General features: G+C 41.0%; 5 protein-coding genes across 5 annotated transcripts; 3 read left to right on the top strand and 2 right to left on the bottom strand.

Annotated features, from left to right (window-relative positions):
- Positions 1 to 258: 258 nt before the first annotated feature.
- Positions 259 to 7238, top strand: DNAAF2 (dynein axonemal assembly factor 2). Its single transcript, XM_030319035.1, has 3 exons — positions 259 to 2088; positions 5023 to 5166; positions 6396 to 7238. Exons 1-3 carry the CDS (start codon positions 259 to 261, stop codon positions 6897 to 6899), a joined length of 2478 nt encoding a protein of 825 aa, XP_030174895.1. The 3' UTR covers positions 6900 to 7238.
- A 212-nt stretch (positions 7239 to 7450) lies between these two features.
- MGAT2 (alpha-1,6-mannosyl-glycoprotein 2-beta-N-acetylglucosaminyltransferase) lies at positions 7451 to 11351 on the bottom strand. Its single transcript, XM_030319037.1, has 2 exons — positions 11260 to 11351; positions 7451 to 10969 (listed from the first exon to the last, which is right to left on the bottom strand). The coding sequence occupies exon 2, from the start codon at positions 10913 to 10915 to the stop codon at positions 9575 to 9577; it is 1341 nt and encodes a 446-aa protein (XP_030174897.1). The 5' UTR covers positions 10916 to 10969; positions 11260 to 11351; the 3' UTR covers positions 7451 to 9574.
- Positions 11352 to 11545: 194 nt separating this feature from the next.
- RPL36AL (ribosomal protein L36a like) lies at positions 11546 to 12797 on the top strand. The gene is made up of 2 exons (XM_030319038.1): positions 11546 to 11626; positions 12366 to 12797. The coding sequence occupies exon 2, from the start codon at positions 12397 to 12399 to the stop codon at positions 12715 to 12717; it is 321 nt and encodes a 106-aa protein (XP_030174898.1). The 5' UTR covers positions 11546 to 11626; positions 12366 to 12396; the 3' UTR covers positions 12718 to 12797.
- A 2941-nt stretch (positions 12798 to 15738) lies between these two features.
- LRR1 (leucine rich repeat protein 1) lies at positions 15739 to 25075 on the bottom strand. The gene is made up of 4 exons (XM_030319032.1): positions 24799 to 25075; positions 21394 to 21492; positions 18253 to 18974; positions 15739 to 16174 (listed from the first exon to the last, which is right to left on the bottom strand). The coding sequence occupies exons 1-4, from the start codon at positions 25009 to 25011 to the stop codon at positions 15934 to 15936; spliced, it is 1275 nt and encodes a 424-aa protein (XP_030174892.1). The 5' UTR covers positions 25012 to 25075; the 3' UTR covers positions 15739 to 15933.
- An 8610-nt stretch (positions 25076 to 33685) lies between these two features.
- Positions 33686 to 35480, top strand: RPS29 (ribosomal protein S29). The gene is made up of 3 exons (XM_030319034.1): positions 33686 to 33804; positions 34040 to 34139; positions 35345 to 35480. Exons 1-3 carry the CDS (start codon positions 33743 to 33745, stop codon positions 35351 to 35353), a joined length of 171 nt encoding a protein of 56 aa, XP_030174894.1. The 5' UTR covers positions 33686 to 33742; the 3' UTR covers positions 35354 to 35480.
- The last annotated feature ends 25468 nt before the right edge of the window (positions 35481 to 60948 follow it).

Genomic DNA, 60948 nt, shown 5'->3' with positions numbered 1-60948 from the left:
TGATTGATTTGAAGAAACTAAGAGGCTATTTGCGGCATTTCCACCATCTCACTCCAATTTCTCCCCCTCCTCCCGGGTGCTGGTAGTGTCACTATGGCAACGACCACGCGCTGCCGCCGCCGTAGGCTCCGTTCTCTGGCGGTTACCGAACTCCGCCACCACCCCACTCTCCGCAGACCAGCGACTGCACCGCGCGTCCCGACCACCTGGTTTCGGGTAAATCTCCCCTGGCTCGAAGGCCAGGAGCCACGGGGCAGGATGGCCAAGGCGGGAGCCTCTTCGTCGCTGGAGGACTTGGACCTGAGCGGAGAAGAGGTCCAGCGGCTCACCTCCGCCTTCCAGGACCCGGAGTTCCGGCGAATGTTCTCCGAGTACGCAGAAGAGCTCACAGACCCCGAGAACCGGCGGCGCTACGAGGAGGAAATCACCGCGCTAGAGCGTGAACGTGGAGTGGATGTGCGGTTCGTACACCCGCAACCTGGCCACGTGCTGCGCACTAGCCTCGACGGGGCGCAGCGCTGCTTCGTGAACGTGTGCAGCAACGCACTGGTGGGCGCGCCCAGCAGCCGACCTGGCCTTGGGGGCGCGGCGACCGGCAGCCAGTGGTCCCTGCCCTACAGCCTGGCTCCCGGCCGCGAGTACGCGGGGGGCCGAGGCACCCGCTACACTGTCTACGACGTAGTCTTCCACCCAGACGCGCTCACGCTAGCCCGGCGCCACGAGAGCTTCCGCCAGATGCTGGACACCACGGCCCTGGAGGCCATCGAGAAGCAGTTCGGCGTGAAGTTAGACCGCAGGAATGCCAAGACTCTGAAGATCAGGTACAAGGGGACTCCGGAGGCCGCCGTCCTGCGCACACCCCTGCCCGGGGGTGTCCCGGCCCGGCCCGAAGGGGAGCCGGAGAGCCCTCTCCCCGATTTCCCCTACCCCTACCAGTGCCCGGCGGTGGCCGGGAACTCTGTGGTCCCCCAGACCCAGGCGCCCTCCCCTCCGGAGGCGGTCCTGCAGCCTGCCCCCACAGAACCTCGCTACAGCGTGGTGCAGCGCCACCACGTGGACCTCCAGGATTACCGCTGTTCCCGGGATTCGGCCCCCAGTCCGGTGCCCCGGGAGCTGGTGGTCACCATCGAGCTGCCGCTGTTGCGCTCGGCCGAGCAGGCGGCGCTGGAGGTGACGGGAAAGCGGCTGTGCCTTGATTCAAGGAAGCCCGACTACCGGCTGCGGCTCTCGCTCCCGTACCCGGTGGACGACAGCCGCGGCAAGGCGCAGTTCAACAAGGCCCGGCGACAGCTGGTGGTGACGCTTCCCGTGGCACTACCCCCAGCGCGCCAGAAACCCACGGCGGAGCCGGAAGAGCCCGTCTACAAACCCGGAACTGACGGTGCGGCGTGCCCTTCCGCTCGCGAGGGGGAGGCGGGCCCGGCAGGGGGTTGTGCCGGGTTTGGCGGCCCGGAACCCAGGCTCCCTGGCGCTGCGGACTTACAGAGCACTAGTCGGGCCGCCGCTGTGGAGGAGCTTGTCTCCCAGCCCGAGGAGCGGGACTTAGACGAGCAAGCTGTGTGGACAACGGGCATCGAGGAGGAGCCGCCTTCCGTAGCAGGGAGCTCACCTGGGGACGGTGCAGGAGGCTCCCCTTGTACTTCATCTGGGGACCTTGACAGGGGGTCTTCTGCAGGAAGAGGGAGTGCGCGGGGAGATCTCAGTGTTGAGACGCGCGTGATCGGGGAAGGTGTTCCATCTGATCGAGCCATGGGTCGTCCCGGGACGGGCAGCAGGGAACCATTGTGTCCTCCTTTGCAGTGTAATCAGGATGAAGAATCCCTGACTCTGCTAATTCAAGTGCCTCGGATCCAACCGCAAAGCCTTCAAGGGGATGTGAGCCCCTTCCGGTACAAATTGTGCTTCTCCACCCAAGACTTAGTTTATTATTCTTTCTTTTTGCAATTCGCTCCAGAGAATAAATTGAATACCAAAGAACCTGTGGTTAGTATTTCTTCAAACAATGCAGTGATAGAACTGGCCAAATCTCCAGAATGCCATGGACATTGGAGAGAGTGGTATTATGGTTTAAACAAAGATTCTTTGGAGGTAACAGTTCTTTCTAGATTCTTAATATTTGAAATATTCCATCCCACTTTTAAAATTTACTATTAAAACTGGCCCTTGAACAACAGAAGTTGGAACTGCCTGGATCCACTTACAAGCAGATCTTTTTTGGAAAGCTTTAAGTGTATTTTGTTAAGATTTTATTTTCAAGTGATCTCTATACCCCACCTGGGGCTCGAAATCACCACCAGAGATCAACATCAGGCTCCATTGACTGAGCCAGCCAGGTGCCCCTAAATGTATTTTCTTTTATGATTTTATTAATAACATTTTGTTTTCTCTAGTTTACATTATAAGGACATAGTATCAATGCAAAATATGTGTTAATGGACGTTTATGTTATCAGTAAGGCTTCCAATCTGCAGTAGGCTATTAGTAGTTAAGCGTTAGGGCAGTCAAAAGTTGTAGGTGGAGTTTTCAACCGTGGGATGGGGGGCGCCCCAACACCCCCACCCCGCCACCCTTGTTGAAGGATTAACTGAATAAATATTGTTAAACTGAACATCAAGATCAACTACACCTCTTATGGGCGGGTACTCTAGAACTTGGGGCTGAGCATTATCTAGTTTACTCAGGATACAGTTTTCATGAATAGTATGTTCTATTGTAGTTGCTACTACACTTTCAAGGTTATTGAGGTTCTTGAATTTCAGATTCTAACCCTTGAATTTGTTAAAAGCTAAAAAAAAATTACATGTAACAGATGAATACCTCAATGCAAACCACCAGTTGTTAATTTATGAGTTTAAAAAGTTCCTTAGAACTTCAAATTTTACAGTTTTTTAAAAAAAAATTAATAGTACCAAAGTACTAATTTCCAGAAATAAAACTTGTTGCAGAGTATATACTGAAAATTAACTTGCTGGTCTTGGGCTTTAACTTGCCAGAAATTTTCACTTCTTCCTTTTATTTTCCTAGATATTTGCTAATAAGTTATATTTTATGAGGGGCATCTTCTGGGAGAAGTGGTTAATTTGAAACCATCCCAAAATAGTAAATAAGCCAGGACTAGGTAAAATACTTTGTGAGAATATAATATGAAATTGACTATCTGTTTATATCATCAGAAGGGGGACATTTACGAAAGGGCAGTTGTTTCCTGTAATTGTTTTATATCTTTACTTATTTTTAAAGTTTATTTAAGTAATCTCTACACCTAACGTGGGCCTTGAACTCACAATCTGAGATCATGAGTCGTATGCCCTTCTGAATAAGCCAGCCAGGTGCCCCTGTAATTGTTTTAATAAATGTAAAAATAACTTAAAACTGGGAAGAAGGCTTTATGGATAAGCAGTTGAGAGAATACTAAAGAATATATTATAATCTAATTTTCTAGAAAGCTAACATTATTTTAGCAAGGAAATTAGACCAAAATGGGATTAGGGCAACTGTGTGTTACATCTTTGATGCCTGAAATAGATTTATAATTACTTCATTAGTCATCACATTTGCTAAGGCTGATGGAACCATAATACGCAATTATTCTTCTTTACACTTCACTGGACTAGGCTCTAAGTATTAAAGTGAAATTATTTTAAAATCACAAGAGTAATAGGTGGGTAGACATAGAATATATAATGATTAAATTATATGCATTATATGGAAATAATTATAAAGAGACTGGATTGTGATGGTGAGGGTCAGAATTGTTACTTTACACATAAGTACAATATTATTTATAAAAGCCTTAAATATCCACTGGAAATTTTCCTAGAGATATAGGACCACTAAATTGAATATCTTCTATTAGAGTAAAATCAGCCATTAGAATAAGGCAAGCTTATGCAAATCCTCTATATTTTAATCATAACCATTTCCATTATAAATATTACTTTTCCTTGGGTTTACTAAAGACTAAAGTATTTGGTGTATTTTTGTGCAATTAATGTGTTTTTCCAGAGACAGGAACCTTAGAAATGCTTTTAATTGGGGAATGTTTCTATCATCAGTTATTCTGGAACTTAAAATAATAGGAATGAAATTACTCCAAATTTTTGGGTAAGATTTTTCTGGACCCAAGGTTCACTTTGGTAGGCGTTCACAAATGTAGATACTGTATAAAATAAGGGAACTTGAAACTTGTCTCTTTCTGATTTTGCCCTCCTATTTAGACCAAATAATGAACTGTATTTATTTGGAAATTTGTTTTTATGTAAGTATTTTATTTCAGGCAACAATAAACTGATTTTATGAATTTTAAATATGGTTATCCCTTCAACACCCTAACTATATACCTATATTCATTTCACATGAATATGCACAAACTGCTTTGTGTTTGAGAGTCTGGTAAAAGTGATTTATGCATTTCCTAATAGTAGTTTGGAAATCTTTCCTATGTCTCTTGAAATCTGTTTCATTCTTATAAATAGCTATATGCTAGTGTCACACTGGATTATCTCAATGTGTAAAATTAGAATCTACTTCTCAAGTAAAATATTATATTTGGCTGTTACCTGGCCAAGAACTAAAACACAAACTGGTCACACAAAATTTGAATAAATCCTGCCATGTATTTTTCTTAGCTGACTCATTAGGAAGTATTCTAAAATTAAATTACATTTTATAGCTGTGACTGCTTTTATAGACCTAGTGGTGATGTTATTCTTATACAATATTGAGAAAAAAGAAAGAAAAATATCATTTATAAGTAAGATTATCTCAGATTGTTAACAGAGACTTAGAAAAGGAACTAGGATTTTTTAAAGACTTTTCTTTTAGCGCCTTTGCCGTTATATGTATATACTCTTGCTACTCTTAACTACTCAATACTGTTTTCTTCTGCCAAAACAGCATAGGAGTAACATTAAACATTTAAAAGTATAATCCTGAACTGTGTTAAGAACTTTTACGAGCTGTTCTTAGATCAAATGTGTCAAGAATAACTTATGAGGCAGAATTTTTTTTCTCTTATTTTAGGAAAAGCTGTTTGTCAATGAAGAAAATGTTAATGAGGTACTTGAAGAGGTCCTGAGCTCTCCATTTAAACAGACAATGTCCTTAACCCCACCATTAATTGAAGTTCTTCAGGTTACTGATAGTAAGATTCAGATTCACGCAAAGGTAAGGATTTGGTGGCCTTTGTAGAGTAGTGATTTAGGACCAGGTTAAAGCCTGACCAATATCTTAATTTTTGATTTCTTGATGTCATAACTTTAAATCAAATGTACATAGTATCTGGGAAGACTTAGGAGTAAAGACCTCTTTGTATGTATTTTACTGTGTGCCATGCACTTTGTGATTTATTTTCACACAGATCTCATTTCATCCCAAAGTAACTCTCCATTGAGGAATAGAGTGAGACTAACATTTAGGAAGTTTGAGTACCAGTCCAGGGACAAACAAGTCTTTTTGACTCTCAAACCGTGGGAAGGAGCTGTGTCATTCTGTTTGTTCATTATTTCTAGTTGAACCAGAAGTTTGGTTATTTTGTAAAATTAATTAATTAATTATATTTTAGAAAGGGAGAGAGAGCGAGCATGGGGGAGAGGGGCAAGGGAGAAAGCATCTTTTTTTTTTTTTAAGTTTATTTATTTTGAGAGAGATTGCATGCACATGCCTGCACAGTTGGGGGAGGGGCAGAGAGAGGAAGAGCGGGAATCCCAAGCAGGCACCACACTGTCAGTGTAGAGCCCAATGCGAGGCTTGATCTCACGAACTGTGAGATCATGACCTAAGCCCAAATCAAGAGTTGGATGCTCAACCGACTGAGCCACCCAGCTGTCCTGGGAGAGACAATCTTAAGCAGGCCGTCTGCTCAGGGTGGAGCCTGATGTGTGGCTTTATCCCATGACTGTAGGCTGTGGAATCATGACCTGAGCCCACCTTTAACCCACTGAGCCACCCACGTACCCCTAGTTTGGTTATTTTTAGTCTTCAATATTGGACACGGAGATAATTTAGTAACTAGCACAGTTAATTTATATATGAATGTGGGGAGGGAGTGGATCTAAAGAATCACAGAAATTCAAGAAAACTCAAGAAATTCAAGAATGACCTTATTAGAAAGACTACTAAAGGGTTGGTAGGCCAGGATTATTTTATCTTGAAGGAGATGAGGAGTCACTGGAAGGAATTAATCAAGAATTAATGCCAAGTTTGCATTGTCTGCATTATTAAAAAATAACTGGCAGCATTTGGAAGATGACTTTGAGGGGGAAGCCTGGAAATCCGCAGTTCTGCAAGGGTTGTTCCCTCACAATGAAAAAAAAAAATCTATACCCAGAGAGTACTACAATTTAATTTTCTATTTGTTTCAAAGAATTCTTAATTTATTGTTTCTCTTGACCTAGTTGCAAGAATGTAGTAACTCTGAGCAGCTTCATGAAAAGGAAGAAAAAGTCAATGAAGGAAGTCCTGTAACTGAAAAAGAAAATATAGAACATCCTACCGCCTCAACAACTGATTCTGATTCATCTGTGGCAGTTAAAGTACTAGAAACAGACAGTTGTGGTTCAGTTGTATGCTTGCAACAAGAGTCTCTTGATGTTTCTCATATGCTATTTGGAAAGTCTCAGCAACCTGAGTCAAAAATGGAACCTGAATTTATAAAAGAAAAAAGTCCCGTTTACTCAAATGAGGAAAAAGATAATTTAAAAGAACCAGTGATAACAGAAGAGAAAGAATTACATGGAGACCATCAATCATTACTAAACGAAACAACAGTTCACAATTTACCTGGTCTTGACAACATAAAAGAAACCAATATGCAGGATGGTAGTGTGCAGTTTATTAAAGATCATGTGACTCAATGTGCATTCAGTTTTCATAATTCTTTGCTGTATGACTTGGATTAATTCTATATAATTTTAGAATTTAAAAGTTAAGAGTAAAGTTTTTTGGACTTAGATTATTTTTCTGTTAACTATTATTGTAAAACAAAGTACTTAAGAAAGTATAAAATTAAAATTTTCAATTTTGATTCTAATGGGGAAACTGGCGATATTTTTTGCATGTATAATTTATACAGAGTTTCCTTAATTATGGTGATTTTTGTGATTCCTCTGATAGATGTGTACTTTTTCTAATGGAGGGTTAGTAAACATATAGTTTTAATACAACCTGTATATATTTGCTTCTGTTTGTTTTTGGCTTCTTTACCATAACTTTTAATAAAGTTTTAAAGTAAATATTCACTAAGTTGTGTCTGTTACAAAAATTCTCAAGAATGCAATTAACTGGAAATTAATCACTATGTGTGTGTGGTGGGATAGAATCTCAAAACTATGCGTTTATAAGTTTCACTAAATAGAACATATTTATGTTTGAAACAGAGATTCTTAGAAGTTTACCAACCAATATTAATGATCCAAACAATTACAATACAAATACACTGAATGAAATTTAGTATTTTTGCTTCAACTCTGTATTTTACTCTTCTCATGTCTGTCACACACAAAATACAGGTGATATAGTGATACTTTTGAAAACTGAACTTTTTAAAAGGTGTTTTTGGAAGTTACTATTGCAGTATTAAGACATTTCTTGGTCTTACAGAATACATTTATGAATATTTTTAAAAGCTTTTAAGTAATCCCTACACCCAAACGTGGGGCTTGAATTGATAACCCCGATATTGAGAGTCACATACTCCAACTGATGCAGCCAGGAAGCCAGCCTACATTTACTAATATTAGAATAATAAAAAATCTGGGAATTTGTTCCCATAGGAAAACTGTCTTTGCTGTATTACATGGAAACAAAACAGCCAGTGGTTTCTAGTTAGTTTTTCTTGCAATATCTCAAAAAGGGTAGCAGATAATGTATCTTAAATTATTAGTTTGGTGGAATAATCTTTTTATTGGAGGCCAGGAGAAAATCCGAATAAATTTTTTTCTCACAAAAATTTTTAATACAGCATGAATGTAGAAAGGAAAGTATTTGTTGATCTAATTGCTGACACCAAGGCCATGAGCTGATTTATCTATGTTTCAAAAAAAGATACTAATTCAAAGGTCTGGCCCTACCTTAGTCCTGGAAATTACCTAATCTCTTTAGTCCTTTGAACTGGGGAAAGTCAGATCAGAGCACCAAAAGGTAGTACAAAACCTGGCAATTCATCCTGATTTATATTTATAACCCCTCTAAAATCTGGAACCAGATTGGGCTATGAGGGTAATATAAAGGTAGCACATAAAGTAAGAGAACTATTTGGTCCACCTAAAATGACTGTACGCATTTTTCCGCCATAATGACTCTTAAAATTTGATGAAATAATTTCAAAACTGTCCATTTAATACATAATTTCCCTGGGGTTGAAATGATGTCATATCTAAACAGAAATTAATCTTTGAGTGATTTCTGGTTGAATGCAATTATATACTGTTAAGAGAAACTTCCACATTAAATATAGAATAAATTTTAAGCCTGTTTCCTATTATTGTGTGTGCCTTTTTAAAAAGTATGATTTCAGTTAAAATAAAGCCGGCACTAGAACATGTTTCACTGTAGCATGACTGAACTTTCTATCATTGCTGGTTCTCGAGAACAATTTAGGCTGTATTTCACTTACAAGGCAGCTTTTTATTGTTCATTGGCTATGCTTGGCTAATTTGAAAGCCAGTTTCTTCCAAAGGGAATGCATTGTCAAGAGTGGGGTTTTCTTTAATTCAAATTCAGTTGTATGATGTACAAAGGGTTCATATGAAGATATAATGCAAACTATAAAACTTCTAGAATGCCTTTACTGAATTTTGGTGTAAAGAGTAAACAAAATTTCTTCTACAAAATGATTAGGAACTTTTTATGCAAAAATGAGTTATTTTATTTTGGCAGCACTAAAAGAAAAAAAAAAACCCACTGTATTTCTACATTGAGGTGAAAACAGTGTTTCAACTTTCTTATCAAATACATTCCAAAAGAAAGTGTGTTCTATGAAGGTTCCAAAGCACAGGCAAATCTTAACACAATAATACAGGAATCTGTAATACTGAAAATGTCTGTTCGGATAGGGTGTTTAACAAACATAACTTTTGAATTATAAAACCAGCGAAGCAAACCCTTCCTAGTAACCGTGTCGAGTGAAATTGGGCTTGCTCCATTAATACTCTAATGATTCTATTGTAATACTTTTTACTGTTATGACAATTTTAAATAAAGTTTGCTGTACTTAAAATAAGTTTTGAAAGTGGAAAAGTGTACAAAGTTCCAGATAAAAAGATTAAGAGATGCAATTTAAATAAAATTTCTCCTCTTTTCTTTTACCAGTTAACAATGATTACCTTTAGCTGATACAGATTGAACTTTAAAACCCAACTCCTGAAATGAAAACTTCTGTTTAAATTTTTGTCAGACAGAGAAGGAAAAGATTACTATATTTGGACATCTTTTACAAGAATTGTTTTTTTGTTTTTGTTTTTTTGTATTAAAGCAGAAACCAGTTCCTAAACCCTTTTTATTCAATTGTTTATCCTGTTTGGACAAATATCAAAAAATAGAAGACTGTCACTTTTGCTTTTGTAATTGTGATTTTTCACTGCAGTCTTCTATAACTTTTACAGAGTTCATGGTCCCTAATATCTCCCCACCCTCCATTTTTCCTAGGTGGGGAAATGGCTGCCACAAACTTCTCACTGATAGTTAGAGTGTCTGGAAACAAGTACTGTTTGTTATTATTTAAGAGTGACTCAATTTGGGCACTCTGGGTGGATGGTCTACAGGTTTTCTTGTGGTGCATACCACAGTCTCCAGCATGAAATATCCTAGGAACTTGAGGAACCAGCACTTTCCAGAATTTTGGAAGACAGGATACAGTTAAATATTGAAGAGTCCAGTCCCAGTTATAATCATCGTAAGTACAGAAAGTGTCTGTGCACTCAATCAACTTCTGATACGCATCCCGGGTCAAGGCTAGACCCATATTGTGCTCTGTGGATTTCCAAGTTTTCACGTCTACCTTGTCAGCAATGCCATGGAAACTGCGACTGGCCGTATAGGTCCCCAGGGAGAGAACATCACACTCAGGACACTCTTGCTGCTTTAACTTCCACATCTTTTTGAAGACGTGGTAAAAGTCTGGGGCTAAGTAGTGATCCTCCTCTAGGAAAAGTATGAGGCCAGCATAGTCTCGAAGAACTTTGACCCTTTCCCATACAAAATGCAGCTTCCACCACCAATGGTGTTTGGTTTGGGAGAACTTGGCCTCTCTATAATGGCCAAAGGAGTCGGGATACTCAGCATTAATGCATCCCATCTTCAAAGCTGCATTCTTCTCCAGGTCTCGGGGGCAATCTCTGGGGTCGCTGCCTGGAAACTCGTTGGGGTACAACTGAATGCTGAAAGGAAAGAACACCTGCAGAACCGGACAGAAATCCACCCCAGCGATCAGTTGATTGATTTCTGTCGACCAGAAGTCATGGCTAAAGATGACGAGGACGCTGTCGATGCCCTGGGCTTTCCGGAGGGAGTCCAGCAGCAGTCTGAGGTAATCGGGCCGGTTATGCACCTGGACCACCAGCACCAGCTCTCGAGGGATCCAGGAGCCGGCCTTATCTACATTCCTCAGCGTCTGGTCGAAGTTCAGCTGGTACACTAGGGACCTGTACCGCAGCGTCAGGTTGTCCGCCTCGGGCTGCGGGGCCGCGGGGACCAGCGGAGCCGCCGACTCGTTGGAGACCCGGCGGATGCCCACGGACACAGCCGAATGGTCCCCGCCCCGGCCGCCCGCACCTCGCGCGGGCTCGGCGTCCAGCAGCGGCGGGGCGAGGGCCTCGTTTTTCCTTTGTCGCCCATTGCTGCTCCAGAGGACGAAGCCGCAGGCGGCCACCACGAGCGTCAGGATCAGCACCTTCCGCTTGTAGATGCGGAACCTCATGGTCTCCAGGGCCGGGAGCGCTGGCGGGCGGGCGCGAAAAGGAGCTAGCGGCTTCTGCACAGAAGGGGCGGGCGGGTGGCGGCCGTCGCCTTGGCCTGAGGCAGTCGGAACTGGACCCCGCGGCTGCCCTAGCTAACTCATCCCGGGCCCCGGGGGTCCTGGGGCCCGAAGGGTCTCAGCTCCCCCGCGCCGCCCGGGCTCCACACATCCTCGCCTGGCAGCTGCAGCTCGGGCAGCGGCCCCGCGGCTAGGAGCCGCGGCTCGGCATCGCCTCGGTCCTCTCCATTCAGCAAGGGTCCCGGAAGAAACCCCGCAGCGGCCCCACCGCACTCCCGCTTGGTTACCTGCGCCTCCAGCGGCCCTGCGTCCTCTGCGCTCTCATCCTTACACGGGCCCTACACCTCCAAGACCGAGCGACGCAGCCTCGCCCCACTCCGGCGGCGACCGTTCTGACAAGCCGCGACTGGCCCGCGGAGCGCCGCGGCCCTCCGGCCCACACCCCTCCGGCCCGCCCCTTGGGCCCCTGGTTGGAGCTTCCCGGACGCGTCCGGGGACGCCAGGCCGCCGCTGCCTGCTGCCTATTGGCCTTTAGTACTGTCGCTCACGCACAGTTCCTGCTTCCGCCTCGTTCCTCCCTTTCCTGTTAGGCGCGAGCGAGGCGAGGCGAGGCGAGGCAAGGCCAGGCGAGGATCGCGGACGCCGGATTTGCCGGTGAGCTAAGACGGTAGTGTAGCGTCTCAGCAGGAGCCTCCAGTGCTGGGAACCTGGGGATGGACGAGGCCCTTGTGGGAACTGGAGGGCGAGACCCGCTGCCTGGTTTGCTAGAGCCAAAGAACTGGTTTCTCCCTTTGGAAAGGGTCTCAGGAATGGCGGCTAGTGGGCCGGGAGGCACATATTAAGGACACGTCAGCCTTCAGGGCTGCTCTGACGGGTGGCTCTGCTCCTGAGAGGAAAAGTGAAACCAGACTGATTTGGTTCCCGGAGAAGGAGCGTAGGCGGGCCGTAGCCGAAGCCACTGTATCGCGCGCTGAACCGGGAATGCCCGGGCGCTAGAACGTGGGGGAAGAGGGTGCGAGGAAGAGCCGGAGGCTCTAGCTTTGGCCCTCTCTGAGAAAGAAAATTAGATAGACACCACTTCTTTTCTTTTGGGGTAGCCACAGTAAATTAAACTCCAAAGGAACTTGCTTTGTACGGGGAAACTGGCTCCTGAGCCCCCTGTGCTGCTGCATTGCATGCTAATTTTTATTGAGGCTCATTCTATACATGCTCTGATAATTTAAGCATTCCAAAAGGTGTGCACTTTTCTGTGTAATTTATTCTTATATGAAATGAGTACTTGGTGGGTCTATACCTTAGTGATACATGTAATGCTGTAATGTTTTCCTGAATTTTTAAAACGTTTTATTCAAAATGTTTAACGTCTGCCACTGTAATTTTAAATGTTTACCAGTTTGAATCGTGCTGACAGCCCTGCTGCAAAGATGGTCAATGTTCCGAAAACCCGAAGGACTTTCTGTAAGAAGTGTGGAAAGCATCAGCCTCACAAAGTGACCCAGTATAAGAAGGGCAAGGATTCCCTGTATGCCCAGGGAAAGAGGCGCTACGATCGGAAGCAGAGTGGCTATGGTGGGCAGACGAAGCCAATTTTCCGGAAGAAGGCTAAAACCACAAAGAAGATTGTGCTGAGGCTTGAATGTGTCGAACCTAACTGCAGGTCCAAGAGGATGCTGGCCATTAAAAGATGCAAGCATTTTGAACTGGGAGGAGATAAGAAGAGAAAGGGCCAAGTGATCCAGTTCTAAGCTTTGGGATTCTTCTTTTCGTTGACGCTTGTAGCAACGTTATCTGTATGAAAATAAATGCAGTAATATTTTTGCTCAAATATTGTGTTTTTTGAAATACAAATAGAATGACATTTAATGTGATTCAAAATTAAGGAAATAACAGCAAATTTGTTGAACTAAGATTTAACCTCTTCTCAAATTTATTTAAATTTAGTTTCATAAGAATTGGAATATTGTTTATGTGTCTCTCTCACACACACACACACACACACACACACACACACATATAAAAAGACAGGAGTACCACCTCCAACTTTACAACTAGGTTATGGAACTCTATCAGGGGAAAAAAACTCAGACCTTCTTTACCTTTTCTGGTCAATTTCAAATATGTTAGGCAAATTCATAATCATGATTGAAGAGCTCCTGGGAAAAGTCAAATCAGATTTAAAAAAAAAGTAAATGAAGAGGCTAAATTAAGCCTGTGTATAGCAGACTCAGTAGGGCAGAGTATCAAAGATGAGGGATAAAAAGAGCTTTTTGCAAATTAGTGTCCAGTAAGGACCACTAGTCATACAGATATTTAAATTAAAAAGCAGTTCCTCAGTTAACACTAGCAGCTACATTTAGTGCTCAATAGCCACATGTGCTGAGTGACTACCCTATTGGACAACAAAGATACAGAACATTCCCATTACGGTTTTTTTGGATGGCATGGTTTTTAGACTGGTCCTGAATGTAAGGCAGGAGTTAAAAACTGACTTCTAACTGCAAAATGTTCTGAAGCTAGTGAAGAACCATGAGTCCATAATAGTATTGACTGCTTTTTGAATCTTTCAGAAGCTACTCTGGGAAGTACTCAAATGTTACAACTTGGTTATTGGGAGGTTTGAGGAAGCAAGCAGTTACTACTGAAAATAGAATGGAAGGCTGAAACTCAAAGAAGTGAACCTTATAACCCATGAAAGGCAAAAAAAAAAAAAGTATCAAAAGGAGAAATAAACTGACAAAGGGTATGGGTTATGAGAAGACAAATTCTGCATTCTGTACAAGAATTTTAAGTTGGCCAAGATAGTTGCATGGGATGGCTTTTAGATGAGTAAGGATGCAAAGACAAAGGGCTAGGGTGTAGGAGTAACAGATGGCTAGCACTTAGTCCCAACACAGACACATCTGCATTTGTTATTGAAGGAACTTTTTCTTCAAGAACATGTAAAAATCAGATACAAGTTAAATATGTCACAACACATTTTTTAAAGAACTATGTTTTAAAGTAGTCACATAACCTGGGTAATTCCTCACCGTTTTGTTCAGAAAAAACTAAGATATTATACTTACAGAATTCTTGGTTTTAAAGAGCAAAAGTGAATTAACTTTAGAAGGCAGTATAAAGCCTGGACTTAAAATCTGATCTGGGTTTATGGTACTGACCTAGGGTAATTTGTGAGGATTAAATAAAATTATGTAAAACACTTGTGACAAATACTCTGCTAAATGGCAGCTCTTTTTATGTAAGCCATGTTTGCATTATATATATGATTTTTTAAAATCAAAAACCAGAATATAGAAATTTTTGCAGGAAGAATTTAATTGACCACAAGCAATACAAATTTAAGGTCACCCAAAGAATTATGGCTCTGGACCAAAGAATCTGCTCTGAGAAGAAACCATATTTTGGAGATCATATACACAAAGTTTTAATAAAAATCTTCTAATATTTAGGGGTGCCTGGGTAGCTCAGTCAGTTAAGGATCTGACTTTGGCTCAGGTCATATCTCACGGTCCATGAGTTTGGTCCCGGTGTGAGGCTCTCTGCTGACAGCTTGGAGCCTGGAGCTGCTTTGGATTCTGTGTCCCCCTCTCTCTCAAAGGTAAACATTTTTAAAAAATTCCTTAAAAATATTGTAACATTTAAAACAGTATTTACTCAATGCTTGTATTTTCAAAAAAGAGTAAGATGCTCCAAATAAATATTTTAGGAAGACAGAGGAAATAGTTACCTAAAGCCATAAGAAACAGTCTTACACAGACTCAACCTGTAACTCCAGGCCTAGAACAAAAATGATATGCTAACACTAGGGAGGGTTTTCTCCAGTAACTTTTACTCTTTCACCTCTTTTGTTCCCAGAAACCAGTTATGAGGCTGATTTGAAAAAGGGCAGTGCAAAAGTATAGAATGGTGTTCTACTAATTCCATTTTTCACATCTCTTTCAAGCAGCTACATTTTATATTTCCTCTAACCTAGTTAAAATTCTGGTCATAGTTCAGCTGGTGTATCGCCACCACTTTTTAAAGTAAAAACTTGAAAATATTGGGGCACCTGGGTGGCTCAGTCGGTTAAGCATCTGACTTTGGCTCAGGTCCTAATCTCACGGTTTATGGGTTTGAGCCCTGCATCTGTGCTGACAGCTCAGATCCTGGACCCTGCTTTGGATTCTGTGTCTCCCTCTCTCTCTGCTCCTCCCCCACTTATGCTCTGTCTCTCTCTCTCTCTCAAAAATAAACAAACATTAAAAAAATATTTTTTTAACTTGAAAATATTAAGTAACTAAAATAATAATCAGAAAAAGAAAAACCCTCAAATATAGGATGTAATCAGTAAAAAGCAATTTTCTGTTCTTCCTACCCAACCCTAAAATCCTGTTCCAACTCTAAAAGTTACAAAAGTCACAACAAAGATTATGTGATTAACATTATAAAACTTATAAAAGCTGAAGCCTGCTTATCCCAAAGCAACTCCAACTTTATGCTTGGTGAATATAGAATTCCAGATGTAGAATAATATACCTGAAAAACAAAGTTTCACAGCAAACAAGTTTTCACTAAAACTTAGACTCTATTAGTCCTCCAACATATATTTTCTGTACACAGAAAGTCAATTTCCTTAATTGAAATTCAAGAAGGAAACTGGTAAGAAAATTCTATGACCAGAGTGATAGGGATCAATATCTGTTTAACATTAAAAGATAGCCCTACAACTCATTCTGGAAACACTAGGCTGACATCAACACAAGTGAAATAAACTGAAAAAAGTCTACTTTCACAGTAAAATTATAGGTTTTAATGAAATTAAGGTTTTACAGTCAAATGATTGAAAATGTTAGAGTAACGCATTCCTGCCCTCAAGTAAGTATACAAAAAGCTTCCCTTTCTCTAATTTGATACTATTAAACCATAAATGAATCCCAAGGTGATCTGTAACTAAATGGAATTTGTTTTTGTGTTATCAGCAGTTACTTTAACATATCACAGGAATTTACGTAACAGGCTAGAGAACAGAAGTAAGAGATAATAGGTGCTTCAGTACCACCCATATTATCCACTAAGACCACAGTGTGAGCAACAGAGTGTAGATTCATGGTAGTAGTTCCCTGAATAAAACAGCTTAGACAGAATCTTCCACAGACACAGGTTTTAGCAGTATCCAAATCTTGGCAAAGATGAAAAGGAATGATATGAGAGCCATATGGAATCCTATTGGAAAAAAAAAAAGTTGAAAAAGTATTTAGCATGTTACTAGATTCAGAACTTCATGTATTGGGTCATGAATTACCGGATACTGAATTATAACCATGGAAAAATAAGATTACTCTATTAAGTGACTCAGTATATTGTTCTTTCTTCCAAACTGTTAAGAATGGGGAAAACACCATATGGCATATTGTAAACCTAAGAGTATCTATACTACTCCATAAAGTATCTTTTAGCACTGTCACCTAATACCATAACCCATGGAATAGTATGAAGAAATCTACATTGTATTATCAGTATAACATGATCATTTAAAGCTACAGCTCTAGTATACAATTCTCATAATGGCAATGGGAGAATTATTGAGTTCTATCTGTGAAGAAACATTTATTTAAATAAATCCAAATACTCTCCTAGGCATCAACTGTGTAAAAGGGAATTTTAAACTGTGAAACAGATTTAAAACATATTGTTTCAGGTATTTTTACTTTACTGGCTGAGCAAGTGCTGACCTCACCTTGCTTAAATCACTTACTTGCTATTAAAATCAAGTCAAACTCAAAAACCCGAAAAAGTCAAACTCTTTTACCCTCATCTCCGAGACCTGTTTTGCCTGCCCACTGCCCAACTCCTGACTCAACCATGCCCCAAGTCACTTTGTCTGTCTTCCAGTCTTTTCTTTGTTCTCTAGTCCCTAGCCTAGGCAGGCACACAATAGGTGTTCATATTTTTTCAACAAATAAATAAAACCTACTCTATAATTTAAACTGGAGTTCAAAACCCTATCAGGAAAAGTCTGAAAAGATACATATCAAATAAAAAAGTTTGCATTTCATAGGGATTTGGGACTGGTCTTGCTGCCAATTCATTTTTTTTTCACATGTACTAGTTTGTTCCTTCTATAAATAACAATTTTTTAAAAAACTGTCTAAGAAGTGTCTACCACATATGTATATTAACCTGTTTCAAGCTACTAGTTATACCCTAAGAAAAGAGGTAATAGTGTAATACTGTTAAAAACTGTATTTTCTATCTAACATAATTTAAATTCCCACATATTTTTTTTTTATATATATGAAATATATTGACAAATTGGTTTCCATACAACACCCAGTGCTCATCCCAAAAGGTGCCCTCCTCAATACCCATCACCCACCCTTCCCTCCCTCCCACCCCCCATCAACCCTCAGTTTGTTCTCAGTTTTTAACAGTCTCTTATGCTTTGGCTCTCTCCCACTCTAACCTCTTTTTTTTTTTTTTTTTCCTTCCCCTCCCCCATGGGTTCCTGTTAAGTTTCTCAGGATCCACATAAGAGTGAAACCATATGGTATCTGTCTTTCTCTGTATGGCTTATTTCACTTAGCATAACACTCTCCAGTTCCATCCACCCCACATATTTTTCTAACAGACCATAAGTTTATGTTTGTAACCAGTACTGAAGACAAGTTACCAAAGGCTAGATAATAGGCATTATTCTCATAGCTTTGGATCTGTATCCTTTTTATAACAAGTGGGCTGAAAACACTTGATAAATACAAGTGACGGGATAGACAGAAAGAGGTAAAGGGGCGCCTGGGTGGCTCAGTCGGTTAAGTGCTCGACTTTGGCTCAGGTCATGATCTCACGGTTCATGGGTTCGAGCCCCATGTCAGGCTCTGTCTGTGCTGACAACTCAGAGCCTCCAGTCTGTTTCAGATCCTGTGTCTCCCTCTCTCTGCCCCTCCTCCACTCACACTCTGTCTCAAAAATAAATAAACATTAAAAAAAAATTAATGCCAGATAATAAATCCTATAACCAAAAAGTCAAGCAATGAAAGGGAGATAGGGCGGTCAGGAAAGGCCTTTCTGGGTGTCACTTGGGAAAAGAACTAAATGAAGTGAGAAAGTGAGCTATGGAACTTTCTGGAAGAAAGGCATTCCAAGTAGAGGTAAGGAGCAGCAAGAAGGCCACTGGAGCAAGATGTCAGACTGTGCACAGCACTGTAAACTATGTTAAAGCCTATGACTATTACAATGAGGATGATGAGAATACCAGACTCTTATCAGAGGTACTGCATTTTATGACTATTAAAAAGTCTTACCTATTATATAACATGGCTCGTGCAGAGGATTCCAATAAAGTTAATGGCGTTTGCAGCATTATAACTGGAAGGGCTTTTGGTTGTTCAAAAGTATTTCCAAAAAGATCCAAGTACTCAAGGGATAAATTTTGAAATTCACTAGGCAAAAATGGAAGCTTATTTCGAGCAGCTGACAAAAAACGCAGGTTTGTCAATTGTCCCATCTTGAAAGGAAATCGAATCAATTCATTATCATCAAGTTTTAAATCTGTAAGTTCTCGGAGCTGACAAAACTGCACAGGGAGCGCCTTAATTTTGTTCTTGCTGAGATCCAAACTCCGAAGTGACTTCTGGAGTGTAGACTGACACAAAGCTACACTAAATGATTCCAAGTGATTGTCACTCAAGTTAAGTTCTTGAAGATGGATGAGGTCTCCAATTGTAGCTGGAAGCTTTTTTATATGGTTGTGACTCAAGTCTAATTTCCTAAGGTTTTTTAAGCAAAGCATACGCATATCAACTCGGACAAGCCCACAGTAAGAAGTCTGAAGATGTTCCAGAGAATATGGGAAGTTCTTGCTTAGAGGATAGTCCTTTTTGGATGTGATAACCATTTTAGTTTTAAATTTTTCAAATTCTGAAGTCTTCACTGGTGTGAAGGTTGAAAGTGGTACCTCAATATTACAACCTCTGTGAGCGAGTCTCACAGCTGACAGGAAACTCTTTAAGCTGCTGGAATTGGCCTGAATAAATAAAAATAAGTTGTACAATTATAAATTCCATTTTAGATAATACATGCATGCTAATTTACCCTATAACAAATTCTATAAAGTTATACATGCAAATGATAGACTCATTTCTTGAAAATGGCTGTAAAAATAAATTTTTTACTATTTTGATAAATTTCAATATAGACACAAAAAAATTTGAAAGTTTTTGGAAAAATATGTTGAGAGACATACTCTAAATTTAAACCATTTAAAAGGGAATCAAAAGAGTATAAAATAAGACAGGAATACATGAAAAGATTCCACTTAAGACTTGGGTTTATCATGAACTGAGGCAAATCTCCAGTGCCTCTGACATAGACTGAGATGGTGCTGTGCACTGCAAAATACCCAAGGCTGCCATTCACAAAGACTTGGAATTATGAAAAGCAATGGTCCTCTCAAAAGCAGGGCCAAATGGCACTGTAAGAAGTGCTGGAAAACATCAAGAGCAAGACAGATTGCTTCCAGCTGGACAGAAAAATCACTATTAAAGTGGTATGGGAACTAAGTTCTCAACAGAAATATCTAATGCTTGCAGGACATTTCAGAAGTTTCCTAAAGTTTACATGTGAAGGACTGGTAACTTGCAGCAAGTTTGAGGAATAGTACGTGATCCTATTTAGTTGGAATGTGGGAGCTTTGTAGAGGTGTGAAAGACTAGAAATGCAGTGTGGAGATGGTATAGATGAACCTGATACCATGATGAGGATGGAATGATCAGGCTGTGGAAATCTTTTAAGAACTTGGAACAGGAGAAAAGCTAAATATTATTTCAGCAGCAATATACACAGTGAAGTAGTGTGAGTGAAGTCTGGAGACCTGGGTCAAGTAGGTCTGGTACAGGGTACCAGCTTAAAGATTTGGGAGTATATATAAATAAAGACTGAGTTACGAGAATGGAAAGCAGGTATGGTAAAAAATAGGCAGAAGATTAGAATAAAGCCTTTAATTGGGGATAGAAAAAAAAGATGCCAGATATAGGAGACAACGGAGTGGCTAAGAAAACCAAGAGTAAACCAGGATAGTGTCCTGTCAGATGCCAAGAAAGGAAAGTTTTATTAAGAAGGGAGTGGTCATCAGTGTCGAAATCTACAGACCTCAAAATAATGGCAATGTGATTGAAAAAAAGGAAGGAGACCAGTGATCTCTGAGACAGTTTTGATAAACCACTGAAAACAAAGGTCAAAAGACAGTATGTGGAGGCAATGGATTTAACCTTGTCTTTGGGAAATTTGTCTATTCTATTTTGACTGGTTAGACCTCAGCTTTTTTTAGGTAGAAGGAAAAGTTAGTAGGAGAAGCTGAATATCAAGAGAAAATGAAAAACTATAAGAACAGGAGGAAGTAGAACAAAATGTTTCCATTCAATACAAATACCTTAAATAGTCATTAAACTCTATTGTTTACAAACCACTTTGCTTTGGATTAAGGATAATGAAAGGCTGAATAAGACATTGCTTCTACTCTCTGTGAAGGGGGGGGGGGGAGGAAAAGGGGATAGGGCACAGTAAAGTTTTATTTTAATGGTTTAAGTATTTTAAAAAATTATAATAAATAAAATACCCCCAGAATGGAGGGGCCTGAATGGCTTAGTCAGTTGTGCGTCTGACTGGCTCAGGTCACAGTCTCATGGTTTTGAGTTCGAGCCCCACATCATGCTCTGCACTGACAGCAAAGAGCCTGCTTCAGATTGTCTCTCTCAAAATAAATAAACATTAAAAAAAAAATACCCCTCAAATGGTTCTAATTGCATTTTTTTTTTTTTTTTACACCAAATTTGATCTGTAATGGGTGACTTTGCTGGCAAATGTAGCCGTGTGCCACTGGCTTTATAGAATTCTATTCTAGGCAAACCCTAAGGGTCCACCTGGAGCACAGAAGTAAGCCATTTTCCTTCCTCCTAATCCTGTCGCCTTAGCAGGCTGACTCTACACTGTTAGAGCCATGCCAGCATACCAGAGAAACTGTGTATGTGTCTAGTAAGTTTTTGAATTCCACCACAGACCTGCCACGGCTTCTTCAAACACACCTGCCAAGTGTACATCCCTATTCAGTTGTGTGGGATATCAAGGATCCTCAAATAGTCTCTTCTTTAAAGAAAATACAGCCAACCAACCTAATTGCTATGTTTTTTAAACAATCTTTTAAGTTTATTTTCATTTATTATTTATACATATTTACATTTATTTATTTAGAGAGAGATAGAGAGCAATTAGGGGAGGGACAGAGAGAGAGGGAGACAGAATCCCAAGTAGCCTCTTCACTTTCAGCAAAGAGCCCAATCAGGGGCTCAAACTCAGAAACTGTGAGATCAAGACTGAACCGAAATCAAGAGTCAGATGCTTAACTGAGCTGCCCAGTTGCCCCTTTAATCGTGTTTGTAATACCATACCTTACTTAAACAGATATCCACAGGAGGCTCCTTTAACCGAACAGTAGCTTTCCCCTCATCCATAAATTTGGTGAAGAATTGCTCAATGTTCTCCTTTAGCTGCTTAAAACCAATGAGAAAAAAGGACAAAATCTGGTATTGTTATTCAGTAATATTTATTACAATTAGATATGCCAGTCACTTTCCCAGGCTTTTACTCCTTAAGCCTGCATGTTTTGTTGTTTTAAGTTTTAGTTTTTATTTCTGTGGGCTTTTTTAGCATTTGGGTAGCTACATTTCTTATCTAGCTTCTGGTAGATATTGCTGTTAGATCAGTCCAGTAACTCTTTCCTGTGACTCCCATTTGGGAGAATACTCCTCTTCTCCCATTCTAACTATGTGGCTGTAGAAGTTGTCAATAGTAGTTACTTGCCTTCTTAACTTCAGTCCATTAGTCTTGGGTGGACACACCTCCCACAAGATTATAAACGCCATGAAAGTAGGAATCATGTCTCCTTTGTTCACTATTGTATCCACGGAGCTACAACAGTGACTGACACATAATAGGTGCTCAAAAATTTTTAATGACTGATGTTTCTGTTTTAGACTTCAACAACAATGTATTGAGAAGCCACTCTGTACCATGTACTATGATAGGGGGCTTGAAACAATAGTTTTGAATAAGACCAACATAGTAATTATGTTTATAAAGCTGTCAGTCTGATGAGAGACAATTATTAAGTAGGTAGTTACAAACATAACAAATATTAAGATAAGGGAAGTATAGACTGCTCTAAGATCTTATGTAGCAAAGGAATATGAAAGTGACCTTAAAGATGAGAACTGAAGGATTAGGAGATGTCGGGCAAATGAAGATAGTGGGAGAAGAGAGAGAGAATAGCATACCAATAAGGAAAAATGTGTGCAAAGCCTTCAAGGCAAGAGGGCTTGGCAGCTCCAAGGAGGTGAAAGAAGTATGGCTGAAGGATCCAGGAAAAAGAGGCAGGTGAGTCAGGAAAGGCAAACAGGGATTGCATGGTGAAAGATCTTGCAGACCATGTCAAGAATTTTGGATTTTATTCTGAAAATGATATCTACTGAGTGACCTGAAGCTGGGAACATAGTTACACCTACGTTAAAAAAAATATATTTACTTTGAGAGAGAGGGGTGGGGGGAAATCCCAAGCTGGCTCTGTGCTATCAGCTTGGTGGGGCTTGGTGTCACAAACCATGAGATCATGACCTGAGCCAAAATCAAGAGTTGGATGCTTAACCTACTGGGCCACCCAGGCATCCTAGATCTGGGATTTGGGAAGTTCCCTTTAACCACAGTGTAAGAATGAACTTTGGGGGAGGGGAGAATGGGATGAGGTTGGTAGAGACATAGGGATATCTTTTAAGAGACCTAGCCAGACAAGGGATTCTGGTGGTTTCGACTGCAGCTGGGATGGAAGGAGGTATGAAAATCTGAAAGAATCCTAGGAAGTAGAATTGTAAGGATTCAATAATACATGTGGGGATGCATCTTTTAAGAGACTAGCCAGACAAGGGATTCTGGTGGTTTAGACTGCAGCTGGGATGGAAGGAGGTATGAAAATCTGAAAGGGTCCTAGGAGGTAGAATTTTAAGGATTCAAAAATATATTACATGGGGATGCAAAAACCTTAAGGTTTCTGGATAGAGCAGAATATTTAATGAGTTGCAGAACATGATCAGAAAAGTAGGTTTCGGGGTGGCAAAGAAAATTAACTTTTAGATATTTTGAGTTTGAAATGCTACAACACATCCAAGTGAAGATTTCCAACTAAGATTCAAGTTGCAAGTTAAGGGAGAGGACTAGCTAAAGATACAGATTTGCAAATCACAGTGAGATAGGCAGCAGCTGAATCATGGGGCAGAAAAGTTGGTATAAGAAAGATCCCCAAGGTACTTCCCACACTTAGCACTAATACCTAGTCTTCAAGGCTCAGGACCAACACCACTTTAATTCATCCAAGAAATGTTTATTGGGCACCTACTATGTCCCAAACCCTGTGGCACCACCTCTTCTACAAAACTTTCTCAAGCCCCTATAATCAGAATTCATTTCGTTTTTTGATTCTGCTCTACTTCTACCTTTATTATAGCACTTACATAGTCCACCTTGTAATGTAAGCACTGGTTTCTATTTCCTTTCTAGTGTTGGAAGGACAGTGACCAAATCAAGTCTTCAACTCACTGTTCACAATAAAATTCTGATGAGGGTTACCACCTGCAATTATTAATGCAGAAGTTTTAAGGGCGATCATTACAGACTTAAAATAGAACCTGAACTGACCATGAAAGAGGGTTTGGGGAAGACAATGGAAGAAAAAAAAAGGGAGACCCAATTCTTGCTATGAGCTTGCTTGTCACCTTACAGTTTTCTAACCTATAGAATGTTGGGTGATTGCTAAAGTCCTTTCAAGTTGAAAATTTTATAGGAGTTGATTCCACAAGAGGGGGAAATTACACTTTCAACTGCTTATATCAAATGTTAAGTGTCTCTGAATAAGATGGTAATGCCCCCTTTCCTCAACCTTTGAGTATACACTGTGGAATACAACACTAAGGGAAATAATCCTAGAAACTGTATAAAGTCCAGTGAAGAGTCAGATGCAAGGGTGGGAGATGAGTTGCCCCCTCGACTTTACTTACAGTAGACACAGGGGTATTCCAGTCATTCTGACAAAATAACATAGTACCTGGTGAAATGAGGGAAAAAGGATTTTATAAAACCTGTGCTTTGGAAATTCTATTTCAACTTTCAACAGCTTCTAGAGTTTACTACTGCTAGACAGATGAGAAAAAGCCCTGGTCCTAGAAAGTCAAGTCTTAGGAAATAAAACATTTGAAGGAAGGAAGGAAAAGGAAAGGAAAAGAAAGATGCAGTGAGCAATAACATTAGTACAAATATCAAGATGCAACCCAAAGCACTACTGCTTTACTACTGTACTAATCTGGTCTAGCGATCCTGGATACTATCCTTCATCACTTAAAGCCTTAAAAAAAAAAAAAAAAAAAGCTAGCGAATATACCATGGGAGAAAATAATTTATTGAACAAAAGTGCAATTATTTTACTGTTCCCCCAAAGTAGATTGCTATTCCATTTAAAGATTAGTTTCATGCAGGCCGAATTTCCAGAGGCTTTAAGACAGCAGGGATGCCACCTACTGCTAAACAGAAACGCTGTCAATTTGAAGCCAAAGGAACGGGAAAGAAAAATAAGGAGAAGGTGCGCTCTCAAAAGCTTTTCTCTTTCGGGTCCACAGGGAGACGCCCAGGACTGGGGGTGGTGATGGGGCGCTGGTACCCCACAGACAGGCTCCAGCCTCTGGAACGCGCGAGGCTCGAAGGGGAAGAGCTCGGGGCTGACTCCCGAGGCAGGGCCTGTTCGGTCCACGCACCTCATAGCGGGTCCCGCGCTTGTCCCTCAGGGTGCAGATGACCAGGCAGGTAGGGAGCGGGCCGCCTCGCTCGCCTCCAGCCCGAGGCCGCGGCCGACTCCCGGCCGTCTGCTGACAGAGGCTCAACACCGCCCGGATGCCCTTGCCCCGGTTCCTCATTCCCAAAGCCGGCAAGTGCCGACTGACTACCTCGACCTCGCAGTGCAGCTTCATTTTGCGCCAGCCGCGGCAAGAGCTCCACAACTCGGCTTTGAAACTGCCCCCTTCCCGCCGCGCAGCGCCGCCGCCGGGGTCCTCGAGCATGCGGGCTGTCCCCGGATATGCCTGCCTGCTCGGAGTGCCAACAGCTCGGGTTTTCTCAGTACAGTGGCTCTATGGGTCTGCGGGGAGGACGGCCTCCCCTTTCACTTGCAGGGCCGAGTCCTCACTGTGGTTGCGGGTCGGTGGAGCGCGGATACCGGCCCCTTGAGGACTTGGCTCGCATCTCCCGAGCCGGCGACTGGCGAGGCCGCAACGTCCTTTCCCGGGAACGCTTGCGGCTGGAGGCACAGGTGGTTATTGTTGGGGGCGGAGCTCTGTTTTCCGCGGTTCAACTTAACGCGTTTCCTGCACCTGTTGGGTCGCTAAACCGGTATCCCTGTGTTAAAAGGGAAAGTCCGCTTCCCTATATAGCTTCGGAACTGGGGAGTTGCCCAATGCCAGCCGGGGCCAGCATGTCCCGGTGCTGATGGGCTGGTGTTTGTTTTGGTTTGGGTGGCCCCCCCCCGGAGGCAACACCTGTCACGTCAGAACGGAATTTGATGGGACAATATTTGACTTGGCAATTTCTGTTGAACAGGTTCCCGCTTTGTAACCGCTGTTAGGTTGGATAGAGTGACTGGTTTAACATCTGACACTGGGAGAGACTATCCAGACCCTATAAGCACCTCCGGCTCTACATTTCTTGGTGGAGGGAGGCGCCCGGGGCGCACATCTTATTTAAGGAGGCGCTCTCAAAAATGGCGTGTGCTTCCCTGAGAGCACAGTCCTTTCTCCTTAAATTTTGTGCCCTCGACGCCTCTCTCGCCTCATCCTAATCCCAGTCTTTTATCAAACATTCATTTTGTTTGAGCGGTACTTTTGCAAATGTGAAATGGCTTACAGAAATACGGATTTTCAATTCAATTATGACAATATGATTTATCCTTAATTAGGTGTGAGTCCCTGTTTACAAGGTGTTGAACCTGAAGTGTTATCTGTTGATTCTCATTCTGAAAAACGTAACTGGTTCCTAAAAATTAGTAATGAATAAAACATTACGTTTCTTTTTTTTCTATTTAGTATTCTTGAATGGAGAGCATGAAAACACGGCTCCTCGTTTAGTAACAGTTAATTATGTGGCCAGTGAAAACATACAATAAGCCAAACACACCTTAGAGTTTTCAAAGACAGACTTCAAGAATTACCCACTTTTGTTCTTTGAGTGGATAATAATATAGAAGAAAATAATAAAACGCCAGCCTAAAGCATTACAAGTACGATAAATATACTCTGAACTTCCAAGAACGGTTGGGAGGTGGGGAAATCTTACATGTGTAAACCAATGTAATTTTGATTAGAATAGAAATGTACAAAAAACAAGACTACAACAACAAAGCCTCAACCCTCTATTTGGTGTTACCTGGGTTGTTGAAACACGGATTCAGTGAATTCAGTAAATGTTAAATAATCTAAATATATGAAAGTTACTTAACAGTTCCAAGGTGATTTCAGAGTAGGACAATGGTTTGTATTGCCAAAAACGTATCTTCCTAATTGCCAGATTCTCAAATATGGCGTGTGCTTCCCTAAATATTTAAATAAGATTATCTTATTAAATAAGATTACATAAAATAATAGTGGCTTGAAAGTAAAATAAACATATATCAGTTTTTGGGATCTTAACTCCCACCTCCACCTCCCCCCAACATCTTCACCTTAGTTCCCTCATTTTTAATAGCTGAAATACTTGGATCTGGTGTTTATTTTGGTCTTCTTGGACTGTTTACCAAGCAAAATATTCTTTAGGGGTGCCTGGCCGGCTCGGTTCGTGGAGCGAGTGACTCTTGATCTCAGCGTTGTAAGTTTGAACTCTATGTTGGGTGTAGAGATTACTTAAAGTCTTAAAAAAAATAGAAAAGATTCTTTGATTACCCATCCACACTTCTGTCTTTACCACCATACAAATAGAATCTGCCTGTTGACCTCCTCTACCTTTAATTAGCTCAAGCTAGTTTGAATTGCAGACTGACTGAACATGGAAATACAAGACATTTTAAAGTGGGCTACAGTTTTTGACAAAAGGAATCAGAGAAATAACATCTAGATCAATTTTCTTCTGTGAAATTGATTCCTTTTCTGCCTGGCCTACATACTACACTCATTCTCTCCTTTTTGTTTTGTTCATACTAATTAACCCTATTAATCTTTCAAAACCCTGTTCAGTTTCCACTGGCTGTCTCTAACATCTTGTTCTCCTTTTCTGGAGTCTGAAAATTCAATTGCACTTAAACTTACCTTTCATTTCTTTTATTTCACTGAGTTTCCAGTGCATAACAAGCATTCAACAGTTAATTAATTGAATCTCGGACTTTCCCCTTCATTTGTACCCGTAGTAAACTTTACTCCCTTAGGTTTATGGCTCATTTAGGTTCAAACTGGTAAATCATAGTCGTATCATACTATTAAACAAACAGTGAGGTCACCATCTGTGGACAGTGTAGACTTGGCTGTTCTGGCACATTGGGACCAGATCTTCGAGTTGGTTTTTTAACCATAAACTTCAACTAAATTAAATAAAGCTAAATAGTTAACAAATATACACTTAAGCATTAGACCTGTATAGTGCTACCTTGTCCCTGTTGATGCTCTGTAATTACATCTTATAAGTTGTGTTTCCACTATGATTTCCTAATTACTACCCATTTTTCCCTTGTTAGTGGTACCATGTCAGTTGAAAGCTGCATTACTTCCCTCCAGAGATATTCCTAAACTTACCAGGTCTTCTGTCTTCAAAATGTATTCCTTTATTTAATATTTATGGTGTTCTTGCTGTATGTCAGTACCTATGTTAGATGTTTAGAAGGCAGAGATGATTTTACAGTGTTTAGGAGAGACAAGCAAACCAACAATTGTACCACAATTGGATACATGTAAGACATTAGAGGAGTATAAAGTAGCCAGATGTTGAAAAGAATTTGTTTGCTAAACCAAGGCCTTTGAACTTTAGCCTGAAGGTTCTGGGAAACTTGAACATTTTCAACAGGGGATAAAATTCACACCGTTTAGAAAAGGTTACTGTGGTCACTAAAGAGATTACTTAGGAGGTAGAGCAAGCCTAGAGGCAGGGATCACTTGAAAGGCTAATGCAATAATCCACCATCTACACTACTGCCAAATTAAATTATTTTAGGGGGTCTCCTATCACAGAATCCTAAACTTTTACAGCTGAGACATACTTTACACATATTCTAATTCAATTCTCTTATTTTACACAAAAGGAAGAGAGGCTGAAAAGAGTAAAGGGATTTGCTCACTACCTCTAGAGAGTGTTAGTGCTAGGACTTGTCACCTATCTTGTACTTAATTCTCCCCGCAAACCTTCATGGATTTCCACTCTTTGCAATTTAATTAAATACAGTTGTGCAAAGGCTTGTTTCTTGTTCCCTTTGGAATCTAGTCCCTATTACTTAGCTGGACAAATCTCCCCAGGGCAGTTTCTGTGGTTTTCAGTTCCTGCTTAGCACCAGCTCTTTGGGATTCCTGGAAGCTCAACTCAGCATTTTGGAATACATGATATTTCATCTAGCACTTTTGGGTGTTCGCTTCAAGAAGAATCTTAGATTATCTTGTCCAAAATATTGCTATATGATTACTTATTTAATGCCTAGCCTCACCTCTAGACTACAAGCTCCTTGGGTTCTGAGTCACTACTGTTACATGCAAGACCTAGCATAGTGTTCACATATAGTAAGTACTCAGTGCATATTTGTAGAAAGAATGAATATGTAAATGAATGTATGCTATTCACTTATTCATGTAACAAATATTTATGAGAGCTGGCATTGTGCTAAAATAGAGCAAGCTCACAGACTAATGTGCATTCAATTACCATTGTTTGTGTTGGAGAAAGGAAGTAGCCATTTGCAAGGGAAGGAAGCTTGCTTTCTCTTTCACTCCTAGAGAACAGTGAAATAAATTTTAGGTGGATCCAAGACTTAAACACTGAAAATGTAAAAGTGCTACATGAAAACACAGAAGTTTTTTAGAATTTTGACACTACCTAAAAAAGTAATGTAACAAGTTGACAAATTAAAACAGTTTTTTTAACGTTTATTTATTTTTGAGACAGAGACAGAGCATGAAAGGGAGAGGGGCAGAGAAAGAGAGGGAGACACAGAATCTGAAACAGGCTTCACGCTCTGAGCTGTCAGCACAGAGCCCGACGTGGGCTTTCACAAACCACGAGATCATGACCTCAGCCGAAGTCAGACACTCAACTGACTGAGCCACCCACATAACCCCAAGTTGACAAATTTTAATACATAAAATGTAAATGTTCTGCATGGAAGGATATACCAGAAACAAAGTAATTACTAAGAATCTGGGGTTATGGTCAATATAAAATAACTTTGCAACTAATACAAAGGTCAAAGTGCTCATTTTCTTCTGCATAAGCTTTACTAATATATAAACTACACATCAGCAATACTTTAAGAAAGTGGCCTGTGGGCTCAAAGGAGAAATTCCCAAATACACATGGCTGGCTTATAAACATAGGAAAACATGCTCTGCCTCATCAAAATTCAGACTGAAGCAATACTTACCATTTTTAGGCTAGCAGAAGGACAAACATAAAGAAGTTTGCTAATATACATTGTAGGAAGATTGTGGGGAAACAGATAGAGGTATTCCTTGTTAATATTGAGGGTTAAGTTCCAGAGCACTGACATAAAGCAAATACCACAATAAAGAGAGTCAAAGGAATTTTTTGGTTTCCCAGTGCATATAAAAGTCATGTTTACACTATCCTGTAGTCTATTAAGTGTGCAATGGCATTATGTCCAAAAAATGTACATAATTAAAAAAATACTTTATAGCAAAGAAAAAATGCTACCCATCATCTGAGCTTTCAGTGAGTTGTAATCTTTTTGCTTTTGGAAGTTCCTTTTTAAATAAGTTTCTTTTTTTACATTTATTTATTTTTGAGAGACAGAGCACAATTGGGGGAGGGGCAGAGAGAGAAGGAGACACAGACTCCAAAGCAGGCTCCAAGTTGTCAGCACAGAGCCTGATGAGGGCTCAAACCCACAAACTGTGAGATCATAACCTGAGCCAAGGTCAGGCACTTAACAGACTGAGCCACTCAGGGACACTTGCTTTTGGAAGTTTTTACCTCAGTGTTGGTGGTTGCTGACTGATCAGGGTGGTTGGTGGCTGCTAAAGGTTGGGGTGACTGTGGCAATTTTTTAAAATAAGACCACAGTGAAATTTACCACATCATTTGATTCTTTTTTTCATGAAAAATTTCTCTGTGGCATGTGATACCGTTTGATAGAGTTTTACCCATGGTAGAACTTCTTCCAAAACTGGAGTCAATCCTCTCAAACCCTCCTGCTGCTTTATTAACTTAGGTTATATAACATTCTAAATCCTTTGTTGTCATTTACACAACCTTCACAGTATCTTTTAAAAATTTTTTTAAATTTAAATTTTGCTTAACATATAGTGCAATATTGGTTTAAGTGACTCATCATTTACATACAACACCCAGTGCTCATCAAAAGTGCCCTCCTTAATACCCAACACATATCTAGCCCATCTCCCGCCCACCTCCCTCCATCAATCTATAGTTTGTTTTCTATCATTAAAAGTCTCTTGTGGTTTATTTCCCTCACTTCTCTACCCCCTCCCTTTGCCATATATTCTCTTGTTTTGTTTCTTCACAGCATTTTTAATAGGAGTAGATTCCATCCTAAGGAACAACTTTCTTTGCTCATCTATAAGAAGCAATTCCTCATCTGTTCAAGTTTTCTCATGAGATTGCAGCAATTCAGTCCCATATTCAGGCTCCACTTCTAATTCTAGCTCTCTTATTATTTCAAGCACATCTGCAGTAACATCCTCCACTCACATCTTGGACCCTCAAAATCATCCATGAAGGTTGGAATCAACTTCTTCCAAACTCCTGTTCATGTTGATATTTTGACCTCTTCCCATAAATCACAAATGTTCTTTTTTTTTTTTAATTTTTTTTCAACGTTTTTTATTTATTTTTGGGACAGAGAGAGACAGAGCATGAACGGGGGAGGGGCAGAGAGAGAGGGAGACACAGAATCAGAAACAGGCTCCAGGCTCTGAGCCATCAGCCCAGAGCCCGACGCGGGGCTCGAACCCACGGACCGCGAGATCGTGACCTGGCTGAAGTCGGACGCTTAACCGACTGCGCCACCCAGGCGCCCCTACAAATGTTCTTAATGGCATCTAGAATGGCGAATCTTTCCAAGAGGTTTCAATTCACTTTCCCCAGATCCAATGGAGGAATCATTATGTATGGTAGCCATACCTTACAAAATGGATTTCTTAAATAAAACGACTTGAAATTTGGAATGATTCCTTGATCCACGGGCTGCAGGATGAATGCCGTGTTATCAGCCATGAAAACAACTATTAATCTCATTGTACATCTCCATCAGAGCTCTTGGATGAACAGGGGCGTTGTCAATGAGCAGTCATGTTTTGAAAGGAATCCTTTTTTCTGAGCAGAGGTCTCAATTGTGGGCTTAAAATATTCAGTAAGCCATGTTATAAATTGTTGTGCTGTCATACAGGCTTTGTCATGCCATTTGTAGAGCGCAGGCAGGGTAGATTTAGCATAATTCTTGCGGGCTCTATGATTTTTGGAGTGGCCAGTGAGCACCGGCTTCAACATTAAGAACTACTTGAATATCAAGATAGTATAGCAGACTGTTCAAGTGTAACTAATTGTTTCTTGCTTATTTATCCTTTCCTTTTTGCTTTTAAATGAGTTCACACTTCTTTAGGCCCAAAGGATTCTATACCAAAGTGTTGAATATTTATGGAATTGATCTCTGAAGCATTTTAATCATTTAAAAATTATGTAGACCAGCTAGGAAATGTCTGGGAAAGCTATAGTTGGGGCAATGTTCGATTAATTTTCGAGAAGCCCGTGATTTTGGAAACTACACACCAGTGATTGATACAAACTCTAGGAAAATCATAGAAGTTTGACATTGGGCCCTTTTCAATCAGGCTTTATGACCAAATACCTTTTCTATGTTACCTATCACTAGGTTTTTTGTGCATCCTCAACTCCAGTTACACAAGGTTGTTCACCTTCCCCAACTCCATTCTTTGGCTCAAACTCTTCTTCTCACTAGGCATTCCCTTTCATCTAGTGCTGCCTGTATAAATCCCACTCTTCAAGGCTTACATCAAAGGCCTCTTAAATATACCTCAAGCTAGAATTAATTTCTCTCTTCTTTGCTCCTCTTGTACACCACAAGCATACCCACCATTGGATACAGAAAGTTCTGCTTACTTAGTTGTACACAGGTCACTGAGTCACACAATCTGAAAATATAAGGAAGGGCTCTTTGAGATAATCCTGTTTTCCTCCCTACATCTGCAAGTTTTAAGGGCAGGAATCAAGTCACATCTGGTTTTTAAATTTTGGATTTGTCTCTTCCTTCATCATGTACCAAAGTACCTAATTTAATGGTTGGGAGGGGTGCCCTACCAGAATCTTGACATACCATGCCTTGGAGAAGCATTGTATTTTTCACTTTCAGTATAAAAGTTCATGTGTAAAATGTTGTTAGATTATTTCACCCTGTGGTACATTTTATAAATCAAAGCTTTCAGAGCCATATACAGTTAAGTTTTATCTAGAGACATTATAAATGTCCTTGTGGAATTTAGACATCTTCCAGCAGATTTTCAGAGGGCATTTTTTTTTTTTTTTGTAGTTGTAACCAAATCATCTGGTCAAAGTAACGTACATTGTGCATTTACTTCTCATTTTAAATTTAACTACATTTAAATATCAAACACACCAAGCCTTTCATCATTTTTCTGAGCTGGTGTAGATGTGTCCATTAAAAAACTAGGGTGTGTCAATTAAAAAATAAGAAATCGCTTTGAAAACGTATTCTGTTCAACAAAACAGAAACTCCTACTGTTGACTCTTAATTATTACAGCTGACTTTAAGTTATTTTATTAATTTGTCCCAGTAGGTGTCAGTGCTGAGTTGAGGCAAAAATCGTGTTTCCAAGGGTAAAATTTTAATTTTAGAGATGTAAGTGGCTCGGGCTATGAAAAGATGTTTAGATTATGAAATTGTCCACATTTTTAAGAGTTTAAAATTCATTCCTCAGGGGCCTCAAAAGAGACGGGGTCTCGCTATGTTGCCCAGGCTGGAGTGCAGTGGCTATTCACAGGCGCGATCCCACTACTGATCAGCACGGGAGTTTTGACCTGCTCCGTTTCCGACCTGGGCCGGTTCACCCCTCCTTAGGCAACCTGGTGGTCCCCCGCTCCCGGGAGGTCACCATATTGATGCCGAACTTAGTGCGGACACCCGATCGGCATAGCGCACTACAGCCCAGAACTCCTGGGCTCAAGCGATCCTCCTGCCTCAGCCTCCCGAGTAGCTGGGACTACAGGCGCGCGCCACCGCGCCCGGCGCTCGGAGGCAGCGCAAAATGATACTAGAGGTTGCGGTGCGGTGACGTCATCAGCTGTGCCGGCTTGGATTGTTTCCAAGACCTTTCTGTTAACAGCGTGGCCGCATAGCATTCGCGTCATTTGTCAGCACTGCATTCTGGGTAAACTGTCTCAAACATTTGAAGAGCGCATGCGTTTGCGAGCTCTTTCCTTTTGCCTCGTTGCGTCCGGGAGAGCAAGATGGGTCACCAGCAGCTCTACTGGAGCCATCCGAGGAAATTTGGCCAGGGTTCTCGTTCTTGGTGAGAAACAGAATGTGATGTTAGGAAGGGTTGCGCTGGCATGTGACGCGGCCAGAACTCTAATGTAGTGGAGCCTGCAGGCGGCGCGTGAGGGGCAGAGCGACTCTAGAGCTGTGCCTGCCGCCATTACGGGCCTCTGACGGGTCGGGGAAGACGGGCGGTGCGGGTGGTGGCCCCAGAGTACGGAATCCTTTTATTTCTGTGGCCAACAGTAGCGCCATCTCTTTTCTTACAGCCGCGTCTGCTCAAACCGGCACGGTCTGATCCGGAAATACGGCCTCAACATGTGCCGCCAGTGTTTCCGTCAATACGCGAAGGATATAGGCTTCATTAAGGTACGCGGCAGCGGATGCCATACTCGTGTTTTGTGAGCGGAGAACGTTCACATATTTCCTTACAGTGAGCTTGCGATCAACACCGTTTTCCTCTTTGTCTTGGCTGTGAGCCGGGCTTTTTTTGGTGACGGATGACCCTGCTAAAATAGTTGTAGTAGTTAGGTCAATGGGATAGGACCATGTAGACTTTATAAACGGTCTGACTCCGATTGACCAGTGCCATGCATTATAGTGGATGAAATTACTTGCTTTTTCAGAAACTACTGAAAGTGGTTTTAGTTCTTTTTAGTTTTAGATCTCTTTAGTCTTACCCAGACATTTTTTTCCAGCAAAATACATGTGTTGCCTCCTGCCCTGAAATGTTGAATAGTATCATGTACTGGAATGAGCTTGAGGATTGGGGCCAGATAAATTTTGTTAGGATTCAGACAGAAGGCTGCTTTTTAATAGTCCTATGACGTTGGTCCAGGGTCATGAAGTTCAGTGTCTGCCTGAGAAAAATAAACGGCAAGGTTGTTGCAAAATTTGTATATGTTTATATGGAGCTGTCTTGATTCTTCGTGCTAGTGTCCCCCTCCCCTCCCATGGGGAAAACTACTTCATTGTCTCTGGGATACGTTAACAGTCATTGGCATTAATGTGTGATCTCTGGCAGACACAAAGTATCTTAAGCTTAGACTTTTAATTTTGACCAAAGAACAAGTATATGCTTGCTGTTACAGTGTGGAAGTTTGTATGTCTTACTTAGTGGGAGGTGGTGAGTGTGTCCCTGATGAGAATGGACTCAGACCTTGAAGCTAACTTTGTGTCCTCAGTTTCTCAGGTTAAGATTAAATGAGTGTATGAATGCCTCCTATAGTAGTTTCTGGCACACAGTACCAAAACGTTAGCTGCGTAATTAGTTCCCTACTTAATAACCATCGAGAGGTTTTGGTAAAGATCATTTTATGTATTAGTATTTTCCTAGTGGGAAACTGAGGGAAGAAGTGAGAATACCAATACTGAAGTTTACAGTCTAAAATATATAATTGTTGTGGTTTGTGGAATGGCTTGTGAGCATTCAGTAAATACTGCGATCTTGGTAACTAGTTTGGGTGGGTCATATCCAGCTTAAACCTCATTTTTCTAAAATGAGCTGGTGTTTGTGAGAATAAAATAGGATACTTAAACATTTTGAATTAATTTCCTTTTTTTTTTTTTTTCAGTTGGATTAAGTGAACTTCCTTGAATGGGTCATCCAAGATCCCTACCTTAACTGAAGATATCCAAGATAACCTATCTTAATGCCAACTCATTGTACATAAAATAAAAATACTTCAATTATGAGTGTTTTAATGTGAATGGAATGGTCAATTGATTATAGAAGTCTTTCTAAAGTGTGCTATTTAAAATGCCCTATTTTAAAATGTATCTCAATGTGTTCATCTTCAAAATATGTGGCTTAATTTCCCTCAGTTATGTAAAAGTACCCGTGCTGAAATCTGGGAAAAAATGCCAGTGTTGTTTTTACACTTCAGAAAACTTTTTGTTACATAAAGCGACTTCTATATGTAGGAGCATTCAACATGTAACCTGGGCAACTGTCTCAGAAGTAATTGATTTGCTATAGTGAGCTAGGGCAGTAGAAGTAAAAGTGTTGAAATATGTTTTTGAGGAAACCCCTGTTCTAGGAATTTCCTGGAGGTGGAGAGGTGGCAGTCTTAGCTTTTGGAGTAATTCATGGATAAAAGTTTGTAAGTTTCTCAAATATTTGTATGTGGAAGGGACCAGTGTTTAAAAGTTCACCGAATGGGTCTTGTGAGCAAAATACTTTAGTGGGGCAAGGGTGGAAGGAGGGAAGCCTGTCTGTTGGGATAGTTTAGGCAAGGATCTTAGCTAGGGCTAGGATAAAAGGGAGTGTGGTTGAGGTAGTCTACAAACAAATGGCCTCTGAAGAGGAAGATGACAGGATTTGTTGAAGGAATGGATGTGGGGGATACAAAATAAAGAATGATTCCAAGAGCTTTGGCCTGAGCAACTGGAAGGTTATAGTTGCTACTAGGCGAGGACTGAAAAAACAAGTTTGGGGCATGGTAACTTGAGTGCTTCTTAGCATATGGAGCTCCCAAGGAGGTAAGCATTTATTTGTACACATTCCTCTGGAATCCATGACTACTTGGGACTGGTAATACAGCTTCTGTTATCCCCAGAGTGTGAATAATAGCTACTATTTTGGGATCTTTTTTAGTGAAAGATCAATTCCTAAAATCTAGGGAATAAGTGAAGAGGACTGTTCTGGGTTACTCTAGGGACAGGTGGGAAGATGAGTAAAGCAGACTGAAGGAGAACCTAGATAGTGGCATACTAGAAGACAAGGAGGGAGTGATCAGCTAAGTGCTTCTGATTAACCGGTTAACAGATCATCTCAGAGGAGGGGAAATGTGACTAGAAATGAGTGGAAAAAGCATCTTAATTGATTTTCAAAAATGACAACCATGCTGTTGTAGGGGGTCATGGAAGTTGGGGACAACTGAAGCTTAACTTTCATGAACTTTATAGGAAATCCATCTCTACCCCTAACTTTTGAGGCCTAGAAGTATGAGTTAAACTGCAGTTAATGCAGATCAAATGTCTAGGGAAGAGCCAGATGTTAAACATCAAGGAGGTAGAATATTGGGAGAAGAGCTTGAAGATGTAGGAAAGTTTCTGGTAATGGAATGGAGCTGGTGTTAACGACGGTGAGGACCTGTGTTAGCTGAGCAAATGTAAAAATTTGAGGTGAAGATGAGATAGGCTCCTACATCTAGTGATTGAGGCAAATGAGGTGGTGAGAAGAGTTTGATTATGAGACTCCTGGGTGAACTAAACTCCAGTCTAGTGGGATGGCGCTGTGTAAATGCTCATGTACGTAGCATTGGCTAAGGGAACATATCCTAGACGTTCCTGGCCATGTGTATGTGGTGGGAGTGAGTGGGAAGGCTTGGTGTGAACAAGTAGTCTGGCTTCTCTGCTAGAGGTTGGATAACTTACTGTTTTAAGATTTAAATGTATGTGCTAGATATGTGAAGTGCTGTGTGCGCGCTATTTTTCTCAAGTGTCTGACGACTATTTCATGCACGTGCCCATTACACAGCTGAGGAAACTGAGGCTTAGGAAAGTAATTTTCCCTGAGTCTCCCCAAGTAAGAAAGGGATGAATTCTGGACTAGAACTTGAGGCTCTTTGATGTCAAAGCTAATTCTCTCAATGCCCACTACATACTCTTCCCCAAAGACCATTACATAAAGGCAGGGACTATTTCCATATTTACCACAGCACGTAATAGGTGCCTTATATATTAATAGTAGGTCTTTGAAGAAATAACCTAGTAAAAGCTCAATAATGTCAATGGCAAAATGTAGATCCTATGAGAGAGGTCCAAACAACCAATGGAGCGTACAGAATGTATTTTTAGGTTTGAGTCCCTTGACTTACTAAATTAGATCTAAATGGGACCTGTCAAAGAACCTATCAAGGATTTTACTTAGCTCATTACTGAAACCAGTAAACTGTTTCAGTACATTCAAAGAATTCAAAACATCACTAGTGGGTGTTGAAATAAACTTACAAATAAATGTAAAACTGGCTTTTTTAACGAGAGGAAGTCAACTATCCATCAAACAATATTAGAACTTGTCTATGGGCAAGTATAATTTATATGCAACTTTCAAAGTTGTGGACACAGGCTCAGAATCCCTCACTCCAAGACTGCTAGACAAAAGCTTTAATTTCCTTGAAAGACACCCAACAAACTTTTGGTCCATGTCAAAATCTTTCACAGTTTTTCTCTACAGATTTTTACATAATTGGTAAAATTTTCAAGTTCATGTTTTGTGCCAGGCTCTGTTCTTAGTGCTTTATTGGAATTAGCTGCTTTAATACAATGTGAGGTATAATCCCTATTTTGCAAATAAGGCAACTGAGGCAAAAAGAGTAAGTAAATTTACCAAGATAGTATAGTCAGTGAGGTTCAAACCAAGTAGAGTATCTCCAGAACTGCTCTAATCATTAAGTTCTAAATGTCCAACAATTATGAAAAGCTTTGGTAAATTTTAGTTTACCAAAATAGCCTAGAGAAATAATTTTCAATACAAAGTGGGAAATTATATATGTGGTACGATTTCAATATGTTAAAAAATGCACAGAAAAAAAGGAAGGAAACATACCAGCATATTAGCAGTGATTGCCTTTGGGTGATTTGATTTGAAGCATTCAGATTTAAGATTTATTTAAGGGGGGAGAATCCAGTGACTACTGCAGTATATAGTGCCCCAGGTACCAGTATTGCCAGTGAGGCTCCTGCCCCTTCCCAAACAGTTCATTCTATTTTTAGATTGCTGTGGTGGCAAGTTCTTTCTTAGCTTTGCTATGATTGGTTCCATTGATTTCCACCCATTGATATTAATTCTATGTGGTGCTGTGCAAAACAAGTCTAATCTCTTTTCTGCAAGAAAAAAAAAAAAGTTCAGTATGGGAGCTCTTATGTTCTCCCAGAATTTTTTATTTTAGGTTAATTTGTGATTATTTCAACTGTCCCTCATAGGACATAATTTAAGCCATCTCTGGTTTTCTCTGAATTAATTCCACTCCCTCTAGATTCTGACAGTGCCTGACATGGCACATTTCACAGGGCAGGCATGCAGTAAAAATTTGTTGAATGAATCAGTGAATGAGCAGGTTTGGTAATGATTGTAATTTGGTTGGGTATCAGTGTGTCTTTACTTTTTATGGGCGCTTTTTTTTACCATTACACAGAGACCAGAGACCATATGCTTGGACAACTACCTGCATGGCTAATGCCCCTGACAGTTTTAAAATGGTCTGCTTTGCATAACTTCTGCCTAGGACATAGTTTGTTTTGAAAACTATCCTTAAGCCTTAGCGCCTTAGAGATTTGGACTTTTAGGTGGGCAAAACAAAGCTCTTCTAGTGGTATAATTAAATTTTTTTTTAACATTTATTTATTTTTGAGACAGAGACAGAGCATGAATGGGGGAGGGGCAGAGAGAGAGGGAGACACAGAATTGGAAGTAGGCTCCAGGCTCTGAGCCATCAGCCCAGAGCCCAACGCGGGGCTCAAACTCATAGACCACGAGATCGTGACCTGAGCTGAAGTCGGACGGTCAACCAACTGAACCACCCAGTCGCCCCTCTAGTGGTATAATTAAGAAGGGCTTAACAAGGTGTTTGAATTTCTTTAATATCCACAGAAGTTGAAAACAGGAAAAAGGAAGAGAAGGCTGAGCTACTAGGTGTTTCTCAAGGGTTAATTTAGAAAATTAAAGGCTCAATTTGTTGATATCACTGAATATATGTGTGTATGGGAATCAAAGCTATATAGGAGCCAAAGATTGGACTAGATTATTACCTGTGCTAGTGCTAGGTGTCCTTTGTCTTTCAAAGCTTTAAAAGAATTCAGATTGGAAGTGACAAGCTTAATCTAGATGGGCTAACTATCATTTGGTATCTCAGTTTAGAGTCATTTGGTTAATTAGAAAACAATTTAAAGAAACCAGGACTGACTTTTGTGTTTACTGAAAATCCTTTGTTAATTTTAGCCCATTATGTATGTCAATGGTGACCAATCCCTTGAGCTGCTTCCAGACTGGACCTTCTGATTCCTATAAACAAATGCTGGATTCCCTGACAGATGTATTGAAGGCCTGTAGGACCACAGTGCCCTCCTTTTCTGTTCATCACTGCCCCCCCCACCCTCACAGCCCCCATTGTTCTCATTAGTCCCCTTAGCCTCTGGACACTTTTTTTTTTTTCCAATATATGAAATTTATTGTCAAATTGGTTTCCATACAACACCCAGTCCTCATCCCAAAAGGTGCCCTCCTCAATACCCATCACCCACCCTCCCCTCCCTCCCACCCCCCATCAACCCTCAGTTTGTTCTCAGTTTTTAACAGTCTCTTATGCTTTGGCTCTCTCCTACTCTAACCTCTTTTTTTTTTTTTTTCTTCCCCTCCCCCATGGGTTTCTGTTAAGTTTCTCAGGATCCACATAAGAGTGAAAACATATGGTATCTGTCTTTCTCTGTATGGCTTATTTCACTTAGCATCACACTCTCCAGTTCCATCCACGTTGCTACAAAGGGCCATATTTCATTCTTTCTTATTGCCATGTAGTACTCCATTGTGTATATAAACCACAATTTCTTTATCCATTCATCAGTTGATGGACATTTAGGCTCTTTCCATAATTTGGCTATTGTTGAGAGTGCTGCTATAAACATTGGGGTACAAGTGCCCCTATGCATCAGTACTCCTGTATCCCTTGGGTAAATTCCTAGCAGTGCTATTGCTGGGTCATAGGGTAGGTCTATTTTTAATTTTCTGAGGAACCTCCACACTGTTTTCCATAGTGGCTGCACCAATTTGCATTCCCACCAACAGTGCAAGAGGGTTCTTGTTTCTCCACATCCTCTCCAGCATCTATAGTCTCCTGATTTGTTCATTTTGGCCACTCTGACTGGTGTGAGGTGATATCTGAGTGTGGCTTTAATTTGTATTTCCCTGATAAGGAGTGACGTTGAGCATCTTTTCATGTGCCTGTTGGCCATCCGGATGTCTTCTTTAGAGAAGTGTCTATTCATGTTTTCTGCCCATTTCTTCACTGGGTTATTTGTTTTTCGGTGTGGAGTTTGGTGAGCTCTTTATAGATTTTGGATACTAGCCCTTTGCTCTGGACACCTTTCTATCTACTTAGAAAGAGATCCCTGCTTGCCTGTATGTTTGAGAACCACTGATCTTGGAGCAAGGACTGAAACATTGCTGGCCTTGGAAGTGGCTTGTGTGGACATCAAGTGGACTCCAGCCCTAGAGTTCAAAGGACACATTTAAGGAAGCTGTGCTCTGGGCCAAAATGACCAATATTGCCTTCACTTTTGGATGTATATCATTGGTGACTTCCCTGGACTCCTTTCCTCGGACCCTCACCATCCCATCTCTCTCTGGGTGACTCCTCCTGACCAGTGCTTTTGATATCCTTGATCAGCTCTCTTGGACAGGCAGCAGGTTGCCACTCAGCTGTTTTATTGTAAAATCTTTGTTATTTCAGACAATCTTAGAAAAATCATGCCTACTTTCTGCTTGTATATTACCATGGTTCTGGGCCCAGTAATACAGGGCCTCAATGGTTTCTCTGAACACAGTTTAGGACAGGTCCAAATTCAGGAGCTAACTTTGTAACCTATTACTCTGTATCATCTGGGTTTCAGAAAAGGATCCCTGTAGGTGTGTTTATGGTTTCAGATGTTGTAGCAATGAAAGGAAAGAACCATTTTGTTTAATAAAGTTGTAAGAATGTAAGTACCAGTAGCCTCATGCACATTATACAACCCGATAATAATTACGCTGATCGTGTAAACAGCTCCCCTGTGTAGATTAGCTGAGCCTCCATCACCAAACATCAAACATTAACAGCAGGCGCTACAAAAATCAATAAGCCTTCACCCAGGGAACCAAAGATATGTAGGTTACTAAAACTCCTAACAGTTACCTATAAATAATAAGATTTCATTACATTAATGCTGAAGGAGGTTTTGTTTTATTTCCTAAATAATAAAGAAATTACACACCAAAGGACTAGTTGACAAAGTGATAAACATTCATGGTGGTATAGACAAATCAATCAAAGCACAAAATAAGAAATGGAACCTGTTTCTTGGCAATCTCATTAGCTGAATTTCATAGACTGGGTCTGGTTTACCTTGTGTTCTCTTTTAACATACCCACAATTCCATTTTATGATGACAATTGTGCATCTGTTCTTCCTTGGATGCTAATTAACTTCTATGACTATTCATGAAGACTAAGTGTGGACATCTAGCACTGATGACGTATTCAGCCAATCACCACAGGAAAGGGTTTGTGAAAATGAATTCATACACAGAACTTTTTTTGTAGATAATCTCCTTAAACACAACTTCCTTGAAAGTTTTTTACATAGTCGGGAGTGTTTGTTATCTGATTTCAGAGTATTCTAGCTTCTTTATTACCAAGGGAGCAAATCATGACAATGAGTGCTTCTCATTTGGGTCCTTCATTATGGGTTTTCTAAATAATCTTATCCCTTGTTAATGACTTTAATTTGTTCCTAAAAACCCTCCCACTAAGTTAAAAGCTGTTAGATTTTTTACAATTCCATTAATTTTATTGGAAAAAAATTATGATGTGTTCCATTGCACCACAAGATACTCAAGTAATTTTCACAAATAGAAAAGTATACCAATTAAGCAATAAAAGGAAGCTTATAAAAGTAATAACAATTTGAAAGTATGCTGACACCAACTGGTATACTGAAATTCAATTCTGGCACAAATTCCCCAAGTTAAAGAGCATGGTCCTGAATGAGACTGCCCTCATTTCAGATACTAGCCACACCTTGGGAGTCCTCAGGTCACCTGCAGGGTAATGTTTACTTCCTACCTCTCTCAATGCAATGCTAAAGTGGGAAAACGAGACAATGTAAAATTTCTTGAGAGAAATGGGCTTTTAAGTTCATAGCCTCTGTCTTGCTATAATTGCACAGATCCGTGGGTTTTGAGGCTTCATTTAAGCCTGATTGTACCGTGTGGATACCTGGGCCAAGAGAAGAGTTAGTAGGTAATGTAATTCCTCTCCTTTTGGACAAGACTGAAGCTAAACCCTTCCTGGAAATGAGGGAGAGAGAGAGATGGAGATGGAGGAGTTGGGAGGTATAATTTGTGAAGCTTGTTTCTTGAGAGCCTAAAAAGTAGGATAGCTCAGCATCTAATCTAGCAGTGGCAACCGCCAGGCAAGGATATTCCTCAATGGGAATGCAAGCTGGTGCAGCCACTCTGGAAAACTGTATGGAGGTTCCTCAAAAAACTAAAAATAGAACTACCCTATGACCCAGCAATTGCACTACTAGGCATTTATCCAAGGGATACAGGTGTGCTGTTTCGAAGGGACACCTGCACCCCCATGTTTATAGCAGCACTATCAACAATAGCCAAAGTATGGAAAGAGCCCAAATGTCCATCAATGGATGAATGGGTAAAGAAGATGGGGTATATATACGCAATGGAGTACTACTCGGCAATCAAAAAGAATGAAATCTTGCCATTTGCAACTATGTGGATGGAACTGGAGGGTATTATGCCAAGTGAAATTAGTCAGTCAGAGAAAGACAAAAATCATATGACTTCACTCATCTGAGGACTTTAAGAGACAAAACAGATGAACATAAGGGAAGGGAAACAAAAATAATATAAAAACAGGGAGGGGGACAAAACAGAAGAGACTCATGAATATGGAGGAGAACAAACTGAGGGTTGCTGGAGGGGTTTTGGGAGGGGGGATGGGCTAAATGGGTAAGGGGCATTAAGGAATCTACTCCTGAAATCATTGTTGCACTAGATGCTAACTAATTTGGATGTAAATTTAAAAAAATTAAAATAAAAAATAGAAAAAAAGAAAAAGAAAAAATATACAAAAAAACTAAAAAAAAAAAAAAGAATATCCCTCAAAATCTCTCCTTTTTTGGTATTCAAGGTTAAACTTCTCTTTCTTTAATTTATATGTACACGGAAAATAATTGATTTACACTGTTTTCTAAATTCTTACTCTTCTAGTGAAAAATCCCCACTCTTAGATTTAAACACAATAATTGGATATTTGTCTTCCTAATCAAATGTTATTGAAATGTGGGTCATTCTAGAAGGGAATAACTTCATCTATAAAATAAGTGTATTGATTTTATGTACCCACTGAAGGGTTGCAAGTACCCAATAAGTTAATGGGTAAAAGTGCACAGATAGTTGACTATGGATGGTTTTGGGTGGTGTAAGGCCTTAAAGGGTGGGGACCTGATGCTAGAATCATCCTTCAGGCATCTGAGGATCCAAGAGGAGGCTGGACACACTAGGAGCACACACTCATTTTTGTTGGTCCATCTAACCATCAATTAGTAACCCAGACTTGGAATGATGATGGCCCCAATGGCCTGAAGAGTGTATTGGCCCTTCTGGGTACTGCTGTTCTAGGAAGTGCAATCTCAATGCATTATGGAATGAATGCCTTGAGCATCCCAAGGGGTCTCACTTTTTCTGGAGACCAGTGTCTTATTTTCATTGCTGCTTTCCTTGCTCCAGTGTCCTTGCAACATTCAGGCTCTTGATCTAAACAAAGGTGCTGGGTCTGTAGGTAAAGGTTTGTGGCATTGCTTAGACAAAAACACTGAGATGGCTGAACTTTGAATCTCAGGACATCACACTGAGGAAGGAAAAAAGTGAGTAAAACCAAATTATCAAGGGGTCAGCATTGAGAAACTGTCAACAAGAATATCTTTTGTGTATGTGTTTGTCACATATTACCTTCTATTGACATTTATCCTTTTAATTCATTCTAAACTTTTCCAAAATGGTATGTCTCTCTTTAAGATCAAAAAAATTTTGAGTATAATTGACACACAATGTTACATTATTTTCAGGTGTACAATATAGTGATTCAACTTCTCTAAACGTGCTATGTTTACCACAGGGTAGCTACCATCGGTTACCATACAGCACTCTTACAATATCATTGGCCATATTCTCTATGCTGTGACTTTATTATTGTGACTTACTTATTTTATAACTGGAAGCCCGTATCTTCTACTTCCCTTCACCTATTTTTCTCCATCCCTCCCCACCCCTCTTCACATTTATCTGACAACCGTAAGTTTATTCTCTGTATTTACAGGCCTTATTCTGCTTTTTGTTTGTTCATTCATTTCTTTTGTTAGATTCCATATACAAGTGATATCATATGGTATTTATCTCAGTCTGACTTATTTCACTTAGTATAATACCCTCTAGGTCCATCCATGTTGTCGCAAATGGCAAGATCTCATCCTTTTTTATGGACGAGTAATATTCCATTGTGTGTGTGTGTGTGTGTGTGTGTGTGTGCGCGCGCACACACACATGCATGCATCTTCCTTATCCATTTGTCTATCAATGGACACTTAGATTGCTTCCATATCTCGGCTATTGTAAATAAAGCTGCAATAAACATAGGAGGTGAATATATCTTTTCAACTTAGTGTTTTCCTTTCTTTGGGTAAATACCTAGAAGTTGAATTATTGTATCATACATAGTTCTATTTTTAATACTTTGAGGAACCCCCATACTGTTTTCCACAGTGGCTGCACCAATTTACATTCCCACCAACAGAGCATGAGGGTTCCTTTTTCTCCACACCAACACTTGCTATTTCTTGTCTTTCTGATACTAGCCATTCTGATAGGTGTAAGTTAATATCTCACTGTGGTTTTGATTTTCATTTCCCTGATGGTGAATAATGTTGAACATATTTTCATGTGTTTGTTGGCCATCTGTATGTATTCTTTGGGTAAATGTCTATTCAGGTCCTCTGTCCATTTTTATTTATTTATTTTTTTTAATTTTTTTTTTAACGTTTATTTATTTTTGAGACAGAGAGAGACAGAGCATGAACGGGGGAGGGGTAGAGAGACAGGGAGACACAGAATCGGAAGCAGGAAGCAGGCTCCAGGCTCCGAGCCATCAGCCCAGAGCCAGACGCGGGGCTCAAACTCACAGGACCGCGAGATCGTGACCTGAGTTGAAGTCAGACGCTTAACCGACTGAGCCACCCAGGCTCCCTCTCTGTCCATTTGTAAAGCAGATTGGTGTGTGTGTGTGTGTGTGTGTGTGTGTGTGTGTGTTGAGTTGTTTAAATTCTTTCTATATTTTTGGATATTAACCCCTTAGCAGATATATTATTTGCAGATTTCTTCTCCCATTCACTAGGTTGCCTCTCTGTTTTTTTTTTTTTAATGGTTTCCTTTGCTGTATGAAAGCCTTTTATTTTGATGTAGTCACAATAGTTTATTTTTGCTTTTGTTTCTTTGCCTCAGGAGATATATCTAGAAGAATGCTGCTATGGCCAATGTCAGAGAAATTACTGCCTATGTTTTCTTCTAGAATTTTTATGGCTTCAGGTATTGCTTTAGGTGTTTAATCTATTTGAAGTTTATTTTTGCGTATAGTGTAAGAAAGTGGTTCAGTTTCATTCCTGTACATGTAGCTGTCCAGTTTTCCCAGCATCATTTACTGAAAAGACTATATTTTATCCATTGAGTATTCTTGCCTTCCTTGTCATAGATTAATTGACCATGTAAGTGTGGGCTTATTTCTGGGCTTTCTATTTTGTTTAATTGATCTGTGTGTTAAAAATTTTTTTAATTGATATACATTTGACATATAATACTGTGTAAGCTTGAGGTATACCACATGTTAATTGATACATTTATATATTACAATATGATTACCATAGCATTAGCTAACAGCTCCAGCATTTCCCATAATTATCATTTCACTCTGTGGTGAGAACATTTATGATCTAGTTTCTTAACAACTTTGAAATATATAATATAGTACTGTTGTAATCACAATGCTGCGCATGAGGTCCTCAGAACTTATTCATCTTCTGACTGCAAGTTTGTACCCTTTGGCCAACTTCTCCTCAATCCTCCTATCCCTAGCTCCTGGTAACCACCGTTCTATTCTCTATCAGATTGGCTTTTCAATTTTCACCTAGGTTGTTTCTATATTCTGGCTATTGTGAATAATGCTGCAAAACATTGGGATGCAGATCTATTCTGATATCTTTTCACTTCCATTGGATATATATCTAGAAGTGGGATGTCTGCATCATAGGGTACTTCTATTTTTAATTTTTTGAGTAGCCTTCATACTGCTTGCCATAGCGGCTGCACAAGTTTGCATTCTCACCAACAGTGCACAACGGTTCCCTTTTTCCACATCTTTGCCAATACTTGTCACCTCTTGTCTTTGATGATAGCCATTTTAACAGGCGTGAGGTGATATCTCATTGTGGTTTTGATTTTCACTTATGATTAGTAATGTTGAGCACTTTTTCATGTATTTGCTGGCCATTTTATGTCTTTTTTTGAGCAATGTCTATTTAGTTCGTCCTCTCATTTTTAATTGGGTTTTGTTTTGTTTTGTTATTGAGTTGTAGGAGTTCTTTATATATTTTAGATATTGCTCCTTATCAAATATATGAATTGCAAATATTTTCTACCATTCTTTAGGTTGCCTTTTTATTTTGTTGATCATTTCTTTTGCTATGGTGAAGCTTTTTGATATACTCCTACTAGCGGATTTTTGCTTTTATTTATTGTGTGTTTTTTCTTAAAGTTTATTTATTTTGAGAGAGAGAGAGAGAGAGAGAGAGAGAGAGAGAGGATATGCACACATGAGCAGAGGAGGGGGCAGAGACAGAGATGGAGAGAGAGAATTTCAAGCAGGCTCTGTGCTGTCAGCGCAGAGCTTTACATGGGGCTGGATCTCATGAACCATGAGATCATGACCTGAGCTGAAATCAAGAGTCAGATGCTTAACCAGAATCACATAGGCAACCCTTTGATTGTGTTTTTTTTTGGTGTCATATCTGAAAAATCATTACCAAGACCAATACCAATATCAAGGAAGTCTTCCTCTGTGTTTTCTTCCAGGAATTCGATGGTTTCAAATCTTATATTTGTCTTTAATCCACTTTGAGTTAATTTTTGTGAGTGGTGTAAGACAGAGGTCCAATTTTATTTTTCTGCAGGTAGTTATCCAGTTCTCCCAGCACCATTTATTTTAGAAACTACCCTTTCCCCATTCAATATTCTTTGCTCCCTTGCTAAATATACAGTAAACATATACAGTTTACTGTACATGCAGGAGCTTATTTTTGTGCTCTTGATTCTGGTCCATTGGTCTATGTGTCTCTTTTTATGTCAGTACCATACTGTTTTGATTACTCTCACTTTTTAGCTTGAAATCAGGAAATGTAATGTTTCCAGCTTTATTCTTTTGCAGGATTGCTTTCACTATTTGGGGTCTTTTGTGGTTTCATACAAATTTTAGGATTGTTTGTTCTATTTCTATGAAAAACGTCATTGGAATTTTGATACGGATTGTGGTGATCTATAAAACACTTTGGGTAGTATAGGCATTTTAACAATATTAATTCTTCTAGTCCATGAATATGGGATATCATTCCATTTGTGTCTAATTTCTTCCACTAATATTTTATAGTTTTCAGTGTATAATCTATTTCCTCCTTGGTTAAATCTATACGTAAGTGTTTTATCTTATCGATGCTATTGCAAATGGGATTGTTTACTTAATATTTTTTTCAATTTGTTGTTAGTGTATAGAAACACAAGTGACTTTTTATGTTGATTTTGTATCCTGCAACTTTACTGAATTCATTTATTAGTTCTAGTTCTAACAGGTTTGTGTGTGTTTGCATGTGTGGTCTTTAGGGCTTTCCATATATAATATCCTATTATTTACAAACAGACAACTTCTTCCTTTCTGATTCCTTCCTTTTATTTCTTTTTCTTGCCTAATTGCTCTGGTTAGGACTTCCAGCAATATGTTGAACATAAGTGAGAGAGTGTATACATTTGTCTTGCTCTTGGTCTTAGAGAAAAGTTTTCAGCTTTTTACCATTGCATATGAGACCTGTGGGTTTGTCATACATGGCCCTTATTATGTTGAGGTATGTTCCTTCTATATCTAATTTGTTGGGAGTTCTAATCATGAAAGAATGTTTAATTTTATCAAGTGCTTTTTCTGCATCTATTGAGATGATCTTATGATTTTTTTTATCCTTCATTCTGTCAATGTGGTGTAGCATGTTGATTGATTTGCATACGTTGAACCATTCTTGAAACCCAGGAATAAACTCCATTGATCATGATGTATGATCTTCTTAAAGCACTGTTGCATTTGGTTTGCTAGTATGTTGTTGAAGATTTTTGCATTTCTGTTTACCATGGATATTGCCTATAATTTTCTTTTCTTGTAGCGTCCTTATTTGAGTTTGGTGTGAGGGTATTGCTGGCTTTACAAAGTGTGTTTGGGAGTGTTCCCTCCTCAATTTTTTGAATGAGTTTGAAAAGGATTGGCATTAATTTTCTTTAAATGTAGAATTTACCTGGGAAGACATCTGGTCCTGGACTTTTCTTCATTGGGGGTTTTTGATTACTGCTTAAATCTTTTTTATTGGTTTGTTCAGATTTTCTATTTCTTTACGACTCAGTCTTGGTAAGTATATGTTTCTAGGAATTTGTCCATTTTTTCATGGTTATCCAATTTGTTGGTATATAATTGTTCATAGAAGTCTTTCATGATCCTTTGTATTTAAATTCTGTGGCACCATTGGATGGAACTGGAGGGTATTATGCTAAGTGAAATTAGTCAGTTAGAGAAAGACAAAAATCATATGACTTCACTCATCTGAGGACTTGAAGAAACAAAACAGATGAACATAGGGAAGGGAAACAAAAATAATATAAAAACAGGGAGGGGACAAAACAGAAGAGACTCATGAATATGGAGAACAAACTGAGGGTTGCTGGAGGGGTTTTGGGAGGGGGGATGGGCTAAATGGGTAAGGGGCACTAAGGAATCTACTCCTGAAATCATTGTTGCACTGTATACTAACTACTTTGGATGTAAATTTTAAAAAATAAAAAATAAAGTTAAAAAAGAATACATTCTGTGGTACCAGTTGTAATTTCTCCTCTTTCATTTCTGATTTTATGTATTTGAGTCTTCTCTCTTTTTTTCTTAGTTCAGCTAAAGATTGGTCAATTGTTAGAAAATCTTTCCAAAAGATCAGCTCTTAGTTTTCTTGATCTATTGTTTTTCTGGTATGATCTTTATTATTTTGTTTCTCCTAACTTTGGGCTTAGTTTATTCTTCTTTTTTTTTTTTTTCTAATTCCAGATAAAGGTAGGTTTATCTGTTTATTTAAGATCCTTCTTGTTTCTTGATGTAAGTGTTTATCACTAGTAACTTCCCTCTTAGAACTATTTTTACAGCATCCCATAGGTTTTGGTATATTATGTTTCCATTTTTGTTTATTTCAGGATATTCTTTCATTTCTTATCTGCTGCATTGGTTTTTCTTTTCTTTTTAAATTTTTTTAACGTTTATTTATTTTTGAGACAGAGAGAGACAGAGCATGAACAGGGGAGGGGCAGAGACAGAGGGAGACACAGAATCTGAAGCCGGCTCCAGGCTCCGAGCTGTCAGCACAGAGCCCGACGCGGGGCTTGAACTCACGGACCGTGAGATCATGACCTGAGCCAAAGTCGGACGCTTAACCGACCAAGCCACCCAGCACCCCTGCATTGGTTTTTCAAGAGTGTGTTAATTTCCACATATTTGTGAAATTTATAACTTTCCTCCTATTGATTTCTAATTTCATATCACTATAGTTAAAAAGATACTTGATATGGTTTCAATGTTCTTAAATTTATTAAGAATTGTTTTGTGTCCTAACATAAAATAATCTTAATTTCATGGAGGCAGGTATGGAATGTCCCAAGGCTATGGGGAGAGAGAAATAAGAATAGCACTCAAAGGGGACTAGAATATGCTACCCCAGAATATACGTCTTTGGCAAAGGATTGCTTAGAGCTGATTATCTTGAGAAACAACAGATACTTGAGAAGCTGTGAAAGGAGAGCATGAGTTTCCTTTTCATAAGGGAAGTTTACATTTATAAAGGAAATTTCTATTTGTAAAAAAGTTTCCATTTTTCCTGCCACATAAGAGGAAGACTCTTAATAACTCCTACAAATGGAGAAGGCACTGACTTAAATCTGCATAACAAACCTTACTAAAAAGCCTTGTTTAATGTTAAGTATATTTCCTTGTCACTTTCCTACAACATTTCTTCATCCCAATTTCTCCTCAAGTCAAAAGACACCTTTCCTTTGTTTGGATGAAGATGGTTTATTTCTTGAGCCACACTTTTCTTTGTGAGATCCTGTGTGTATGTATGTCATGAACCCTGTTTTTTCCTCTTGTTTATACATCCTTTATCAGTTTGATTTGCGGTCTCCAGCCACTGAACCTTGGAGAGTAACGAAGAGTTGTTTTGCCCTCTCCTACAAAACTCCAACATCTCCTCTCTTTATTCTTCCTTCAGCTGAATGGGACTAATTCCTGCCTCAGGATAAGCTGTTCCTGCCCATCCCCCCATCCTCAGTTCAAACCCTCCCCAAGGGTTTCTCAAAATATTATCTGTGTTTTGATGTTTTCCTTCTGTAGTTCCTCCAGAGTTGCTTTGGGAGCCAGTAGTCCTCATGAGTTCAGTATCGGTGGGAAATGGAGCTGGAACACTGGTATTCTTAATTTGTTCTTTCTGTGGAGACAATAAGGTTGCAGTGCTCTTGAGAATATCAACAATAAGAAGTGATGTTTAGACTTTGGAGGAGAACTTAGGAATGGGGGAGAAGTGGGTCTCAAATGTAACAAAAGCGTTTTCCTTTTGTTTTTGATCACAAAGTCTTTAGGCTCAATTCCTACCCTATTTATTATTGTGACATAGTCTAGTTATATGTTTTATATAAAAGAAAAGTTTAGAATAATAATATCATCATCATCATTTGTTGAGGATTTTGTAGCCATCTGTCTCTGCCAGAGACTTTTAAGTCTTCACAAATGCTCTGAGAGGGAAGAACTTAAATTCATTTTACACACAAGCAAATTTGAGGCTCAGAGAAGTCAGGTCAATTGCTCAAAAGTAGAGCTGGGATTTGAATTCAGTCTGTTTGACTTCAAAGTGTAAGGTCTTAATTACGCTGCCCTGCTGACTAAGCACATGGGGATGTTAAATAAATTGTGGTGTTCCCCACTCCCAGTGATGTCTTAGTTTTAGGGAAACTCTGGGTATGGTTTGATTGTATGAGTTTCTACATCCATGGTATGGAAGAGTATGTTTTTGGAATATCTTTATTTAAGGAAAAGGGAAGTTATCACTGTGCTAAGCAATTTGTCTATAAGGTGGTGAAAGGGAAAAACCTGTTATAAGATGGCCAACAGGACTGATAGGGAAATTCCAGTCCCGGACCGAAGACCGAAGACTTTCCTTCCGGGTTCTTCTTCCTGCCCTGCTTGCCGCGCAGGCCAAATTACTATTAATGCGGAATGCGGAAGTAACACTATAAATCGTTCCCTCTGCTTATGCTCTTGGGGCTCAGACCTCTGGAGGGTGATCTCCTCTGAGCCTGCTGGTGTGGAATAAACCTCCTGCCCTCCAAGATCTCCAAGCGCCGCTTGGTTTTCCGCCGGCTGATCCAGACCAGGTTCCGTAACATTTGGTTCCCTGACCCAGAACCCAACCACGCTGGCCCGTTGTTGCCACCCGTTTGGGAAAATGGCGAGGCGGTGATGAAGGAGGAATCGCGAAGGAAAAGGTGTGACTTACCTGAATGTCGGCAGTCTCCTGCCTGGTCGCCTCAGGCCCGCCCTGCTCCGCCGTTCCCGCCGGACTCGAGGAGACTTGGAAGGTGAGGACCTGGACCCGACCTCGGATACCAGTAAGGTACGGGGCCCCAATTCAGTCCGGCCCACCCATAGGGATGGAAGGGGGACCTGATCATTCCCCGGAGACCTCAGAAGTCTCACAGGTAGGAATTCTGTGGGAGGGAATGTAATAACCTCTGGTGTGTATGTGAGTGTGAATGTGTGACTCAGTCTAGCTTGCCTGCTGAGTTCGATTCTGTGGCTCCATGGGCGGGCACCCTTAAGGTCCCCCCAAAGCTCACGGAGTCTGAGTGGGCCCGTCTGCGATTCCATGCTGAACTGCATGTAGTCTATGGCGGCATTGGGATAGTTTCTGATCATAAGTCACAAAGCTGAGACTGCTACAGCTAAGTGTCACCTAAGTTCCTTTGGGACATGGCCAGACTGGCATCTGTCTGCTCTCCTCATTAGAGGTGGCACCCCTACCTCTCTGTCTTTGTGACTCCATCTCATGGGAACATTGTGGGATCAGGACAGAGCAAAAAAGGGGTTTTTGGGAGACTATGGAATTAAGATGACCCCCCCCCCCCGCAAGTTAAGGACACTATGTGAGCTAGAATGGCCCACTTTTGGTGTAGGATGGCCCTCGGAGGGAACCTTAGATGTCCCAATGGTCTGCTGCATCTGGCATGTTGTTACGGGGGACCCAGGTCACCTGATCAGTTCTCATATATCGACTCCTGGTTAGAGATTGCCCAAACCTTTCCCCCTTGGGTACGATTTACCTGCAACAAACAGGGACAGGCTAGGGTCTTAGTCGCCTCAACACAGCGTCCCAAGGAAGGGCAACAGAAGTTCTGACCTACACAAATTCTCCCGGTGATCTGGAGGAAGAACCAGTCTGACCCGGCCATGTGAACCCCCAGGTTCCCAATACTCTGCCACCTTCGGTCTCCCCACCACCTCCGGACTCGGCAGATCCTCTCTCTACCAGACCAGTGGCCAGATTGTGCCCTTGGCCAGGCACAGGCGCTCTCCAGATGCTGGTCCACATCCGCCAGTACCAAGAGGCTCTCCTCTGGGGGATCCAAGCAGGGGCTAAGAAGCCCATGAATATTCCCGGCAGCCAGGGGAATCCCCCGGGGATTATTATGAGAGGCTATGCGAGGCTTACCGCATTTACACCCTGTTTGATCCTGAGGCACAAGAGAGCCACGACAAAAGGATGGGGAAGTTCCAGCTCCCAAAAAGGGGGAGATCCAGAACCACCTTAGCAAGGGATCAATGCACCTACTGCAACGAAGAAGGACATTGGAAGAATAAATGTCCGGGGAAAGTTCCAGAAACCCAGCCGATATGCAGAAGAACCCTGCAGAAAAGACCTCATAGGCCTAGTAGGAATAGATTCAGATTGAGGGGGACCGGGCTCACTTCTTTTTGGCCCCCATGAACCCATGGTCAAAATAAAAGTAGGGGGCCAAACCATGACTTTTATGGTTGGCACTGGGGCTGAACATTCTGTTGTCACATTCCCCATGGCCCCCTTTAGCGAAAAGACTGCAACCATCCTCAGGGCCACAGGGAAACGGGCAATGCCACAGCCCTTCTGCCAGGCCTGTCAATGTGAACTCGGGGGCTACATGGTATGGCATGAATTCCTCTACCTACCTAAGTGCCCTATCCCTCTCCTTGACTGGGATATACTCTCAAAGCTGGGGGCCCAAATAACCTTTGATCCAACGTGATGCACCAGCCTCTGATTGGATAAAGAATGGAGGCTATTCTGTGCCCAGGCCCAACTGAGTGGACTGCCTGATTTCAGGACTGCCTTCCCCACTGTATGGGATGAGGACAACCCCACTCTGGACCCTCACAACTGGGTCCCTGTCATTGTAGAGTTAATCCTAGGGGCTCAACCGCAGAGACAGTGGCAATACCCACTCACAAGAGGCAAGGGCAGGCATCTAAGAACACCTGACCAGACTCAAAGAAGCAGGCATTCTGGTTGAATACCAATCACCCTGGAACACCTTGCTCTTGCCAGTCAAGAAGCTGGGAGGAGGGTACCAACCAGTTCAAGACCTACGAGCTATCAACAAAGTGACTGCCTCCTTGTAGGCAGTCTCCTCCTTGCAAAGTGACTGCCTCCTTGCAGGACTGCTTCCGGCGGTCCTGGACCAGTACGCCCTCCTCAGCCAGATCCCAGGCTCTGCCAGCTGGTTTACCTGCTTAGACTTCTGCCTCCATTTGGCTCCCCAGAGCCAACCTTTGTTTGCCTTCGAATGGACCAAACTGGACATAGGGCGTCGGAAGCAACTGACTTGCACACACCTCCCACAGGGGTTTAAAAACTCCCCTGCCCTCTTTGGGGAGGCACTGGCCGAGACCTCGCCAGCTTTCCCAGGGAGGCCACATGCTACACCCTTCTCCAGTATGTGGATGACCTCCTCCTTGCCAGCAATCCCCGAGAGAATAGTACAGAGGGTGCAAGGGCCCTCCTCCAACTCCTGTTGGACTCAGGGTAGAGAGACACAGATCTGCCAAGAGTAAGTCCTATACTTAGGCTTCCTCCTCACCCAAGGAAAAAGAGCACTAGGGCCGGAGAGAAGAAAGGTCATCACCTCCCTATCCCAGCCCCAAACTAATAGGGGGTTATGAAAATTCCTTGGGCTGCAGTATTCTGCCGAATCTGGATTCCTGGATTCTTGGCAACAGCAAGGCCCCTCTATAATCTCTTGGTAGGGCTGGATCGAGAACCCTCTATTGGACAGAGGAGGCCAAAGCCACCTTCCTAGAGATAAAGGCTGCTTTGGGGCAGGTACCAGCTCTTGACCTGCCAAATATAGAAAAGCCTTTTAATCTCTTTGTGCATGAGAAGGAAAAGGTCACCCTCAGGGTTCTCACACAGACCGTTGGCCCTTGGCAATGGCCAGTAGCATACCTGTGGAAGAAGCTGGACCCAGTTGTGACAGGATGGCCGCCATGTCTTAGGTCATCAGAGACAACAATTCTACTCATTAAAGATGCAGATAAGCTCACCCTGGGACAAAAACTGCATGTTAAAGTCCCCTACGCCATTGTATCTCTCATGAACACTCAGGAACAACGCTTCCTCTCCAACTCTCGCTTAGCCCAATACCAGGGGCTCCTCTGCGAGAATCCATGGGTCAGGCTGAACCCCACAACTTTCCTACCTTCTGAGGAAGGAAAACCAGATCCTGACTGTTCTGAGGTGACAGATAAAGTACTTGCAAGCTGCTCAGATCTGCGTGATCAGGCCCTACAGAATCCAGACCTCACCTTGTTCGGTGATAGTAGCAGTTTCATCACAGAGGGTGTTCAAAAGGCAGGGTATGCAGTTACAACCACAGATGAAGTCCTAGAGGCCAATGTCCTACCTGTGGGATAGATGGTCAGCACACTGGGCTAAATTACATGTTCTAGTGCAGGCCCTCACCACCAGTGAGGGCAAACGATCTCAATCTACAAGGAGAGGGGTCTCCTCACTGAGGCAGGGAAGACCATCCAAAACAAGGAGGAAATACTAAAGCTCCTCGAGAACATCTGGCTTCCAAAAGAGGTTGCAGTTCTACACTGCAAAGGACACCAGAAGGGAGATGACCCTATAGCAGGAGGGAATCATCTCACAGACAAAGTGGCCAAGATAGCAGCCAATAAGGAGATAGACCTAGCTGCCTCCCTTATCTGCGCCACGACCCCCACCATGAGTTCAAAGAAGTTGTCCCCCGGTTCGGCTTACTGGCCACAATCCACAGAGATAACGGGACTGCGTTTGTAGTGGCCTGCTTACCGGCCTCAAAGCTCGGGGAAAGAGCAGATGAATTGCACCTCCAAGGGAACCTTAGCCAAGTTCTGTCAGGAAACAGACCACCTGTAGCTGGACCTGTTGCCCCTGGCCCTCCTGCATGTCTGTTGCACACCAGGAACTCAAGGTTTCTCCCCTTTTAAACTAATATATGGGAGGTTGTTTTGTTGTTATTGGTTGCCTCTAATCTGGGCGCCATTTGTAAACCTTCAGCCCTAAGGCCCAGGCTAAATGAGTGGTGTTGCTACCCATTCCTCCCAGGGGCAGGAATAGCCATGGGGACAGGGACTGGCATAGGAGGCATAGGTTCTTCTGTGGGACTAATGAGTGGCTGACTCCCTAGTGTCCCTGCAGAGCCAAATAAGTTGCCTGGCAGGAGCTGCTCTCCAGAACAGATGGGCACTAAACCTCCTCACTGCCGAGAAAGGGGGCACCTGCATCTTCCTCGGAAAAGAATGCTGTTACCTTGTAAACCAGTCAGGAATAGTCACAACCAAAGTCAGGGAACTAAGGGAAAGAACCAACCCATAATAAATGAAGATGATGCCCTCTAATACAGCTTAGATCTGTTTAAAGGGGCATCAAAGGGGGGAATGATAGGGAAAAATCTGTTATAAGATGCCGACAGGACTGATAGGGAAATTCCAGTCCCTGACCGAAGACCAAAGACTCTCCTTCCGAGTTCTTCTTCCTGCCCCGCTTGCCACGGGTGCCAAATTACTACTATTGCAGAATGCAGAAGTAACAGATGATAAGTTGTCCCCCATGCTTGTGCTCGGGGCTCAGATCTCTGGAGAAGTATCTCCTCTGAGCCTGCCGGTGTAAAATAAACCTTCAATCCACTAAGATCTCCAAGCACTTCTTGGTTCTTCCACCGGGTGATCCAGACCAGGTTCCGTAACAATGGTATCTATGGTTCCTGACCATACTGGGGGAGAAAGTATGATTCATTCAAGCTGGCTTAATCAGGGAACTGGAAGATCACAGGGCTCTCTGGGCCTACAGGTGACCCCTTCAATGACACTCAGGCTATGGGGCTCAGGCCTGAGGTTGAAACTCTGGCTGGATAGCTGTGTTGCTCTTTGTCTTCTAGACTGAGGACTTTAGAGAAATTCAAAGGGACATATATCTCTTTTTCTCCCTGCTACCTGACTTCCACTCTTCTCCCAAACTGCCTGGAAAGAAAATAAGTTCTCTTAGAGGGTTAAAAAAAGATAATTGATAAGTAGTTGTACAGATATAACTAATTAATTAATGAGAGAAAAGTAAGATGTTGAAACCAGTTCAAAGGGGGAGTTCAAAGAACAGAGGCAAAAATAAGCCATGAAATAAACTTACAAATGGATGCATACCTGTTTTTTCTGAGGGTAGAAGGAAATCAAGTGCACCTCCTGTAGGCAAAATCTATTTGCATGTCCGTAGACAAGAATTCCTTATATTGCTATTAGTTATTCACAGATTTATAAATAGATCAAAGACAATAAACCCAATAGAGTCAGATAACCCAGAACAGGAGTGCTGTAAACAGCACATATTTTCCACTGGAAGCACCCAGAAATCCTTTTGTTCTATTTCAGAATTTTTCCACAATTTTTCTTGCTAGGCCACATTGCGTATCTGATCACTTTATACTTACCTATCTCTTCTAATTATAGTTGATCATCAAAAATCAACTATGGAATGAGAAGCGCACTTTTTATTTTTCCTGTATTCATTCTCAACTGAAAGCATTTTAGAACTAAATGCCTTAGTAGAGAGAAATTTGTTTAAATGCACGTGTGTGTGTGTGTGTGTGGTAGGGCCACTCTGGCAAAACACAGATCGTTAGGACCTTCATTGTAACCAAGCACAAATCCATGCATAACAAAGGAGCAAATTCATAGGAATATATTCAGGTCCCATTCTGGGCGAGAATAGTCTTGTCTTCATTCATGTGTTCACAGTCTGCTGGCCACAGGGTCCTCTAGCCTGAAGGAAATGAGGACATTTATTTCCTGAGGTTGGTGACTTTACTAAAGCACACTGTTTTAATATGATCTCAAACCCGGGTTCAGTCCCAGATTTCTCTTCATTTCCTGAGGTGTAGGCCAGCATTTTCTAGGAACAATAATATTTCTACAATAAATACTATTCTTGGTGAGTGAGGGGCAGCAGGGTTAAAGAAACTGCTGTTACAAAACATGCACAGACTATTAGAAAAAGCTTTCTCTTCAACTAAATCTATAACATTTAATCAAACAACAGATGGATGCTCAGTGTTTTTGGTCTTTCATGTTAACCTTACTCACTTTAAGTCTAAAATCTGCATTCCAGATTCTTGAAAAAAATGAACACTACTCCATTGATTTTTTTTTTTTTTAAACAAGCAGAAATCTCAACTGGCTCAGGGGTCTCTCACAAAATTGTAGGTTGACCTGTCATACAAGGACTTCTTCCTCTTGAGGAGGAGACATCATGCCTCATGGTATTCCTGTAGGGGGTGTGTGTGAGCAAACGTGTGTGCATGTGCATGTGCGTGTAGCATCATTGAACATTTGTTAAGTGACTGAAAACAATGCATTTTAAGCCAAAGCAGTGCATAGCCCTAATATACCCCAGAAGAGTCTCCTGAACAGTTATATAGGCTTAAGAAGCTAGATGGCAGAGTGAACACACAGTTAAAAGGCTTTATATGGAGTTGCAGAGAGAAGCTAAATCCTGTCTTCAATTAAAAAAAATGAATTCCTGCTTACCTATGTGAATGGTGGTAGAAAACAGGTAATCTAATGTAATGGTTTCAGAAGAACAAGTTCTTTTCCAGCTTTATTGAGATATAATTAACATATGACACATGTGTGTTTAAGGTTTGCAATGGGCTGATGTGATACACTCATATATTGCAAAAGGATTATCAGCATAGCATTAGCTAACACCTCCATTCCGTCACATAATTACCATTTCTTTTTTGTGGTGAGACAATTTAAGATCTATTCTCTTAGCAACATTCAATATATGATACAGTATTATTAACTATAATCACCATGCTCTACATTAGATCCCCAAAATTTGTTAATCTTATAACAAAGATTATATATTATGTACCCTTTGACCAGTATCTCTCCATTTCCCACCTCCCCTGCCCCACACCCTGGTATCTGCCACTCTACTCTCTGTTTCCAAGAGGAACAGTTAAAAAAAATTTTTTTTAATGTTTATTTCTTTTTGAGAGAGAAAGAGAGAGCATGAGGAGGGAAGGGGCAGAGAGAGAGAGAGAGAGAGAGAGAGAGAGAGAGAGAGAGAGAGAATCGCAGATTCCGAAGCAGGATCCAGGCTTTGGGCTGTCAGCACAGAGCCTGATGCAGGGTTTGAACTCATGAACCATGAGATCATGACCTGAGACAAAGTTGGTCGCTTAACTGACTGAGTCACCCAGGCACTCCAAGAGGAAGAGTTTTTAAGGTTAAAAAAAGTTAGGAGGGGCACCTGGGTGGCTCAGTTGGTTGAACATCTGACTCTTGATTTGGCTTGGGTCATGACCTCACAGTTCGTGGGTTTAAGTCCCACATCAGGCTCTGTGCTGACAGTGCAGAGCCTGCTTGGGATTCTCTCTCTGCCTCTCTCTCTCTGCCCCTCCTCCACTCCCCTGTTCTCTCTTTCAAAAAACAAATACAGAAACTTAAAAAAGATTTTAAAAAAATCAGGAAAATCTCCCCTATGCCAGAGGTTTGATCATTGAAACCAACATCATGCACTGGGGTTCTTTAAAGAGTGGTAGGGGGTATATTGGAGGCAAGGAGCTGGCAGAAACCTGGATGAAGAGAGTCTTCCAACCCCTTTTAATGATTAGCCTGTTAGTTAAGCTTTTATCCTCTGTATTTCTTTCCCCTCCTTCTGACTCTCTTCTGTAAAGTGTGCATTATACTTCTTTAAGTTATGATGCTAAGTAACAAGTTCAAATGACTTGAACGTACATAAGACACTTGGTCAAAAGGTTATGCTACCATGGGAGAAGATAGTAGAGTAAGAGATTCCCAGAACTCTGTGCAGTTACCAACCTTCAAATCCTCACTCCTATGATCTTGGCCTACTTACACAGCTTCTTGAAGTCTCATTTTTCCTGTTGGTAAGAATGGAGATTATAACAGTACCCACATCCCAGACTTGCGATGATGGTCGTTGTGAGGATTGAGCACAGTCTCTGGTGCGCAGCAAACAGTTCATACATGGTGGTTATTATTACTACCGCCTTTTCTTTACATAGCTTTGCCCTTAAATGCACACACTTCCATAAATCCTTATGACATTCTGTGAGGTAGACATTACTGTCTCCATTTCTTTACTTACAGTGGCGACTGGGCCAGACAGGGTCAGCAGTTTGAAGTGGGGAGCCTGGAACTGACCCAGACCTGATTCCGTGTTCAGGGCTCTTCTCAGTCACCATTTTGTTTTCTAAAAATTAAAGCAACTACAAAGGAGGAGTCTTGGGATCCCTTTGAAATGTAGGCAAATCTAAACACTCCCAGAGGGTAAAACATCTTCAGGGTGGGAGAGACAGAAGAGCTACTCAGGCCCAATGCATCCAGAGAGCTGGGGGCCGATAGGACTAGGGCACACCCAGAATTCAGGTGTCTAGTGAATATCCTCCTGGTGGGGGCAGGGGGCAGAATTTGACT

This window comes from Lynx canadensis, chromosome B3 (assembly GCF_007474595.2).
Source record: "Lynx canadensis isolate LIC74 chromosome B3, mLynCan4.pri.v2, whole genome shotgun sequence".
In the NCBI taxonomy this organism is placed as follows: domain Eukaryota; kingdom Metazoa; phylum Chordata; class Mammalia; order Carnivora; family Felidae; genus Lynx; species Lynx canadensis.
The sequence above is the reverse complement of the archived record's forward strand: the minus strand, read 5'-3'. Positions and strand labels throughout refer to the sequence as shown.

What these genes read in the sequence shown, in the direction of transcription:
- DNAAF2 (XM_030319035.1), top strand. Translation starts at nt 259, where the DNA reads ATGGCCAAGGCGGGAGCCTCTTCGTCGCTGGAGGACTTGGACCTGAGC. An exon ending in TAAACAAAGATTCTTTGGAG is followed by an intron (nt 2,089 to 5,022) that starts GTAACAGTTCTT and finishes CTCTTATTTTAG; the next exon opens with GAAAAGCTGTTTGTCAATGA. An exon ending in AGATTCAGATTCACGCAAAG is followed by an intron (nt 5,167 to 6,395) that starts GTAAGGATTTGG and finishes CTCTTGACCTAG; the next exon opens with TTGCAAGAATGTAGTAACTC.
- MGAT2 (XM_030319037.1), bottom strand. Translation starts at nt 10,915, where the DNA reads ATGAGGTTCCGCATCTACAAGCGGAAGGTGCTGATCCTGACGCTCGTG.
- RPL36AL (XM_030319038.1), top strand. Translation starts at nt 12,397, where the DNA reads ATGGTCAATGTTCCGAAAACCCGAAGGACTTTCTGTAAGAAGTGTGGA.
- LRR1 (XM_030319032.1), bottom strand. Translation starts at nt 25,011, where the DNA reads ATGAAGCTGCACTGCGAGGTCGAGGTAGTCAGTCGGCACTTGCCGGCT. An exon ending in TGGATATCTGTTTAAGTAAG is followed by an intron (nt 18,975 to 21,393) that starts GTATGGTATTAC and finishes TTATTTATTCAG; the next exon opens with GCCAATTCCAGCAGCTTAAA. An exon ending in CGAGCCATGTTATATAATAG is followed by an intron (nt 16,175 to 18,252) that starts GTAAGACTTTTT and finishes TTTTTCCAATAG; the next exon opens with GATTCCATATGGCTCTCATA.
- RPS29 (XM_030319034.1), top strand. Translation starts at nt 33,743, where the DNA reads ATGGGTCACCAGCAGCTCTACTGGAGCCATCCGAGGAAATTTGGCCAG. An exon ending in GGCCAGGGTTCTCGTTCTTG is followed by an intron (nt 33,805 to 34,039) that starts GTGAGAAACAGA and finishes CTTTTCTTACAG; the next exon opens with CCGCGTCTGCTCAAACCGGC.